At 46.7% G+C, this 68,959-nt stretch overlaps 10 non-coding genes across 10 annotated transcripts; all 10 read left to right on the top strand.

Annotated features, from left to right (window-relative positions):
• Positions 1–19,002: 19,002 nt before the first annotated feature.
• Positions 19,003–19,074, top strand: Trnar-ucu (transfer RNA arginine (anticodon UCU)). The gene has a single exon. It is a non-coding gene; the product is annotated as a tRNA-Arg (tRNA).
• A 3,308-nt stretch (positions 19,075–22,382) lies between these two features.
• Positions 22,383–22,454, top strand: Trnar-ccu (transfer RNA arginine (anticodon CCU)). The gene has a single exon. It is a non-coding gene; the product is annotated as a tRNA-Arg (tRNA).
• Positions 22,455–27,693: 5,239 nt separating this feature from the next.
• Trnar-ccu (transfer RNA arginine (anticodon CCU)) lies at positions 27,694–27,765 on the top strand. The gene has a single exon. It is a non-coding gene; the product is annotated as a tRNA-Arg (tRNA).
• Positions 27,766–31,555: 3,790 nt separating this feature from the next.
• Trnar-ccu (transfer RNA arginine (anticodon CCU)) lies at positions 31,556–31,627 on the top strand. The gene has a single exon. It is a non-coding gene; the product is annotated as a tRNA-Arg (tRNA).
• A 2,812-nt stretch (positions 31,628–34,439) lies between these two features.
• Positions 34,440–34,511, top strand: Trnag-ucc (transfer RNA glycine (anticodon UCC)). The gene has a single exon. It is a non-coding gene; the product is annotated as a tRNA-Gly (tRNA).
• Positions 34,512–37,819: 3,308 nt separating this feature from the next.
• Trnag-ucc (transfer RNA glycine (anticodon UCC)) lies at positions 37,820–37,891 on the top strand. Its single transcript has one exon. It is a non-coding gene; the product is annotated as a tRNA-Gly (tRNA).
• A 1,862-nt stretch (positions 37,892–39,753) lies between these two features.
• Positions 39,754–39,825, top strand: Trnar-ccu (transfer RNA arginine (anticodon CCU)). The gene has a single exon. It is a non-coding gene; the product is annotated as a tRNA-Arg (tRNA).
• Positions 39,826–41,199: 1,374 nt separating this feature from the next.
• Trnar-ccu (transfer RNA arginine (anticodon CCU)) lies at positions 41,200–41,271 on the top strand. The gene has a single exon. It is a non-coding gene; the product is annotated as a tRNA-Arg (tRNA).
• Positions 41,272–42,645: 1,374 nt separating this feature from the next.
• On the top strand, positions 42,646–42,717 carry Trnar-ccu (transfer RNA arginine (anticodon CCU)). The gene has a single exon. It is a non-coding gene; the product is annotated as a tRNA-Arg (tRNA).
• A 1,848-nt stretch (positions 42,718–44,565) lies between these two features.
• Positions 44,566–44,637, top strand: Trnar-ccu (transfer RNA arginine (anticodon CCU)). The gene has a single exon. It is a non-coding gene; the product is annotated as a tRNA-Arg (tRNA).
• Positions 44,638–68,959: the final 24,322 nt, after the last annotated feature.

Raw genomic sequence — 68,959 nt, 5'->3', positions numbered from 1 at the left:
TGATTGATTGTGGGGTTTAACGCGCCGACGCAACGCAGGCAATGAGGCGCGCCGTAGTGGAGGGCTCCGGATTAATTTTGACCCCCTGGGTATCTTTATCGTGCGCCGGAATCTCGTACAGACGGGCGGTTTTGCTTTTCGCCTCCATCAGAAAAGCGGCCGCCGCGGCCGAGAATCGAACCCGCGACCTTGTGCTCAGCAGCGCAACGCCTTAGCGACTGAGCCACCGCGGCGGGTCCGAATAAAAGTTCAGTTTTGTTTTGTGACCGTCTACGACCGTGGTAGCTTGGTCGTTCTTCTGAGGCTTCCGCCGCGATATAACAATGGCGACGAGGATGCGTCTTTTTCGGAGGGGCGTAACCACGTCTGCACCTTTTCGACGCCATGAGCTGCATTGGGCTTGCTCCGCCAGCCCCATTCGTGCCTGAACCCGGTGCCCTCCTTTTCCGTGGACGCAATGACACCAAATTTTCGAAAACTACCTACTGGCATCCGGAGCATCCGACGTTCCGCCCGAACGACGCAAGGCCCTGCTGTTACACAGCTTCGGCATTGAGGGTCAACGTGTCTTCTCCACTCTATTGCTTCCAAGGGATGCCTCTCAGACCGGTGAGTCTACCGCCGACGACAAGCTTCCTGAAGCTAGCAAGCCGACGACACACTTAGTGAAGCTACCAAGGCCGCCGCCATTCAGCCTTTCGTTTACGATGAAGCTGTAGAGACTTTAAAGCAACATTTCTCAGTCTGAAGTAATGTCGCCGTAGCCAGCCACCGCTTTCGCCGTCGCATTCCGCAACCAGGGGAGTCTGTTCAGGAGTACGTAGCCACACTACGTGCGCTCACCGCTGCATGTTCTTTTGCTTCTCCTGAAGACTCGCTTCGTGACCAGTTCGTAGAAGGGGCTCGTCCCAGCACATTCGTGAAGGCCTTCTTCTTGAGGGCTCCACCCTCTCGTTCTTCCGAGCAATACAATTGGCGTCCCAAATGGAACAGGCTAGTAAGGACCTTCGAGAAATTGCTTCAGGCACCGTGCAGCGTATATCAAGAAGCTTTCGCTCAACGCCGCACGGCCACAGTCGAAATGAAAACTGCCCCTGTCCTTCGCGTAGCCACACGCCTCTGCCTGCACCTCGTACCGAAACACGCCCGCATCGCGACACCCGCCAACGTGCTTCTTGTACGCGCCTACCCACCTCGTCCTCTTACTGCTACCGTTGTGGTTCGCGCCAGCACCGTGCCACGTCATCTCGCTGCCCAGCGCAAGGTCAGCGTTGTTATAATTGTGGACTCACTGGGCACTTTAGTTCAGTATGCAAAAAGAAGCAACAGGACGTTCCTGTGCGTGAGCTGAGCGACCAGAATTTGCCCGACGAAGCTGTGAGCATTCTGTCGGTGACCGTATCCAGCCGCGCCGGCATTCAGGGCGAGGTAACTGTTGGGCATGCACCGTTAGCACTCCTTATCGACTCGGTATCTTCGGTTTCCATTCTGGGGGTGATCTTTTTGAAGGGCTTTTTGCTGGGCATGCGCTGCTGCTCGCGCCCAGTGTGAAGCTGCTAGATTACTCGAAACAGCCTATCCCCGTGCGAGGATGCTTTCTATCGAAGGTCGCATACAAGGAACGCGAAGCGTCCATTCTGTTATACGTTGTCTCGCAAGGCACATCGCTGCTAGGTATTGACGCAATTAGGGCCCTTGAGTTCCACATTGACGGTTCGTCCCTCCGCTCCCTTAAGACTACCGCGTCAACTACCAGTGCTACCGACGTACAAGCCTCAAGCCAGGAACCAGTTTCAACCGCATGCCTTCCAGCAGAGTTTCGCAATGAGTTTGCGTGCCTTTGCTACTCCAGCCTCGGCCTAGCGAAGAGTTTTGTGCATTGTGTCAAAGTTCGACTCTCAGTTCCGTCTATTGTAGCAAAACTTCGCCGTTTTCCCCTTTCACCCCGAGCTCGGGTATCGGAAGAACTTCATCCGCTCGAGCATTTGGATGTGATAAACCGCATTATTGCGTCAGATTGGGTCTCTCCGGTTGTTGTTTTTCAAAAGAAGGATGGAGGCATTCGTGTTTGTGTCGATACACGGGAGCCTAATCAGGCCGTGGAGACGGATAGCTTTCCTCTTCCACACACTGGAGAACTCCTCGACAGTCTCGTTGGGGCCATTCATTTTTCGAAGCTTGACCTCGCATCAGCCTACCACCATGTTTTGCTCCATCCTGAAAGCCGTGATTTGACCGCTCTGATTACTCACGATGGCCTCTTTCGCTTTAAACGCGTGTGCTTCGGGTTGGCCTTCGCCCCCACTGCATTCCAACAGATGATGTTTAAATCCTTCAAGGATGCTCTGGTGATCTCTTCTATATAAATGACATCATTGTGTTCAGGAAAAACGAAAAGGAACACTTGAGCAATTGATCGCTGTACTACGGCGTATTAAGGATGCCAGGGTCACGTTAAGGGACAAGTGCCTATTTGGCATACAGGAACTTTTCTTCTTGGGACACAATATCACAGCGCAAGACATTCCTCCACTGCCGGAAAAACTTGCTTCCATTAAAAATACTCCTGCGCCAACTGATACGACTAGTCTCCGTTCCTTTCTTGGTCTGGTCGAGTATTACGCCAAGTTTGTTCCCAGTGTGTCTGATGTCGTAGAACCTACGCTAGCTCTTCTCCGAAAGAACCAACCATTCATTTGGACTGATGCGGTAGACGGCAGTTTCGCGAAAATAAAGTTGCTGCTCTCGTTCAGCCAAGTTCTGCAGATGTTCGATGCGTCCCTTCCGGTCGTAGTGGCCACTGATGCGTCCGACTGCGGACCGGCTGCTGTTCTCCAGCAGGTCGATGGCCACAGGTTGCGTACTGTTTCCTTTGATTCAGGAACGCTTTCACTTGCGGAGAGGAAATACAGAGTGGGAGAGCGTGAAGCGCTTGCGTGCGTTTGGGCATGTGAGCACTGGCATACGTACTTGTTTGGACGGCATTTTACGTTGCGCACAGACCACCAAGCCTTGGTCTCTCTCCTCTCCGCACGCCACTGGCCGCCGCCCCCTTCGCATCTCGCGCTGGTCGGAACGGCTGCTTCGTTACAACTATACTATAGAGTATCGGAAAGGATCCGAAAACCATGTGGCGGATGCCCTTTCCCGCCTTCCAGTTCCGTCTCCGCAGGAAGATGCTTCATTCGAGGATGTGTCGTTTGTTGAATTACCTTGTCTCAGCAAGGAGCAGTTTCAACACGCCGTTCGTGAAGACTGCATGTTGGAGCAAGTCGCGAATTATGTCGCCACATCTTGGCCTGCACATAAGACGCTCTCAAGTGAGCTTCAGCCTTTCTTCTTGGTGCGCGGAGAATTGTCGGTCGTCGACAACTTGCTCCTTCGCGGAGAACGAATCGTCATTCCTTTGTCTCTCACGCCGCAAGTAATCGCCGGTGCCCACGAAGCTCACCCAGGTATAGTTCGGACAAAAGCTCCACTAAGAGAACGATTCTGGTGGCCAGGCATGGATAGACAAGTGGAACTTTCCATCCAGAACAGCAGAATATGTCAGATGGCTGACGAAATTGCGATGACCGCTGCTACTCCCTTGCAACCAGTATCCTTGCCAGAACGCCCATGGGAGAAGCTGGCCGTTGACTTTGTCGGCCCCCTGCAGAGAGCACCGCACGACTGCAGATACGCCATTACACTCATCGACGACTTTTCAAAATGGCCAGAAGTTCAATTCTGCAGTAAAATGTCATCCCGCACCGTTATAAACTTTTTGCTTTCGGTGTTCACCCATGAGGGTTACCCGGAGGTGAGACTATGCGACAATAGGCCCCAGTTCGCCTCTGTGGAGCTCACAAAGTTTCTTAATGGTCGCGCAATCCGCCTCGTGCACTCATCCGTTTACTACCCTCAAGCGATCTTGTAGATCGGTTCAACCGTATCTTCAAGGATTTCGTGCAGGCTGCAATGTTAGAGCAGCGTCCGCTTCGTCAAGCGGTAACAGACTACTTGGCTATATATCGCTGCACGCCACAAGCCACTACGGGGGTTGCTCCATCAGTTCTCCTACACGGGTGGCTACCGAGAACACGTCTTGACGTTGTCAGCCACCCATCACCAACCTTCTTCAACGACCCTGCTTCCAAACTCTGTCGTCTACGCCAACGCGTGAAGATCAAGCAAGGGTACAGCAAAAAGTACACAGACTGTCGCAGGGCTGCGTCGCAGGGCTGCGAAGAAGACAACAGTGTGAGTTGGTGATTTTGTGCGAATTACAAAACCCGGAATACCCGCTAAGGGCGACCTTTCGTTTAGCCACCCACAGGAGGTTGTCAACCAACAAGGCCCATCAACGTTCCGGCTTGACGATGGACGAACATGGAACGCTTTAAGGTTATCTAAGGTACCTGCGCCATCAGCCGCGTGGAATACGCATTATAACGCTGCCTCCGAACCTGCAATCCCGCATTCGGCGCCTGAGCGACCCGAGGATCGCTCTTCAATAGCGCAGTTCGAAGCTTCACCAGCTACGCCCACGCTACAAGCTTCAGCGCCAGCTGTGCCGAAGCACCGGGTACCTCAACGTCGGGTCCAGCCACCGACGAACACAAGACCTCCGGATCGATACGGGGACCGTGTGTAGCCGGTGTGTTTTTGTGTAGACTGGTGCAGTGACACAACGTGCACTCTAAAAAAACGGAGTCCAAAGGAAGTCGTCCCTGCAATGACTCCCTTAGACTCTACTAAGACTCTCTTTTACGCTCCACGACCCTCTTTAAAACAGGGGGGGTCACAGGGATTCTTGCACTTTGAATGGGAGTCACGGTTAAACAGCATTTTTAGCATATATTTATTGGCTGATTGAATTTCCACAGTGGTACTTTGGTTTGTTGCTACCGTATTGCAAGATTTTCTGGCGCAGATACAAAAGTATGCAGAGTAAAAGCACACAGGTGTGTGTCCCGTGGCTTTGTCCGCTTCAGCGCAAACGGTACAAAATTTGGTTTTCTAGTACTGCAAAGCATAAAAAATTAATGCTGTTTATGGAAAACTCAAGGTTGAAGCGCCAAGCTTTCTACGATACAAACGCAAAGTCCACAATGCAAATTGCTGAGCTAAGCTTATGTGGTGTTTATGATTTTTAGTGTGCAATTGGGTCATCTGAATATGCTCCTTCGGTTAGCTCAGTGTTGTCGTTGATTTGGACTTCGGCGGATAAGAGTGTGGACTTTTCATTTGTATCGGAGAAAGCTTCGCCTTTTTCGTCCTGCTCCTCTTCGTCTTCTTAATATTCTTTTTCAATATATGCCCTCCAAATTTGTAAAGTTGGCTTTCCTACTTCGAGATGTATCAACTACACCACAATTTGCCCACCCATTGTTTAAAGTTGGCTTTCCTGCTCTAAGTGTATCATCATCATCACCACCATAAGCCCTCCCATTTGATAAAGCTGGCTTTCCTTCAGTGCGTTCAGGCGTAAAATCTCCGTGGGTCGGCATAGAAAACTTCACTTTAAAAAATTTTGTGAATATGTCGTATCAGAAAGCAATCATCTGCAATACATACCACACCTATGGTAGCCAAATTATTTTGTTCTTACAATTGTCGGTAACTATGGGCGAATGAAAATGCTAAAGTGCGCAAAGACTAGCAAATATTTTAAAATTGCATAGAAACCACATGTAACAATAACACAATATACTTATAAGTATATGCGAATTAAAGTCTTTACTGCAAGCTGTTCAATGTTGATGAAATAAGCAGCAAGTATGATTGACATTGCTTTTATATATGATTGAAATGGGTTGTCTGTTTTTTTACGTTAAAAATATTGCTAACTGTGCACCGGATAACGCTCTGCGAATAAGAACAAGAATAAAACTATGATTCGTGATATATATTGCTACGCAACTAAATGGCCTTCTCAGTAACCCTACAAAAAGGCGAGAGAATACCAGGACGCGTGACGTGTTCGTAACTAGCTTTTGCGCCACAATTCTGCCGCCCTGCAATTCAGCCTGTTTATGCACGATATTGTGTGCCTGCTTTCTTGCAAAGCTTCGTTGTCGTGCAACAAAGCTTTCTTTACTGCAGATGGTATTCTCATTCGCGTTTTACTAATTCAGCAGTATGTTTAATGATTCATGTGCCACTAGTAGTTTTGTACATGAAGTGCATATCCATGTAAGGCATCGCACTTGCGCGCGTTCAGAGATCTGTGTTCAGATGTCGCGTAAACTTACACCAAGCTGACCGACCAAAAATCAGAATACAAGTGTTAGTCATTGAAGTCCTTATTTGTAGTTGCTTTTATTAAAAAAAACTACTTCATATTGCGACAATCTTTTTATTTAAATGATTATTGCATGTTTCCCACAATTATAATATATTTGAACCTGTTTGCGAGCGTCGCCTCTTTTAGTGCGTTTAAAAAAGCCGCCCAGTAGTCACGTGACTGATTTGCTTTCGTTTTATAAAAACTATGTAAATATGTAAAAAAACGTAAATATATAAAAATTTTGTGCAAGCACCACATTTTTTTTTGTCTGAAGTTTGCTTAAAACCCCAAAAACAGTACAAATGTAAATATTTTAGGCAATGGGAATCGATAGAATCCACTGCGAGCCAAGTGGAGTAAGCCAATGAGTGGCGCGAAAGCAGCGGGGCGATTGACGCATTTTTGTCGAATTCGCGTATCAAAACTGCTGCCGGATGGAAACGGCGTGACATCGGTATGAAATTTGCTGTGCGGAATTCATTGCGCACCGCCTGAAATCGTCTACTAGAGTTCTTCAGTTCGGCAAGTCGACGGCGTGGTACGGTTGAATGCGAAGCCGCAACAAAGACTGTGTCATCGTATTTTTTCACGTGGGTACTGTCCCTGCTAATAATACCAAGCGAAATAGTCTCTGTTAGCTTTCCGGACGCTTGCTGAAAAATTTGCATATACTGTGCTTGTTTGCTTGCTGCCTGGCGCCTCGTAAGCGTTGTGAAATCTCCCCCTGCCTCCTCCCCCCCATTTGAGACTGTTAATTCCCTGCAGTGCGCTTCGAAGCTATCGCGCTCGCGAGACCGGCTGCCGCCACCACGACCGTCCTTCTTCGCGGCTGCTCGTGGTCTGCGGGCCGCGATATGCGTCGTGAAACTGCCGTACTCCCTGTTCTGTGGGCGTACTCGCTCGCCAACGCGCCCCTACACCGTACGCGTTGACCGAGTGCGGGGGGCGTTGTGCGGGGAAAAAAGTTGGCAAGAGGTGAGGACGCAGGAAGTGTAGTTAAACAAATGAGAATTTGCAATGTGCAAGAGGGAGAAAATAGTATGCAAGGACAGGATACAGTGAGAGAGTTCGAGCCGCGCGCTAGCGAGCGAGTACGACAGTTAAACAACGCCTGACGTTGCCAAGCTTAACGAGCGAATGACGACGCCCGTCTTTGAGTTGACGTAGAGTTCACGGGGTAACAGAATTCATATACGTGGAAATTGAAGGAGAAAGGCGCACATGTGGCTTCGCAGGTAATTAACAGTCTTGAGGTGTGTGTGTGGGGACGGGGGGGGGGGGGGCATTTTACAGCGCCTACGAGGCGCCTATTCTAACTTGTTCATCCCGTCCATATTCTTCAGCACACCCTCCTTTTGCCCTCGTGCATTAGCCCACGTCAAGCTTGTCTCAAGCGCTATTGTTGTGTTCACCGTCTAACGGCTGCGTTTGGCACCGTCGGTCGCAGAAAAACGTTTGACTGTTGGGCGGAGCGGTACAATTCTGTAATACACGGCGCAAGTTTGCAATGGCAGGCTATTCAAAAGTGCGTCAAGTTGTTCCCTTTTTTGATTCTGTAGTTTTCTTCTTCGACGATTCGTGAAATAACAAACCGAACTACAAAATAACAGTACATGGGTGGTGTAGATAGTTTTCAACCCTTTGTTCTTTGTTCAACCCTTTGCTGCAGCGTCATTTTTCACACTCTTGTCTGCCCGTATAGGCAAACTTGTTGTGACCGTTTAGTGTCTTTTTTATGGGGAAAGCCATTATGAATGGCATATTGGCTTGTATTGTCACGTTCGCGCGATATTTGACGGTAAAGAAAATGGGCCCCAATGCAAAACGAATCCTTTAATATAGGCATCAAAAGAAGCCTGGAACACGTTGGAAAATATTCTTTTGAAGGTAAGTTGTGCTTTTTATGATCACATAGATGCACACAGGAAAACTATGTACAATTTCACGAGTAGACGGCGCCATCTTCTCGTGAAAGCATACGTTTTTCCTGTGCCTGTCTCTGTGACCATAAAAAGAGCAACTTAACTTCAAAAGCTTACGCCAATAAGCCCGACATAAAGCTTTGCAAAATAATACATGTGCTGATCACACACTCAGAGTATACTTTCTGTATATAGTGAGTCGCTTGTTTGCATCAATACTATCTGCCAGACGTGTTGTCACGTTGGCATTACTCTAGCGTGCAGACCAGCATTGCACAAGTAGACATGCTTCATCTTCACACGAAGGAATAAGACTCTACGAAAGATGAGCATGAAGACTAGCGTGACATGACAGCGCCCGTCCTGTCACGCTCATCTTTTGCGCAGTCTTTGTGCGCCAAGAATCAACTAGCCAGCAACAAAGTGTTTATCTTCCCTCTCGTTATATTTCGTATATACTGTATTACAGAGCCATAAACACATCAGCTTGTCAACATCAATTAAGGAGGAGGTGCTCAAGCAAGGAACAAGGTTTCGGGTGGAGACCGATCGTGGAACCAGAGGACTCTGAAGCTGGTGAGCTAACGAGGATTGGAGATGGGCCTGCCGATCCTGTGTACCAGAGGTTCCAGACAAGCGAGTTGGCTTGCAGACAACCGGGCTCGGTTCTACACCTGCCACACAGGGCGTGGTGCTGCCTGTGCTGCTTTGTCCGAGCAGTACATGCATTCGGGGGCCAATGCTCTGCTTCAACCTGGACCAACGATGACCCGCGGCACACATCGCTGAATCGTGCTTCTCGAGTTGGTGAGAGTATTTCCGTTTTTCTCTTCGCTTGAACTGGAGTTTGGGTACTGCCCGTTGACCCTTGTGTCCTTCTTTGGTGCTAATTTTCCCTTACACCGTTCACCATCGTAACTCATTCTGTTCCCTTCTCCCGAGTTCTGTGTCAACGTGTCACACTCCTGCAAGGTCAAGCGAATCTTCGCATCAACAAATAATTTTTCCCGAAAGGTTAGAGTGTCCACCACCATACACTTGGCTGTTTGGCATGGAAAGACCCAACATTTGAAACATGTCACGACAGCAGGTAAAATCTTGCAGTGCTGCAGATTTTCACCTACATGGCTGTCTGCGGTTATGCGGGAGTTGCAGGGATGTCGCGCCATCTTGTAGTAGCTTTCAGGGGGTATAAAATTTTCTTGTGCCTGCTTTGGACTGGCACTTGAGACTTCGAATTGCTTGTGCGCTTGACTTCTGTGTAAAATTGTCATTTCTTGCAACTGCTCCTGCCCTTACTTTTTGCCTTCACCTTTGGCTCTATCAGGTATGGCTGCTCTTAATCCTCAAGTCCTGTGGATGTCGATGCTCACGGGGTACTCTGCCTTTTTGGAGGTTTGTATTACACTTGTCTCTATCTCAGTTTTTTCAGTTCAGCTCATAACCGCCAGTTGCTGTCCTGAGATCGCATAAATATTGTTGATTTCAAATTAATTCCTAGTAACGGTTGGCTACTGTTATTGCACGAAGGCATCTTTGGATGTTTAAATGCTGACAAAATTGATAAAAATTGAAACTTGGTGTCACTTCTTTTTTATTCGCAGAGAGCTTGTGTCTGTTTTGTGCTTTTCGTTTACGTACCAAAGGCTTCACATTAAAGAAAAATCAAACCTTCATAATACTAATGGGTCATTCCGCGCGAAACGATCCGGCCCAAAAATCAGCCACCGCCAATTCCATTGAGAAAATTTTTCCTACTTGCCGATTAAGTGTAGAAGGTCTGCATGAAGTATTTTCGTTGAAAAACATTTTTACGTCGTTTATTGCTCCTTGAAATTTCTGAGCGCCGAAAATGTGGTAGCAGGTAATAAATTTTAAATAAAGAGTTAAACTATGTAGAATGACAAATATTTTAGAACATTTCGTTTGTATTTTTTTTTGATGTGAGACCATGACTGAAACCGTGTAAGAAATTTTAGCGTTGTATGAGCGAAGTAACAACGCAAGAAATGGCACTTTTTCAGGACTTTTTCGCAAAGGCACCATAAAGCTTGAGTTAGAATATTCCGGTAGTGCATTGATATGGTCCTTGAGTGTCTACTAAAAATAATTGAAGTCAAATAAAGGGCGTATTTTTTTAGGTAGAGCGCTTACAAAAATGCAAAAAAAAATGCTTTTTTGCCAAACTGAAGGCATAAAAAAGCACTAAGGTCCTCCAGGTGAAATTACATGACATGACTCATTATATACATCAGCCCTTTAGCTTCTAATTCAGAATATTTCTTTCAAATAAATTTTGCTTGGGCCGAGAAAAAAATTTTTGAAGTTCACGATGAGCCACACTTGTGTCCTCTGTGGTACTGTGTCCCCAACTCGGAACGCGTCCGTGCCACCGGCGTTTTTTGTGGCACGCATGTGCACACCTGGCTCTGCTAATTGAAGATGGTTTGTGTCGCTTGACATTACAAAAAACATACCGTAAACGGCAAACACTAGTCCACCACTTGTTATATTTGGGCTTTAGCACACTCACAGAAACACAGCGAGTGTTTTGTAGTTATCAGCGAGATTGACCTGCCTCTGTCTCATGCGGAGAGAGGAGCATCACAGAGTCATTTTCCCTGCCCACTGCACTTTACCTGGCCCAGAGAAATTCACCGCGGAATACCTCTCACTGCAAACATAAAATTTCTTGCCACTTGTTTATTTGGCCTTTCATTTTTTTTCCGACAGATGTAAAGTGCTTTACCAGTTGAATAGTCAGCATCAAAGAAAGCTGCGTAGTTCTTTTTTTTACCTGAATTTGTGAGGAACTTGAGTAGGACGCAATAGCAACACGAAGTGTTGACAGTGTAGCTTCTCTGAAGTGATGTAATTGTTGCGCTCCTTTGGCTGGTATTGTCGTTACGAATTGTGAACCACGTTGTGCCCTTGTTTCTTTTAGTTTTGAGTTTGCAACCCAGATTATTGTTATTACGTTAACGTTTTCAGCCTAGGCATACAGGTCCTTTCGGGTTTGAATGCGATCTTCAAAAGATCTCTGGAGACAACAAAATTTAGTTGAAAGAAATTGTCTAAACTAAAAGCTGAAGTGCTGATGCGTAAAGGAGCCATCTCAAGTAGTTTCACCTCGAGGGCCTTCGTGCTTTTTAGGTCTGAATTTTTGCAAAAACGCATTTTGTTGCATCTTTGTAAACCGATTGCCTAAAAAGTACGCTCTTTATTCAACTTAAATTATTTTTAGTAGACACCAAAGGACCATATCAACACAGGGTGGGAATATTGATGCCCAAGTTTTTGTGGTGCCTTTGTAAAAAATTTCTGAAAACGCGCCTTTTCTTGCATTTTTATTTCGCTAATACAACACCGAAAATTCTTACATGGTTTCAGTCATGGTCCTAAATCAAATGAGGATTGAAGCGGTATGTTCTAAAACATTTGTCATGCTACAGAGTTTCGCTCTTTATTTAAAAGTTTTCTACAACCACATTGTGCGCGTTTGCAGAAATTTTAAGGAGCCCTCAGACAACGGAGAATAAATTTGCGATGAATTTGCTGGGACGCTTCGCGTGGAATGACCCTAATGTGAAATGTTTGAGCAACATGACAAATAAATGTTTGCATCAGCTATCATGTGCCATTTATGCTTCCTAAATGGTAATAAAACTAATTAACTTTTTAAGAGTGAATAAAGCTAGGAAGTCTTAAGTTGATTGTACAGGCTGACTAGGAACATGTAATGCAGCAGTTTGTAAGAAATTATTTTGTGTACTGGATTTCATTAGCTTTGGATAAAATTCCAAACATATACAGCCCATTGTTATAAGCAAATGCGTATGAATGATAGTACAACTGTATCTACATGCTTTGTATTTCATTCAACTGTCATCAACTTATTCTTATAGAGAAAACTTCTGCAGTTATTTGATGTCCAGTGTGTTTTGGGATACTCAATAGCATTGTGCGTTGTCATCGTTAGTTACAAAGCTAATTGTACCAAATTTTTTAACTGATCAGGTTGGAGAGAGTAAATGCACCTTTTGTGGTTGTAATTACTTTTGTTTCTAAAAAAACACAATATTTGTATATTTCATCTTTCCTCGACGTTACATGAGATGCCCGTCATGTTTACCGACACATGCACAAACATATGAAATGATGGAGATTACAAGGGAGCAAACAGGAGACAAATCAGGAGAATCAGCGTCAACCGGAGCAACAACAGTGATCTTTGGCATGCCTAAGACGGTTGGCGAGAGAAGCAGTGTGTGAGAGGAAAGTTGATTTGACAAGAGCGAGTTTGCAAGACAAACCAGGTGTTGCTGCAGGTTCTTTTCAGAGGAGCCAATTGGAGAAAGGGAAGCCATGTGTCAATATCTTTTTTTGCATTTCAGAAAAGGCGTGGGGGAGGGTTTGGCGGTGCTAGATTGTGATGCTGCAGTACTTCAAGTGGTGCTTGGGGAGGCATTAATAAGGACATGGGTGGCACACGAAGTCCAGTGCTCTTATCACTACACGCCCAGATAGTGCGACAAAAAAAATTAACACGTCCAAGAGCAGTGCTTGCGACAATAAATGTTCTTGAGGGAAGTAAGCGGCTTACGAAGTGAACATCTGTGGGTTAAGAACATTAGGCTGATATTCTTGCAAGCGGGGCTCTTGGATGTGTTTTTTATATCACCCTTACTGTGCATGTCATACTGCGATAACATACTAGTCATTTGCTGTCGTACGTGCCTTCCTGATGATGTCCCCCAAAGCCTCACCGGAAGTCTTGCGGTGTAACTATCCAGTGCCTTCCGCTCCCCACCCCTTTTCCTCACTGAAGAGAGCTATTTCGGCACATGACTTCCCTTTCACCGACTGTCTGCTCTCAAAAGTACATCCAGCAACACCTGATATCTCTTCTGCTAAGTCACTCATGTCGGATGAAGTCTTCTTTCACACTTTGTGTCTGTCTCACCGAGGCAACGTGTCCCTTAATCAGGCATCCAGAAACTAACTGTAGTTTTCTGGGGTGATGCTGCTATATATTTGGTTTCCTAAAAAGTAGGTGTGTGTGTGCTTGGTATGTACAGACATAAAGCAGGTGAAGGAGTCCTGAAATACTATGAATATGTCGAAACCTTCATACAACAGCTGTAGAAACCCTAATGAGGATTTGAATATTCAGACAGATTTGATCAGTGGGCAAAGCTTCCTCAAGACAACATTAGACTAAAATAATGCCGAGCACGTCAAACACCAGTTCGGAAAAGTTTTTTGTTTTCCACACTCCGGTTTTGTGAGCAATGTAACCAACATAAATAAAAACATGCAAACCAGTCATTCTCTATAGCACAAAGGCAAAGGAGACTGGGCGAGGGTAAAATAGGGGAGAGAAGAAAATAAGGACTGGTCAGCCTTAAGAGCAGAAATTGACAAATGGAGCAATAGAAAGGCGGAAACTTGAAGGGAACAGTGCAACAACGCCTTCCCTGAGGGCTCAAATTTGTGCGAGGGGCAAAATATGGCCTACCGTCGAAACAAAATCTAAGTCAAATTATCAGGCTAGGTAGAAGTTCTTCCAGACGGAGCTCACTATGTGCGGTGTGGCTTCTGTCTTCACTTGCTTGCGTCAACTTTTGCTATGCATAAGGCACATCTGATATGTTTAATCTTTTTTGTGGGCCACAACACAGGAAGAACTAGTTTTTCTCCGTTCATTGACCAGGGCAGTAGTCTGAAGTGTTAAGTGTAGAAGCGAACATATGCCCAGAAAATGCTAGAAAAAACCTAAGAGGACGTGGTGGAGAAGCGCCAGCGTGCTAACTCTAATGTAGCATGGCCGGCAAAAGACTCTTGTCTGTCGACATTTTTATTACTAGCCCGTATTGCGTCTCTCGTGCCAAAGCCTCAGTGATATATTTGAAAATATTCTGTGTTGCTTGCGTATTTTTGGCTAAATAATGTATTTCCGTCTTGGAAGGGAGCCGAGTGAGTAACCAAAAGCTAGTTCTTTCAAACTAAACAAAGCTGTATTCAGTCTTTATGGACCCTTTACTGCATGTGTTATTGCTTGCTTGCTGCGGAAACAGTGCTGACGTTGTCATCTGTCTGCTTACAGCAATTCAGCGTTTTTCACAAACTTGTAATTTAGTTCAACTTCTGATACTGCTAAATGAAGGTAGTTTGGAAGTAGAGACCCAGATAATAAAGCAATTGTTAATACACCGTGAAAATATGAGGAACGTAGCAATTATCACATTGCATTTGTGAAGCTGGAGCCCTGTGTAGATTTTTCCTTATGGCCTCCTCTATACCCTTTTGTTGGTCCACCACATCTTATTCATTTCCATGTCACAGTGATATATATTTTTTTATCATTAGATGCAAGAGGGGTGGATACACTGTCCTGCGGCCTGTTTTGCTGAATGAAATTGGTGTAGAAGCCTTCAGAGAAGCACTGGTAGGTACAGCAATAATTACTTTTAATGAAATCACTTCGCAGGAGCTTTGGAAAAACTGAGTGTTGCTTGTTTGTGTGGTTTTAGAATTTTTAGAAAAAACGATTGTGTGAGCGAAATTGCCTAAATTTCTTGGAATCGTTTCCAGTCTTCAAAAATCATCCATCGATTTCTCTATAATCTCGCGCCGAATAATCTTCCGAAAAACAAACTCCAAAAAGCAGACAAAAAAGGCATATTGTGAGCTACTAGCTACCAACCTTCAAAACAACTACCTGGATTGTTAACCCCGTCACCACAGCGACACCGTGACATGCCTCCTAAATTTCCCATGCGAACCCTGGCATCAATGAATATCTTGATGTGTGGGTGGGTTTTGTATTTTTAAGCTATTTTGGCAGTGATAACGCTCGTTTCTCACGAAATGGTCCTCCAGATCGGCCTAGTCATGCTAATACTACAAGCAATTAGGTTAAAACTCCGTTATTCAACTAAAAAAAGGCTCTCACACAGTTGCGATTTCAAAACTTCAGCCAACGTAGTCATGAATAAAATGAGGCACTAGAAACACAGTTGTCTTTAGAAACAGTTTCTAAGAAAAATAGCTTGGTTGAATTTGTCTCATGGCAGCTGATAAAAGCTAGAGTTCAAAGGTGATTCTTTATCTGTGAACGAAACGATGCTTCCCACTACTAAAACCTGTTCCGAACATCAAAACGCTCGAGACGGTCTGAAAATCCAGAAGCTGCCGTATGCATTGCGATGCTCGCTAAGTTCTGGCAGCCTTGATGCCAATGTAGCATAAGAGGGTTTCCCAGCAGTTACCCACTTATGACAGGCTGTAGACCTTGGCGTCACGCCTGGGGGTTAAAAAGAAGGTCCCCTTCTTCCCGTGTAGTCTGAGTGGCGCTGGCTACCACCCTCAAGCGTCAGATACATTTGTAGTAAATATAAATACCCCAGAAAGCAAAGGAGAATACAGTCGCCCAGATAGCCGAATTGGTAAGGCATTCGAGATCTAATCGAAAGGCGTGGGTTCGGTCCCAACTCTGGGCGCGTGTTTTTCTTTCTTTCTTTCTCACGCAATTATTAATAAAATAAGAAATAATGTAACGCCACTAACGGTAATAAATCGTCTAACTGTTCCCCTACGCCTTCTTTGGCGTTGTAGACTGCCGGCACTTCTTTCTGTATTTCCTAACGAGCCCCTCATTTTCCAAACCTTATTATCTTGCGAAAGCTTAACGAGGGCCTCGGTTCTGGCAGCCTTGATGCCAAGGTAGCATAAGTGGGTTTCCCGCCAGTTACCCGCTTATGACAGGCTGTAGACCTTCGCGTCACGCCCAGGGGGTTAACAAGAAGGTCCCCTTCTCCCCGTGTAGTCTGAGTGGCGCTGGCTACCACCCTCAAGCGTCAGATACAGTTGTAGTAAATATCAATACCCCAGAAAGCGAAGGAGAACACAGTCGCCCAGATAGCCGAGTTGGTAAGGCATTCGAGATCTAATTGAAAGGCGTGGGTTCGGTCTCCACTCTGGGCGCGTGTTTTTCATTCTTTCTTTCTCACGTAATTAATATTAAAATAAAAAGTAATGTAACGTCACTAACGGTAATAAATCGTCTAACTGTTCCCCTATGCCTTCTTTGGCGTTTTAGACTGCCGGCATTTCTTTCTGTATTTCGTAACGAGCCCCTCATTTTCCAAACCATATTATCTTGCGAAAGCTTAACGAGGGCCTCGGTTCTGGCAGCCTTGATGCCAAGGTAGCATAAGAGGGTTTCCCGCCAGTTACCCGCTTATGACAGGCTGTAGACCTTCGCGTCACGCCCCGGGGGTTAAAAAGAAGGTCCCCTTCTCCCCGTGTAGTCTGAGTAGCGCTGGCTACCACTATCAAGCGTCAGATACAGTTGTAGTAAATATAAATACCCCAGAATGCGAAGGAGAACACAGTCGCCCACATAGCCGAATTGGTAAGGCATTCGAAATCTAATCGAAAGGCGTGGGTTCGGTCCCCACTCTGGGCGCGTGTTTTTCTTTCTTTCTTTCTCACGTAATAATTAATAAAATAAAAATTATGTAACGTCACTAATGCTAATAAATCATCTATCTGTTCCCCTATGCCTTCTTTGGCATTGTAGACTGCCGGTATTTCTTTCTGTATTTCCTAACGAGCCCCTCATTTTCCAAACCATATTATCTTGCGAAAGTTAACGAGGGCCTCGGTTCTGGCAGCCTTGATGCCAAGGTAGCATAAGAGGGTTTCCCGCCAGTTACCCGCTTATGACAGGCTGTAGACTTTCGCGTCACGCCCCGGGGGTTAAAAAGAAGGTCCCCTTCTCCCCGTGTAGTCTGAGTGGCGCTGGCTACCACTCTCAAGCGTCAGATACAGTTGTAGTAAATATAAATACCCCAGAAAGACAAGGAGAACACAGTCGCCCCGATAGCCCAATTGGTAAGGCATTCGAGATCTAATCGAAAGGCGTGGGTTCGGTCACCACTCTGGGCGCGTTTTTTTTTTTCTTTCTTTCTCACGTAATTAATAATAAAATAAAAATAATGTAACGTCACTAACGGTAATAAATCGTCTAACTGTTCCCCTACGCCTTCTTTGGCGTTGTAGACTGCCGGCATTTCTTTCTGTATTTCCTAACGAGCCCCTCATTTTCCAAACCATATTATCTTGCGAAAGCTTAACGAGGGCCTCGGTTCTGGCAGCCTTGATGCCAATGTATCATAAGAGGATTTCCCGCCAGTTAACCGCTTATGACAGGCTGTAGACCTTCGTGTCACGCCTGGGGGTTAAAAAGAAGGTCCGCTTCTTCCCGTGTAGTCTGAGTGGCGCTGGCTACCACCCTCAAGCGTCAGATACAGTTGTAGGAAATATAAATACCCCAGAAAGCGAAGGAGAACACAGTCGCCCAGATAGCCCAATTGGTAAGGCAATCGAGATCTAATCGAAAGGCGTGGGTTCGGTCCCCACTCTGGGCGCGTGTTTTTCTTTCTTTCTTTCTCACGTAATTAATAATAAAATAAAAATAATGTAACGTCACTAACGGTAATAAATCGTCTAACTTCCCCTATGCCTTCTTTGGCGTTGTAGACTGCCGGCATTTCTTTCTGTATTTCCTAACGAGCGCCTCATTTTCCAAACCATATTATCTTGCGAAAGCTTAACGAGGGCCTCGGTTCTGGCAGCCTTGATGCCAAGGTAGCATAAGAGGGTTTCCCGCCAGTTACCCGCTTATGACAGGCTGTAGACCTTCGCGTCCCGCCCCGGGTGTTTAAAAGAAGGTCTCCTTCTCCCCGTGTAGTCTGAGTGGCGCTGGCTACCACCCTCAAGCGTCAGATACAGTTGCAGTAAATACAAATACCCCAGAAAGCGAAGGAGAACACAGTCGCCCAGATAGCCGAATTGGTAAGGCATTCGAGATCTAATCGAAAGGCGTGGGTCCGTCCCCACTCTGGGCGCGTGTTTTTCTTTCTTTCTTTCTTACGTAATTAATAATAAAATAAAAAAAATGTAACGTCACTAACGGTAATAAATCGTCTAACTGTTCCCCTATGCCTTCTTTGGCGTTGTAGACTGCCGGCATTTCTTTCTGTATTTCCTAACGAGCCCGTCATTTTCCAAACCATATTATCTTGCGAAAGCTTAACGAGGGCCTCGGTTCTGGCAGCCTTGATGCCAAGGAAGCATAAGAGGGTTTCCCACCAGTTACCCACTTATGACAGGCTGTAGACCTTCGCGTCACGCCCCGGGGGTTAAAAAGAAGGTCCCCTTCTCCCCGTGTAGTCTGAGTGGCGCTGGCTACCCCCCTGGAGCGTCAGATACATTTGTAGTAAATATAAATACCCCAGAAAGCAAAGGAGAATACAGTCGCCCAGATAGCCGAATTGGTAAGGCATTCGAGATCTAATCGAAAGGCGTGGGTTCGGTCCCAACTCTGGGCGCGTGTTTTTCTTTCTTTCTTTCTCACCTAATTATTAATAAAATAAGAAATAATGTAACGTCACAAACGGTAATAAATCGTCTAACGGTTCCCCTACGCCTTCTTTGGCGTTGTAGACTGCCGGCATTTCTTTCTGTATTTCCTAACGAGCCCCTCATTTTCCAAACCATATTATCTTGCGAAAGCTTAACGAGGGCCTCGGTTCTGGCAGCCTTGATGCCAAGGAAGCATAAGAGGGTTTCCCACCAGTTACCCGCTTATGACAGGCTGTAGACCTTCTCGTCACGCCCCGGGGGTTAAAAAGAAGGTCCCCTTCTCCCCGTGTAGTCTGAGTTGCGCTGGCTACCACCCTCAAGCGTCAGATACAGTTGTAGTAAATATAAATACCCCAGAAAGCGAAGGAGAACACAGGCGCCCAGATAGCCCAATTGGTAAGGCATTCGAGTTCTAATCGAAAGGTGTGGGTTCGGTCCCCACTCTGGGCGCGTGTTTTTCTTTCTTTCTTTCTCACGTAATTAATAATAAAATAAAAAATAATGTAACGTCACTAATGGTAATAAATCGTCTAACTGTTCCCCTATGCCTTCTTTGGTGTTGTAGACTGCCGGCATTTCTTTCTGTATTTCCTAACGAGCCCCTCAATTTCCAAACCATATTACCTTGCGAAAGCTTAACGAGGGCCTCGGTTCTGGCAGCCTTGATGCCACGGAAGCATAAGAGGGTTTCCCACCAGTTACCCGCTTATGACAGGCTGTAGACCTTCTCGTCACGCCCCGGGGGTAAAAAGAAGGTCCCCTTCTCCCCGTGAAGTCTGAGTGGCGCTGGCTACCACCCTCAAGCGTCAGATACAGTTGTAGTAAATATAAATACCCCTGAAAGCGAAGGAGAACACAGTCGCCCAGATAGCCCAATTGGTAAGGCATTCGAGATCTAATCGAAAGGCGTGGGTTCGGTCCCCACTCTGGGCGCGTGTTTTTCTTTCTTTCTTTCTCACGTAATTATAATAAAATAAAAAATAATGTAACGTCACTAACGGTAATAAATCGTCTAACTGTTCCCCTATGCCTTCTTTGGCGTTGTAGACGGCAGGCATTTCTTTCTGTATTTCCTAACGAGCCCCTCATTTTCCAAACCATATTATATTGCGAAAGCCTAACGAGGGCCTCGGTTCTGGCAGCCTTGATGCCAATGTAGCATAAGAGGGTTTCCCGCCAGTTACCCGCTTATGACAGGCTGTAGACCTTCGCGTCACGCCTGGGGGTTAAAAAGAAGGTTCCCTTCTTCCCGTGTAGTCTGCGTGGCGCTGGCTACCACCCTCAAGCGTCAGATACATTTGTAGTAAATATAAATACCCCAGAAAGCAAAGGAGAATACAGTCGCCCAGATAGCCGAATTGGTAAGGCATTCGAGATCTAATCGAAAGGCGTGGGTTCGGTCCCATCTCTGGGCGCGTGTTTTTCTTTCTTTCTTTCTCACGTAATTATTAATAAAATAAGAAATAATGTAACGTCACAAACGGTAATAAATCGTCTAACTGTTCCCCTACGCCTTCTTTGGCGTTGTAGACTGCCGACATTTCTTTCTGTATTTCCTAACGAGCCCCTCATTTTCCAAACCATATTATCTTGTGAAAGCTTAATGAGGGCCTCGGTTCTGGCAGCCTTGATGCCAAGGTAGCATAAGAGGGGTTCCCGCCAGTTACCCGCTTATGACAGGCTGTAGACCTTCGCGTCACGCCCCGGGGGTTAAAAAGAAGGTCCCCTTCTCCCCGTGTAGTCTGAGTGGCGCTGGCTACCACCCTCAAGCGTCAGATACAGTTGTAGTAAATATAAATACCCCAGAAAGCGAAGGAGAACACAGTCGCCCAGATAGCCGAATTGGTAAGGCATTCGAGATCTAATCGAAAGGCGTGGGTTCGGTCCCCACTCTGGGCGCGTGTTTTTCTTTCTTTCTTTCTCACGTAATTAATATTAAAATAAAAAATAATGTAACGTCACTAACGGTAATAAATCTTCTAACTGTTCCCCTATGCCTTCTTTGGCGTTGTAGACTGCCGGCATTTCTTTCTGTATTTCCTAACGAGCCCCTCAATTTCCAAACCATATTACCTTGCGAAAGCTTAACGAGGGCCTCGGTTCTGGCAGCCTTGATGCCAAGGTAGCATAAGAGGGTTTCCCGCCAGTTACCCGCTTATTACAGGCTGTAGACTTTCGCGTCACGCCCCGGGGGTTAAAAAGAAGGTCCCCTTCTCCCCGTGTAGTCTGAGTGGCGCTGGCTACCACTCTCAAGCGTCAGATACAGTTGTAGTAAATATAAATACCCCAGAAAGCGAAGGAGAACACAGTCGCCCAGATAGCCGAATTGGTAAGGCATTCGAGATCTAATCGAAAGGCGTGGGTTCGGTCCCACTCTGGGCGCGTGTTTTTCTTTCTTTTTTTCTCACGTAATTAATAATAAAATAAAAAATAATGTACCGTCACTAACGGTAAAAAATCGTCTAACTGTTCCCCTATGCCTTCTTTGGCGTTGTAGACTGCCGACATTTCTTTCTGTATTTCCTAACAAGCACCTCATTTTCCAAACCATATTCTCTTCCGAAAGCTTAACGAGGGCCTCGGTTCTGGCAGCCTTGATGCCAAGGTAGCATAAGAGGGTTTCCCGCCAGTTACCCGCTTATGACAGGCTGTAGACCTTCGCGTCCCGCCCCGGGTGTTTAAAAGAAGGTCTCCTTCTCCCTGTGTAGTCTGAGTGGCGCTGGCTACCACCCTCAAGCGTCAGATACAGTTGTAGTAAATATAAATACCCCAGAAAGCGAAGGAGAACACAGTCGCCCTGATAGCCGAATTGGTAAGGCATTCGACATCTAATGGAAAGGCGTGGGTTCGGTCGCCACTCTGGGCGCGTGTTTTTCTTTCTTTTTTTCTCACGTAATTAATATAAAATAAAAATAATGTAACGTCACTAATGGTAATAAATCGTCTAACTGTTCTCCTATGCCTTCTTTGGCGTTGTAGACTGCCGGCATTTCTTTCTGTCTTTCCTAACGAGCCCCTCATTTTCCAAACCATATTATCTTGCGAAAGCTTAACGAGGACCTCGGTTCTGGCAGCCTTGATGCCAAGGTAGCATAAGAGGGTTTCCCGCCAGTTACCCGCTTATGACAGGCTGTAGACCTTCGCGTCCCGCCCCGGGTGTTTAAAAGAAGGTCTCCTTCTCCCCGTGTAGTCTGAGTGGCGCTGGCTACCACCCTCAAGCGTCAGATACAGTTGCAGTAAATACAAATACCCCAGAAAGCGAAGGAGAACACAGTCGCCCAGATAGCCGAATTGGTAAGGCATTCGAGATCTAATCGAAAGGCGTGGGTCCGTCCCCACTCTGGGCGCGTGTTTTTCTTTCTTTCTTTCTCACGTAATTAATAATAAAATAAAAAATAATGTAACGTCACTAACGGTAATAAATCGTCTAACTGTTCCCCTATGCCTTCTTTGGCGTTGTAGACTGCCGGCATTTCTTTTTGTATTTTTAACGAGCCCGTCATTTTCCAAACCATATTATCTTGCGAAAGCTTAACGAGGCCCTCGGTTCTGGCAGCCTTGATGCCAAGGAAGCATAAGAGGGTTTCCCACCAGTTACCCGCTTATGACAGGCTGTAGACCTTCGCGTCACGCCCCGGGGGTTAAAAAGAAGGTCCCCTTCACCCCGTGTAGTCTGAGTGGCGCTGGCTACCACCCTCAAGCGTCAGATACATTTGTAGTAAATATAAATACCCCAGAAAGCGAAGGAGAACACAGTCGCCCAGATAGCCCAATTGGTAAGGCATTCGAGACCTAATCAAAAGGCGTGGGTTCGGTCCCCACTCTGGGCGCGTGTTTTTCTTTCTTTCTTTCTCACGTAATAATTAATAAAATAAAAATTATGTAACGTCACTAATGCTAATAAATCGTCTATCGGTTCCCCTATGCCTTCTTTGGCGTTGTAGACTGCCGGTATTTCTTTCTGTATTTCCTAACGAGCCCCTCATTTTCCAAACCATATTATCTTGCGAAAGTTAACGAGGGCCTCGGTTCTGGCAGCCTTGATGCCAAGGTAGCATAAGAGGGTTTCCCGCCAGTTACCCGCTTATGACAGGCTGTAGACTTTCGCGTCACGCCCCGGGGGTTAAAAAGAAGGTCCCCTTCTCCCCGTGTAGTCTGAGTGGCGCTGGCTACCACTCTCAAGCGTCAGATACAGTTGTAGTAAATATAAATACCCCAGAAAGCGAAGGAGAACACAGTCGCCCAGATAGCCGAATTGGTAAGGCATTCGAGATCTAATCGAAAGGCGTGGGTTCGGTCCCACTCTGGGCGCGTGTTTTTCTTTCTTTTTTTCTCACGTAATTAATAATAAAATAAAAAATAATGTACCGTCACTAACGGTAAAAAATCGTCTAACTGTTCCCCTATGCCTTCTTTGGCGTTGTAGACTGCCGAAATTTCTTTCTGTATTTCCTAACAAGCACCTCATTTTCCAAACCATATTCTCTTCCGAAAGCTTAACGAGGGCCTCGGTTCTGGCAGCCTTGATGCCAAGGTAGCATAAGAGGGTTTCCCGCCAGTTACCCGCTTATGACAGGCTGTAGACCTTCGCGTCCCGCCCCGGGTGTTTAAAAGAAGGTCTCCTTCTCCCTGTGTAGTCTGAGTGGCGCTGGCTACCACCCTCAAGCGTCAGATACAGTTGTAGTAAATATAAATACCCCAGAAAGCGAAGGAGAACACAGTCGCCCTGATAGCCGAATTGGTAAGGCATTCGACATCTAATGGAAAGGCGTGGGTTCGGTCGCCACTCTGGGCGCGTGTTTTTCTTTCTTTTTTTCTCACGTAATTAATATTAAAATAAAAATAATGTAACGTCACTAATGGTAATAAATCGTCTAACTGTTCTCCTATGCCTTCTTTGGCGTTGTAGACTGCCGGCATTTCTTTCTGTCTTTCCTAACGAGCCCCTCATTTTCCAAACCATATTATCTTGCGAAAGCTTAACGAGGACCTCGGTTCTCGCAGCCTTGATGCCAAGGTAGCATAAGAGGGTTTCCCGCCAGTTACCCGCTTATGACAGGCTGTAGACCTTCGCGTCCCGCCCCGGGTGTTTAAAAGAAGGTCTCCTTCTCCCCGTGTAGTCTGAGTGGCGCTGGCTACCACCCTCAAGCGTCAGATACAGTTGCAGTAAATACAAATACCCCAGAAAGCGAAGGAGAACACAGTCGCCCAGATAGCCGAATTGGTAAGGCATTCGAGGTCTAATCGAAAGGCGTGGGTCCGTCCCCACTCTGGGCGCGTGTTTTTCTTTCTTTCTTTCTCACGTAATTAATAATAAAATAAAAAATAATGTAACGTCACTAACCGTAATAAATCGTCTAACTGTTCCCCTATGCCTTCTTTGGCGTTGTAGACTGCCGGCATTTCTTTTTGTATTTCTAACGAGCCCGTCATTTTCCAAACCATATTATCTTGCGAAAGCTTAACTAGGCCCTCGGTTCTGGCAGCCTTGATGCCAAGGAAGCATAAGAGGGTTTCCCACCAGTTACCCGCTTATGACAGGCTGTAGACCTTCGCGTCACGCCCCGGGGGTTAAAAAGAAGGTCCCCTTCACCCCGTGTAGTCTGAGTGGCGCTGGCTACCACCCTCAAGCGTCAGATACATTTGTAGTAAATTTAAATACCCCAGAAAGCGAAGGAGAACACAGTCGCCCAGATAGCCCAATTGGTAAGGCATTCGAGATCTAATCGAAAGGCGTGGGTTCGGTCCCCACTCTGGGCGCGTGTTTTTCTTTGTTTCTTTCTCACGTAATTAATAATAAAATAAAAATAATGTAACGTCACTAACGGTAATAAATCGTCTAACTGTTCCCCTACGCCTTCTTTGGCGTTGTAGACTGCCGGCATTTCTTTCTGTATTTCCTAACGAGCCCCTCATTTTCCAAACCATATTATCTTGCGAAAGCTTAACGAGGGCCTCGGTTCTGGCAGCCTTGATGCCAAGGTAGCATAAGAGGGTTTCCCGCCAGTTACCCGCTTATGACAGGCTGTAGACCTTCGCGTCCCGCCCCGAGTGTTTAAAAGAAGGTCTCCTTCTCCCCGTGTAGTCTGAGTGGCGCTGGCTACCACCCTCAAGCGTCAGATACAGTTGCAGTATATACAAATACCCCAGAAAGCGAAGGAGAACACAGTCGCCCAGATAGCCGAATTGGTAAGGCATTCGAGATCTAATCGAAAGGCGTGGGTCCGTCCCCACTCTGGGCGCGTGTTTTTCTTTCTTTCTTTCTTACGTAATTAATAATAAAATAAAAAATAATGTAACGTCACTAACGGTAATAAATCGTCTAACTGTTCCCCTATGCCTTCTTTGGCGTTGTAGACTGCCGGCATTTCTTTCTGTATTTCCTAACGAGCCCCTCATTTTCCATACCATATTATCTTGCGAAAGCTTAACGAGGGCCTCGGTTCTGGCAGCCTTGATGCTAAGGAAGCATAAGAGGGTTTCCCACCAGTTACCCGCTTATGACAGGCTGTAGACCTTCTCGTCACGCCCCGGGGGTTAAAAAGAAGGTCCCCTTCTCCCCGTGTAGTCTGAGTGGCGCTGGCTACCATCCTCAAGCGTCAGATACAGTTGTAGTAAATATAAATACCCCAGAAAGCGAAGGAGAACACAGGCGCCCAGATAGCCGAATTGGTAAGGCATTCGAGATCTAATCGAAAGGCGTGGGTTCGGTCCCATCTCTGGGCGCGTGTTTTTCTTTCTTTCTTTCTCACGTAATTATTAATAAAATAAGAAATAATGTAACGTCACAAACGGTAATAAATCGTCTAACTGTTCCCCTACGCCTTCTTTGGCGTTGTAGACTGCCGACATTTCTTTCTGTATTTCCTAACGAGCCCCTCATTTTCCAAACCATATTATCTTGTGAAAGCTTAATGAGGGCCTCGGTTCTGGCAGCCTTGATGCCAAGGTAGCATAAGAGGGGTTCCCGCCAGTTACCCGCTTATGACAGGCTGTAGACCTTCGCGTCACGCCCCGGGGGTTAAAAAGAAGGTCCCCTTCTCCCCGTGTAGTCTGAGTGGCGCTGGCTACCACCCTCAAGCGTCAGATACAGTTGTAGTAAATATAAATACCCCAGAAAGCGAAGGAGAACACAGTCGCCCAGATAGCCGAATTGGTAAGGCATTCGAGATCTAATCGAAAGGCGTGGGTTCGGTCCCCACTCTGGGCGCGTGTTTTTCTTTCTTTCTTTCTCACGTAATTAATATTAAAATAAAAAATAATGTAACGTCACTAACGGTAATAAATCTTCTAACTGTTCCCCTATGCCTTCTTTGGCGTTGTAGACTGCCGGCATTTCTTTCTGTATTTCCTAACGAGCCCCTCAATTTCCAAACCATATTACCTTGCGAAAGCTTAACGAGGGCCTCGGTTCTGGCAGCCTTGATGCCAAGGTAGCATAAGAGGGTTTCCCGCCAGTTACCCGCTTATTACAGGCTGTAGACTTTCGCGTCACGCCCCGGGGGTTAAAAAGAAGGTCCCCTTCTCCCCGTGTAGTCTGAGTGGCGCTGGCTACCACTCTCAAGCGTCAGATACAGTTGTAGTAAATATAAATACCCCAGAAAGCGAAGGAGAACACAGTCGCCCAGATAGCCGAATTGGTAAGGCATTCGAGATCTAATCGAAAGGCGTGGGTTCGGTCCCACTCTGGGCGCGTGTTTTTCTTTCTTTTTTTCTCACGTAATTAATAATAAAATAAAAAATAATGTACCGTCACTAACGGTAAAAAATCGTCTAACTGTTCCCCTATGCCTTCTTTGGCGTTGTAGACTGCCGACATTTCTTTCTGTATTTCCTAACAAGCACCTCATTTTCCAAACCATATTCTCTTCCGAAAGCTTAACGAGGGCCTCGGTTCTGGCAGCCTTGATGCCAAGGTAGCATAAGAGGGTTTCCCGCCAGTTACCCGCTTATGACAGGCTGTAGACCTTCGCGTCCCGCCCCGGGTGTTTAAAAGAAGGTCTCCTTCTCCCTGTGTAGTCTGAGTGGCGCTGGCTACCACCCTCAAGCGTCAGATACAGTTGTAGTAAATATAAATACCCCAGAAAGCGAAGGAGAACACAGTCGCCCTGATAGCCGAATTGGTAAGGCATTCGACATCTAATGGAAAGGCGTGGGTTCGGTCGCCACTCTGGGCGCGTGTTTTTCTTTCTTTTTTTCTCACGTAATTAATATAAAATAAAAATAATGTAACGTCACTAATGGTAATAAATCGTCTAACTGTTCTCCTATGCCTTCTTTGGCGTTGTAGACTGCCGGCATTTCTTTCTGTCTTTCCTAACGAGCCCCTCATTTTCCAAACCATATTATCTTGCGAAAGCTTAACGAGGACCTCGGTTCTGGCAGCCTTGATGCCAAGGTAGCATAAGAGGGTTTCCCGCCAGTTACCCGCTTATGACAGGCTGTAGACCTTCGCGTCCCGCCCCGGGTGTTTAAAAGAAGGTCTCCTTCTCCCCGTGTAGTCTGAGTGGCGCTGGCTACCACCCTCAAGCGTCAGATACAGTTGCAGTAAATACAAATACCCCAGAAAGCGAAGGAGAACACAGTCGCCCAGATAGCCGAATTGGTAAGGCATTCGAGATCTAATCGAAAGGCGTGGGTCCGTCCCCACTCTGGGCGCGTGTTTTTCTTTCTTTCTTTCTCACGTAATTAATAATAAAATAAAAAATAATGTAACGTCACTAACGGTAATAAATCGTCTAACTGTTCCCCTATGCCTTCTTTGGCGTTGTAGACTGCCGGCATTTCTTTTTGTATTTTTAACGAGCCCGTCATTTTCCAAACCATATTATCTTGCGAAAGCTTAACGAGGCCCTCGGTTCTGGCAGCCTTGATGCCAAGGAAGCATAAGAGGGTTTCCCACCAGTTACCCGCTTATGACAGGCTGTAGACCTTCGCGTCACGCCCCGGGGGTTAAAAAGAAGGTCCCCTTCACCCCGTGTAGTCTGAGTGGCGCTGGCTACCACCCTCAAGCGTCAGATACATTTGTAGTAAATATAAATACCCCAGAAAGCGAAGGAGAACACAGTCGCCCAGATAGCCCAATTGGTAAGGCATTCGAGACCTAATCAAAAGGCGTGGGTTCGGTCCCCACTCTGGGCGCGTGTTTTTCTTTCTTTCTTTCTCACGTAATAATTAATAAAATAAAAATTATGTAACGTCACTAATGCTAATAAATCGTCTATCGGTTCCCCTATGCCTTCTTTGGCGTTGTAGACTGCCGGTATTTCTTTCTGTATTTCCTAACGAGCCCCTCATTTTCCAAACCATATTATCTTGCGAAAGTTAACGAGGGCCTCGGTTCTGGCAGCCTTGATGCCAAGGTAGCATAAGAGGGTTTCCCGCCAGTTACCCGCTTATGACAGGCTGTAGACTTTCGCGTCACGCCCCGGGGGTTAAAAAGAAGGTCCCCTTCTCCCCGTGTAGTCTGAGTGGCGCTGGCTACCACTCTCAAGCGTCAGATACAGTTGTAGTAAATATAAATACCCCAGAAAGCGAAGGAGAACACAGTCGCCCAGATAGCCGAATTGGTAAGGCATTCGAGATCTAATCGAAAGGCGTGGGTTCGGTCCCACTCTGGGCGCGTGTTTTTCTTTCTTTTTTTCTCACGTAATTAATAATAAAATAAAAAATAATGTACCGTCACTAACGGTAAAAAATCGTCTAACTGTTCCCCTATGCCTTCTTTGGCGTTGTAGACTGCCGAAATTTCTTTCTGTATTTCCTAACAAGCACCTCATTTTCCAAACCATATTCTCTTCCGAAAGCTTAACGAGGGCCTCGGTTCTGGCAGCCTTGATGCCAAGGTAGCATAAGAGGGTTTCCCGCCAGTTACCCGCTTATGACAGGCTGTAGACCTTCGCGTCCCGCCCCGGGTGTTTAAAAGAAGGTCTCCTTCTCCCTGTGTAGTCTGAGTGGCGCTGGCTACCACCCTCAAGCGTCAGATACAGTTGTAGTAAATATAAATACCCCAGAAAGCGAAGGAGAACACAGTCGCCCTGATAGCCGAATTGGTAAGGCATTCGACATCTAATGGAAAGGCGTGGGTTCGGTCGCCACTCTGGGCGCGTGTTTTTCTTTCTTTTTTTCTCACGTAATTAATATTAAAATAAAAATAATGTAACGTCACTAATGGTAATAAATCGTCTAACTGTTCTCCTATGCCTTCTTTGGCGTTGTAGACTGCCGGCATTTCTTTCTGTCTTTCCTAACGAGCCCCTCATTTTCCAAACCATATTATCTTGCGAAAGCTTAACGAGGACCTCGGTTCTCGCAGCCTTGATGCCAAGGTAGCATAAGAGGGTTTCCCGCCAGTTACCCGCTTATGACAGGCTGTAGACCTTCGCGTCCCGCCCCGGGTGTTTAAAAGAAGGTCTCCTTCTCCCCGTGTAGTCTGAGTGGCGCTGGCTACCACCCTCAAGCGTCAGATACAGTTGCAGTAAATACAAATACCCCAGAAAGCGAAGGAGAACACAGTCGCCCAGATAGCCGAATTGGTAAGGCATTCGAGGTCTAATCGAAAGGCGTGGGTCCGTCCCCACTCTGGGCGCGTGTTTTTCTTTCTTTCTTTCTCACGTAATTAATAATAAAATAAAAAATAATGTAACGTCACTAACCGTAATAAATCGTCTAACTGTTCCCCTATGCCTTCTTTGGCGTTGTAGACTGCCGGCATTTCTTTTTGTATTTCTAACGAGCCCGTCATTTTCCAAACCATATTATCTTGCGAAAGCTTAACTAGGCCCTCGGTTCTGGCAGCCTTGATGCCAAGGAAGCATAAGAGGGTTTCCCACCAGTTACCCGCTTATGACAGGCTGTAGACCTTCGCGTCACGCCCCGGGGGTTAAAAAGAAGGTCCCCTTCACCCCGTGTAGTCTGAGTGGCGCTGGCTACCACCCTCAAGCGTCAGATACATTTGTAGTAAATTTAAATACCCCAGAAAGCGAAGGAGAACACAGTCGCCCAGATAGCCCAATTGGTAAGGCATTCGAGATCTAATCGAAAGGCGTGGGTTCGGTCCCCACTCTGGGCGCGTGTTTTTCTTTGTTTCTTTCTCACGTAATTAATAATAAAATAAAAATAATGTAACGTCACTAACGGTAATAAATCGTCTAACTGTTCCCCTACGCCTTCTTTGGCGTTGTAGACTGCCGGCATTTCTTTCTGTATTTCCTAACGAGCCCCTCATTTTCCAAACCATATTATCTTGCGAAAGCTTAACGAGGGCCTCGGTTCTGGCAGCCTTGATGCCAAGGTAGCATAAGAGGGTTTCCCGCCAGTTACCCGCTTATGACAGGCTGTAGACCTTCGCGTCCCGCCCCGAGTGTTTAAAAGAAGGTCTCCTTCTCCCCGTGTAGTCTGAGTGGCGCTGGCTACCACCCTCAAGCGTCAGATACAGTTGCAGTATATACAAATACCCCAGAAAGCGAAGGAGAACACAGTCGCCCAGATAGCCGAATTGGTAAGGCATTCGAGATCTAATCGAAAGGCGTGGGTCCGTCCCCACTCTGGGCGCGTGTTTTTCTTTCTTTCTTTCTTACGTAATTAATAATAAAATAAAAAATAATGTAACGTCACTAACGGTAATAAATCGTCTAACTGTTCCCCTATGCCTTCTTTGGCGTTGTAGACTGCCGGCATTTCTTTCTGTATTTCCTAACGAGCCCCTCATTTTCCATACCATATTATCTTGCGAAAGCTTAACGAGGGCCTCGGTTCTGGCAGCCTTGATGCTAAGGAAGCATAAGAGGGTTTCCCACCAGTTACCCGCTTATGACAGGCTGTAGACCTTCTCGTCACGCCCCGGGGGTTAAAAAGAAGGTCCCCTTCTCCCCGTGTAGTCTGAGTGGCGCTGGCTACCATCCTCAAGCGTCAGATACAGTTGTAGTAAATATAAATACCCCAGAAAGCGAAGGAGAACACAGGCGCCCAGATAGCCCAATTGGTAAGGCATTCGAGATCTAATCGAAAGGCGTGGGTTTGGTCCCCACTCTGGGCGCGTGTTTTTCTTTCTTTCTTTCTCACGTAATTAATAATAAAATAAAAAATAATGTAACGTCACTAACGGTAATAAATCGTCTAACTGTTCCCCTATGCCTTCTTTGGTGTTGTAGACTGCCGGCATTTCTTTCTGTATTTCCTAACGAGCCCCTCATTTTCCAAACCATATTATCTTGCGAAAGCTTAACGAGGGCCTCGGTTCTGGCAGCCTTGATGCCAAGGAAGCATAAGAGGGTTTCCCACCAGTTACCCGCTTATGACAGGCTGTAGACCTTCTCGTCACGCCCCGGGGGTAAAAAGAAGGTCCCCTTCTCCCCGTGTAGTCTGAGTGGCGCTGGCTACCACCCTCAAGCGTCAGATACAGTTGAAGTAAATATAAATACCCCAGAAAGCGAAGGAGACCACAGCCGCCCAGATAGCCCAATTGGTAAGGCATTCGAGATCTAATCGAAAGGCGTGGTTTCGGTCCCCACTCTGGGCGCGTGTTTTTCTTTCTTTCTTTCTCACGTAATTAATAATAAAATAAAAAATAATGTAACGTCACTAACGGTAATAAATCGTCTAACTGTTCCCCTATGCCTTCTTTGGCGTTGTAGACTGCCGGCATTTCTTTCTGTATTTCCTAACGAGCCCCTCATTTTCCAAACCATATTATCTTGCGAAAGCTTAACGAGGGCCTCGGTTCTGGCAGCCTTGATGCCAGTGTAGCATAAGAGGGTTTCCCGCCAGTTACCCGCTTATGACAGGCTGTAGACCTTCGCGTCACGCCTGGGGGTTAAAAAGAAGGTCCCCTTCTTCCCGTGTAGTCTGAGTGGCGCTGGCTACCATTCTCAAGCGTCAGATACAGTTGTAGTAAATAGAAATACCCCAGAAAGCGAAGGAGCACACAGTCGCCCAGATAGCCGAATTGGTAAGGCATTCGAGACCTAATCAAAAGGCGTGGGTTCGGTCCCCACTCTGGGCGCGTGTTTTTATTTCTTTCTTTCTCACGTAATTAATAATAAAATAAAAAATAATGTAACGTCACTAACGGTAATAAATCGTCTAACTGTTCCCCTATGCCTTCTTTGGCATTGTAGACTGCCGGCATTTCTTTCTGTATTTCCTAACGAGCCCATCATTTTCCAAACCATATTATCTTGCGAAAGCTTAACGAGGGCCTCGGTTCTGGCAGCCTTGATGCCAAGGTAGCACAAGAGGGTTTCCCGCCAGGTACCCACTTATGACAGGCTGTAGACCTTCGCGTCACGCCCCGGGGGTTAAAAAGAAGGTCCCCTTCTCCCCGTGTAGTCTGAGTGGCGCTGGCTACCACCCTCAACCGTCAGATACAGTTGTAGTTAATATAAATACCACAGAAAGCGAAGGAGAACACAGTCGCCCAGATAGCCGAATTGGTAAGGCATTCGAGATCTAATCGAAAGGCGTGGGTTCGGTCCCCACTCTCGACGTGTGTTTTTCTTTCTTTCTTTCTCACGTATTTATTAATAAAATAAAATGTAAGTCATTAACGGTAATAAATCGTCTAACTGTTCCCCTGTGCCTTCTTTGGCGTTGTAGACTGCCGGCATTTCTTTCTGTCTTTACTAACGAGCCCCTCATTTTCCATACCATATTATCTTGCGAAAGCTTAACGAGGGCCTCGGTTCTGGCAGCCTTGATGCCAAGGAAGCATAAGAGGGTTTCCCACCAGTTACCCGCTTATGACAGGCTGTAGACCTTCTCGTCACGCCCCGGGGGTTAAAAAGAAGGTCCTCTTCTCCCCGTGTAGTCTGAGTGGCGCTGGCTACCACCCTCAAGCGTCAGATACAGTTGTAGTAAATATAAATACCCCAGAAAGCGAAGGAGAACACAGGCGCCCAGATAGCCCAATTGGTAAGGCATTCGAGATCTAATCGAAAGGCGTGGGTTCGGTCCCCACTCTGGGCGCGTGTTTTTCTTTCTTTCTTTCTCACGTAATTAATAATAAAATAAAAAATAATGTAACGTCACTAACAGTAATAAATCGTGTAACTGTTCCCCTATGCCTTCTTTGGTGTTGTAGACTGCCGGCATTTCTTTCTGTATTTCCTAACGAGCCCCTCATTTTCCAAACCATATTATCTTGCGAAAGCTTAACGAGGGCCTCGGTTCTGGCAGCCTTGATGCCAGTGTAGCATAAGAGGGTTTCCCGCCAGTTACCCGCTTATGACAGGCTGTAGACCTTCGCGTCACGCCTGGGGGTTAAAAAGAAGGTCCCCTTCTTCCCGTGTAGTCTGCGTGGCGCTGGCTACCACCCTCAAGCGTCAGATACATTTGTAGTAAATATAAATACCCCAGAAAGCAAAGGAGAATCAGTCGCCCAGATAGCCGAATTGGTAAGGCATTCGAGGTCTAATCGAAAGGCGTGGGTTCGGTCCCAACTCTGGGCGCGTGTTTTTCTTTCTTTCTTTCTCACGTAATTATTAATAAAATAAGAAATAATGTAACGTCACAAACGGTAATAAATCGTCTAACTGTTCCCCTACGCCTTCTTTGGCGTTGTAGACTGCCGGCATTTCTTTCTGTATTTCCTAACGAGCCCCTCATTTTCCAAACCATATTATCTTGCGAAAGCTTAACGAGGGCCTAGGTTCTGGCAGCCTTGATGCCAAGGTAGCATAAGAGGGGTTCCCGCCAGTTACCCGCTTATGACAGGCTGTAGACCTTCGCGTCACGCCCCGGGGGTTAAAAAGAAGGTCCCCTTCTCCCCGTGTAGTCTGAGTGGCGCTGGCTACCACCCTCAAGCGTCAGATACAGTTGTAGTAAATATAAATACCCCAGAAAGCGAAGGAGAACACAGTCGCCCAGATAGCCGAATTGGTAAGGCATTCGAGATCTAATCGAAAGGCGTGGGTTCGGTCCCCACTCTCGACGTGTGTTTTTCTTTCTTTCTTTCTCACGTAATTATTAATAAAATAAAATGTAAGTCATTAACGGTAATAAATCGTCTAACTGTTCCCCTGTGCCTTCTTTGGCGTTGTAGACTGCCGGCATTTCTTTCTGTCTTTCCTAACGAGCCCCTCATTTTCCAAACCATATTATCTTGCGAAAGCTTAACGAGGGCCTCGGTTCTGGCAGCCTTGATGCCAAGGTAGCATAAGAGGGTTTCCTGCCAGGTACCCGCTTATGACAGGCTGTAGACCTTCGCGTCACGCCCCGGGGGTTAAAAAGAAGGTCCCCTTCTCCCCGTGTAGTCTGAGTGGCGCTGGCTACCACCCTCAAGCGTCAGATACAGTTGTAGTTAATATAAATACCACAGAATGCGAAGGAGAACACAGTCGCCCAGATAGCCGAATTGGTAAGGCATTCGAGATCTAATCGAAAGGCGTGGGTTCGGTCCCCACTCTCGACGTGTGTTTTTCTTTCTTTCTTTCTCACGTAATTATTAATAAAATAAAATGTAAGTCATTAACGGTAATAAATCGTCTAACTGTTCCCCTGGGCCTTCTTTGGCGTTGTAGACTGCCGGAATTTCTTTCTGTATTTCCTAACGAGCCCCTCATTTTCCAAACCATATTATCTTGCGAAAGCTTAACGAGGGCCTCGGTTCTGGCAGCCTTGATGCCAAGGTAGCATAAGAGGGTTTCCCGCCAGTTACCCGCTTATGACAGGCTGTAGACCTTCGCGTCACGCCCCGGGCGTTAAAAAGAAGGTCCCCTTCTCCCCGTGTAGTCTGAGTGGCGCTGGCTACCACCCTCAAGCGTCAGATACAGTTGTAGTAAATTTAAATACCCCAGAAAGCGAAGGATAACACAGTCGCCCAGATAGCCGAATTGGTAAGGCATTCGAGATCCAATCGAAAGGCGTGGGTTCGGTCCCCACTCTGGGCGAGTGTTTTTCTTTCTTTCTTTCTCACGTAATTATAATAAAATAAAAAATAATGTAACGTCACTAACGGTAATAAATCGTCTAACTGTTCCCCTATGCCTTCTTTGGTGTTGTAGACTGCCAGCATTTCTTTCTGTATTTCCTAACGAGCCCCTTATTTTCCAAACCATATTATCTTGCGAAAGCTTAACGAGGGCCTCGGTTCTGGCAGCCTTGATACCAAGGTAGCATAAGAGGGTTTCCCACCAGTTACCCGCTTATGACAGGCTGTAGACCTTCGCGTCACGCCCCGGGGATTAAAAAGAAGGTCCCCGTCTCCCCGTGTAGTCTGAGTGGCGCTGGCAACCACTCTCAAGGGTCAGATACAGCTGTAGTAAATATAAATACCCCAGAAAGCAAAGGAGAATACAGTCGCCCAGATAGCCGAATTGGTAAGGCATTTGAGATCGAATGGAAAGGCGTGGGTTCGGTCCCAATTCTGGGCGCGTGTTTTTCTTTCTTTCTTTCTCACGTAATTATTAATAAAATAAGAAATAATGTAACGTCACAAACGGTAATAAATCGTCTAACTGTTCCCCTACGCCTTCTTTGGCGTTGTAGACTGCCGGCATTTCTTTCTGTATTTCCTAACGAGCCCCTCATTTTCCAAACCATATTATCTTGCGAAAGCTTAACGAGGGCCTCGGTTCTGGCAGCCTTGATGCCAAGGTAGCATAAGAGGGTTTCCCGCCAGTTACCCGCTTATGACAGGCTGTAGACCTTCGCGTCCCGCCCCGAGTGTTTAAAAGAAGGTCTCCTTCTCCCCGTGTAGTCTGAGTGGCGCTGGCTACCACCCTCAAGCGTCAGATACAGTTGCAGTAAATACAAATACCCCAGAAAGCGAAGGAGAACACAGTCGCCCAGATAGCCGAATTGGTAAGGCATTCGAGATCTAATCGAAAGGCGTGGGTCCGTCCCCACTCTGGGCGCGTGTTTTTCTTACTTTCTTTCTTACGTAATTATTAATAAAATAAAAAATAATGTAACGTCACTAACGGTAATAAATCGTCTAACTGTTCCCCTATGCCTTCTTTGGCGTTGTAGACTGCCGGCATTTCTTTCTGTATTTCCTAACGAGCCCCTCATTTTCCATACCATATTATCTTGCGAAAGCTTAACGAGGGCCTCGGTTCTGGCAGCCTTGATGCCAAGGAAGCATAAGAGGGTTTCCCACCAGTTACCCGCTTATGACAGGCTGTAGACCTTCTCGTCACGCCCCGGGGGTTAAAAAGAACGTCCCCTTCTCCCCGTGTATTCTGAGTGGCGCTGGCTACCACCCTCAAGCGTCAGATACAGTTGAAGTAAATATAAATACCCCAGAAAGCGAAGGAGAACACAGGCGCCCAGATAGCCCAATTGGTAAGGCATTCGAGATCTAATCGAAAGGCGTGGGTTCGGTCCCCACTCTGGGCGCGTGTTTTTCTTTCTTTCTTTCTCACGTAATTAATAATAAAATAAAAAATAATGTAACGTCACTAACGGTAATAAATCGTCTAACTGTTCCCCTATGCCTTCTTTGGTGTTGTAGACTGCCGGCATTTCTTTCTGTATTTCCTAACGAGCCCCTCATTTTCCAAACCATATTATCTTGCGAAAGCTTAACGAGGGCCTCGGTTCTGGCAGCCTTGATGCCAAGGTAGCATAAGAGGGGTTCCCGCCAGTTACCCGCTTATGACAGGCTGTAGACCTTCGCGTCACGCCCCGGGGGTTAAAAAGAAGGTCCCCTTCTCCCCGTGTAGTCTGAGTGGCGCTGGCTACCACCCTCAAGCGTCAGATACAGTTGTAGTAAATATAAATACCCCAGAAAGCGAAGGAGAACACAGTCGCCCAGATAGCCGAATTGGTAAGGCATTCGAGATCTAATCGAAAGGCGTGGGTTCGGTCCCCACTCTGGGCGCGTGTTTTTCTTTCTTTCTTTCTCACGTAATTAATATTAAAATAAAAAATAATGTAACGTCACTAACGGTAATAAATCGTCTAACTGTTCCCCTATGCCTTCTTTGGCGTTGTAGACTGCCGGCATTTCTTTCTGTATTTCCTAACGAGCCCCTCAATTTCCAAACCATATTACCTTGCGAAAGCTTAACGAGGGCCTCGGTTTTGGCAGCCTTGATGCCAAGGAAGCATAAGAGGGTTTCCCGCCAGTTACCTGCTTATGACAGGCTGTAGACCTTCGCGTCACGCCCCGGGGGTTAAAAAGAAGGTCCCCTTCTCCCCGTGTAGTCTGAGTGGCGCTGGCTACCATTCTCAAGCGTCAGATACAGTTGTAGTAAATAGAAATACCACAGAAAGCGAAGGAGCACACAGTCGCCCAGATAGCCGAATTGGTAAGGCATTCGAGACCTAATCAATAGGCGTGGGTTCGGTCCCCACTCTGGGCGCGTGTTTTTATTTCTTTCTTTCTCACGTAATTAATAATAAAATAAAAAATAATGTAACGTCACTAACGGTAATAAATCGTCTAACTGTTCCCCTATGCCTTCTTTGGCATTGTAGACTGCCGGCATTTCTTTCTGTATTTCCTAACGAGCCCATCATTTTCCAAACCATATTATCTTGCGAAAGCTTAACGAGGGCCTCGGTTCTGGCAGCCTTGATGCCAAGGTAGCATAAGAGGGTTTCCCGCCAGGTACCCGCTTATGACAGGCTGTAGACCTTCGCGTCACGCCCCGGGGGTTAAAAAGAAGGTCCCCTTCTCCCCGTGTAGTCTGAGTGGCGCTGGCTACCACCCTCAAGCGTCAGATACAGTTGTAGTTAATATAAATACCACAGAATGCGAAGGAGAACACAGTCGCCCAGATAGCCGAATTGGTAAGGCATTCGAGATCTAATCGAAAGGCGTGGGTTCGGTCCCCACTCTCGACGTGTGTTTTTCTTTCTTTCTTTCTCACGTAATTATTAATAAAAGAAAATGTAAGTCATTAACGGTAATAAATCGTCTAACTGTTCCCCTGGGCCTTCTTTGGCGTTGTAGACTGCCGGAATTTCTTTCTGTATTTCCTAACGAGCCCCTCATTTTCCAAACCATATTATCTTGCGAAAGCTTAACGAGGGCCTCGGTTCTGGCAGCCTTGATGCCAAGGTAGCATAAGAGGGTTTCCCGCCAGTTACCCGCTTATGACAGGCTGTAGACCTTCGCGTCACGCCCCGGGCGTTAAAAAGAAGGTCCCCTTCTCCCCGTGTAGTCTGAGTGGCGCTGGCTACCACCCTCAAGCGTCAGATACAGTTGTAGTATATTTAAATACCCCAGAAAGCGAAGGATAACACAGTCGCCCAGATAGCCGAATTGGTAAGGCATTCGAGATCCAATCGAAAGGCGTGGGTTCGGTCCCCACTCTGGGCGAGTGTTTTTCTTTCTTTCTTTCTCACGTAATTATAATAAAATAAAAAATAATGTAACGTCACTAACGGTAATAAATCGTCTAACTGTTCCCCTATGCCTTCTTTGGTGTTGTAGACTGCCAGCATTTCTTTCTGTATTTCCTAACGAGCCCCTTATTTTCCAAACCATATTATCTTGCGAAAGCTTAACGAGGGCCTCGGTTCTGGCAGCCTTGATGCCAAGGTAGCATAAGAGGGTTTCCCACCAGTTACCCGCTTATGACAGGCTGTAGACCTTCGCGTCACGCCCCGGGGATTAAAAAGAAGGTCCCCGTCTCCCCGTGTAGTCTGAGTGGCGCTGGCAACCACTCTCAAGGGTCAGATACAGCTGTAGTAAATATAAATACCCCAGAAAGCAAAGGAGAATACAGTCGCCCAGATAGCCGAATTGGTAAGGCATTTGAGATCGAATGGAAAGGCGTGGGTTCGGTCCCAATTCTGGGCGCGTGTTTTTCTTTCTTTCTTTCTCACGTAATTATTAATAAAATAAGAAATAATGTAACGTCACAAACGGTAATAAATCGTCTAACTGTTCCCCTACGCCTTCTTTGGCGTTGTAGACTGCCGGCATTTCTTTCTGTATTTCCTAACGAGCCCCTCATTTTCCAAACCATATTATCTTGCGAAAGCTTAACGAGGGCCTCGGTTCTGGCAGCCTTGATGCCAAGGTAGCATAAGAGGGTTTCCCGCCAGTTACCCGCTTATGACAGGCTGTAGACCTTCGCGTCCCGCCCCGAGTGTTTAAAAGAAGGTCTCCTTCTCCCCGTGTAGTCTGAGTGGCGCTGGCTACCACCCTCAAGCGTCAGATACAGTTGCAGTAAATACAAATACCCCAGAAAGCGAAGGAGAACACAGTCGCCCAGATAGCCGAATTGGTAAGGCATTCGAGATCTAATCGAAAGGCGTGGGTCCGTCCCCACTCTGGGCGCGTGTTTTTCTTTCTTTCTTTCTTACGTAATTATTAATAAAATAAAAAATAATGTAACGTCACTAACGGTAATAAATCGTCTAACTGTTCCCCTATGCCTTCTTTGGCGTTGTAGACTGCCGGCATTTCTTTCTGTATTTCCTAACGAGCCCCTCATTTTCCATACCATATTATCTTGCGAAAGCTTAACGAGGGCCTCGGTTCTGGCAGCCTTGATGCCAAGGAAGCATAAGAGGGTTTCCCACCAGTTACCCGCTTATGACAGGCTGTAGACCTTCTCGTCACGCCCCGGGGGTTAAAAAGAAGGTCCCCTTCTCCCCGTGTAGTCTGAGTGGCGCTGGCTACCACCCTCAAGCGTCAGATACAGTTGTAGTAAATATAAATACCCCAGAAAGCGAAGGAGAACACAGTCGCCCAGATAGCCGAATTGGTAAGGCATTCGAGATCTAATCGAAAGGCGTGGGTTCGGTCCCCACTCTGGGCGCGTGTTTTTCTTTCTTTCTTTCTCACGTAATTAATATTAAAATAAAAAATAATGTAACGTCACTAACGGTAATAAATCGTCTAACTGTTCCCCTATGCCTTCTTTGGCGTTGTAGACTGCCGGCATTTCTTTCTGTATTTCCTAACGAGCCCCTCAATTTCCAAACCATATTACCTTGCGAAAGCTTAACGAGGGCCTCGGTTTTGGCAGCCTTGATGCCAAGGAAGCATAAGAGGGTTTCCCGCCAGTTACCTGCTTATGACAGGCTGTAGACCTTCGCGTCACGCCCCGGGGGTTAAAAAGAAGGTCCCCTTCTCCCTGTGTAGTCTGAGTGGCGCTGGCTACCATTCTCAAGCGTCAGATACAGTTGTAGTAAATAGAAATACCACAGAAAGCGAAGGAGCACACAGTCGCCCAGATAGCCGAATTGGTAAGGCATTCGAGACCTAATCAAAAGGCGTGGGTTCGGTCCCCACTCTGGGCGCGTGTTTTTATTTCTTTCTTTCTCACGTAATTAATAATAAAATAAAAAATAATGTAACGTCACTAACGGTAATAAATCGTCTAACTGTTCCCCTATGCCTTCTTTGGCATTGTAGACTGCCGGCATTTCTTTCTGTATTTCCTAACGAGCCCATCATTTTCCAAACCATATTATCTTGCGAAAGCTTAACGAGGGCCTCGGTTCTGGCAGCCTTGATGCCAAGGTAGCATAAGAGGGTTTCCCGCCAGGTACCCGCTTATGACAGGCTGTTGACCTTCGCGTCACGCCCCGGGGGTGTAAAAGAAGGTCCCCTTCTCCCCGTGTAGTCTGAGTGGCGCTGGCTACCACCCTCAAGCGTCAGATACAGTTGTAGTTAATATAAATACCACAGAAAGCGAAGGAGAACACAGTCGCCCAGATAGCCGAATTGGTAAGGCATTCGAGATCTAATCGAAAGTCGTGGGTTCGGTCCCCACTCTCGACATGTGTTTTTCTTTCTTTCTTTCTCACGTAATTATTAATAAAATAAAATGTAAGTCACTAACGGTAATAAATCGTCTAACTGTTCCCCTATGCCTTCTTTGGCGTTGTAGACTGCCGGCATTTCTTTCTGTATTTCCTAACGAGCCCCTCATTTTCCATACCATATTATCTTGCGAAAGCTTAACGAGGGCCTCGGTTCTGGCAGCCTTGATGCCAAGGAAGCATAAGAGGGTTTCCCACCAGTTACCCGCTTATGACAGGCTGTAGACCTTCTCGTCACGCCCCGGGGGTTAAAAAGAAGGTCCCCTTCTCCCCGTGTAGTCTGAGTGGCGCTGGCTACCACCCTCAAGCGTCAGATACAGTTGTAGTAAATATAAATACCCCAGAAAGCGAAGGAGAACACAGTCGCCCAGATAGCCGAATTGGTAAGGCATTCGAGATCTAATCGAAAGGCGTGGGTTCGGTCCCCACTCTGGGCGCGTGTTTTTCTTTCTTTCTTTCTCACGTAATTAATATTAAAATAAAAAATAATGTAACGTCACTAACGGTAATAAATCGTCTAACTGTTCCCCTATGCCTTCTTTGGCGTTGTAGACTGCCGGCATTTCTTTCTGTATTTCCTAACGAGCCCCTCAATTTCCAAACCATATTACCTTGCGAAAGCTTAACGAGGGCCTCGGTTTTGGCAGCCTTGATGCCAAGGAAGCATAAGAGGGTTTCCCGCCAGTTACCTGCTTATGACAGGCTGTAGACCTTCGCGTCACGCCCCGGGGGTTAAAAAGAAGGTCCCCTTCTCCCTGTGTAGTCTGAGTGGCGCTGGCTACCATTCTCAAGCGTCAGATACAGTTGTAGTAAATAGAAATACCACAGAAAGCGAAGGAGCACACAGTCGCCCAGATAGCCGAATTGGTAAGGCATTCGAGACCTAATCAAAAGGCGTGGGTTCGGTCCCCACTCTGGGCGCGTGTTTTTATTTCTTTCTTTCTCACGTAATTAATAATAAAATAAAAAATAATGTAACGTCACTAACGGTAATAAATCGTCTAACTGTTCCCCTATGCCTTCTTTGGCATTGTAGACTGCCGGCATTTCTTTCTGTATTTCCTAACGAGCCCATCATTTTCCAAACCATATTATCTTGCGAAAGCTTAACGAGGGCCTCGGTTCTGGCAGCCTTGATGCCAAGGTAGCATAAGAGGGTTTCCCGCCAGGTACCCGCTTATGACAGGCTGTTGACCTTCGCGTCACGCCCCGGGGGTGTAAAAGAAGGTCCCCTTCTCCCCGTGTAGTCTGAGTGGCGCTGGCTACCACCCTCAAGCGTCAGATACAGTTGTAGTTAATATAAATACCACAGAAAGCGAAGGAGAACACAGTCGCCCAGATAGCCGAATTGGTAAGGCATTCGAGATCTAATCGAAAGTCGTGGGTTCGGTCCCCACTCTCGACATGTGTTTTTCTTTCTTTCTTTCTCACGTAATTATTAATAAAATAAAATGTAAGTCAGTAACGGTAATAAATCGTCTAACTGTTCCCCTGTGCCTTCTTTGGCGTTGTAGACTGCCGGAATTTCTTTCTGTATTTCCTAACGAGCCCCTCATTTTCCAAACCATATTATCTTGCGAAAGCTTAACGAGGGCCTCGGTTCTGGCAGCCTTGATGCCAAGGTAGCATAAGAGGGTTTCCCGCCAGTTACCCGCTTATGACAGGCTGTAGACCTTCGCGTCACGCCCCGGGCGTTAAAAAGAAGGTCCCCTTCTCCCCGTGTAGTCTGAGTGGCGCTGGCTACCACCCTCAAGCGTCAGATACAGCTGTAGTAAATATAAATACCCCAGAAAGCAAAGGAGAATACAGTCGCCCAGATAGCCGAATTGGTACGGCATTTGAGATCGAATGGAAAGGCGTGGGTTCGGTCCCAACTCTGGGCGCGTGTTTTTCTTTCTTTCTTTCTCACGTAATTATTAATAAAATAAGAAATAATGTAACGTCACAAACGGTAATAAATCGTCTAACTGTTCCCCTACGCCTTCTTTGGCGTTGTAGACTGCCGGCATTTCTTTCTGTATTTCCTAACGAGCCCCTCATTTTCCAAACCATATTATCTTGCGAAAGCTTAACGAGGGCCTCGGTTCTGGCAGCCTTGATGCCAAGGTAGCATAAGAGGGGTTCCCGCCAGTTACCCGCTTATGACAGGCTGTAGACCTTCGCGTCACGCCCCGGGGGTTAAAAAGAAGGTCCCCTTCTCCCCGTGTAGTCTGAGTGGCGCTGGCTACCACCCTCAAGCGTCAGATACAGTTATAGTAAATATAAATACCCCAGAAAGCGAAGGAGAACACAGTCGCCCAGATAGCCGAATTGGTAAGGCATTCGAGACCTAATCGAAAGGCGTGGGTTCGGTCCCCACTCTGGGCGCGTGTTTTTCTTTCTTTCTTTCTCACGTAATTAATAATAAAATAAAAAATAATGTAACGTCACTAACGGTAATAAATCGTCTAACTGTTCCCCTATGCCTTCTTTGGCATTGTAGACTGACGGCATTTCTTTCTGTATTTCCTAACCAGCCCATCATTTTCCAAACCATATTATCTTGTGAAAGCTTAACGAGGGCCTCGGTTCTGGCAGCCTTGATGCCAAGGTAGCATAAGAGGGTTTCCCGCCAGGTACCCGCTTATGACAGGCTGTAGACCTTCGCGTCACGCCTGGTTGTTAAAAAGAAGGTCCCCTTCTCCCCGTGTAGTCTGAGTGGCGCTGGCTACCACCCTCAAGCGTCAGATACAGTTGTAGTTGATATAAATACCCCAGAAATCGAAGGAGAACACAGTCGCCCAGATAGCCGAATTGGTAAGGCATTCGAGATCTAATCGAAAGGCGTGGATTCGGTCCCCACTCTCGACGTGTGTTTTTCTTTCTTTCTTTCTCACGTAATTATTAATAAAATAAAATGTAAGTCACTAACGGTAATAAATCGTCTAACTGTTCCCCTATGCCTTCTTTGGCGTTGTAGACTGCCGGAATTTCTTTCTGTATTTCCTAACGAGCCCCTCATTTTCCAAACCATATTCTCTTGCGAAAGCTTAACGAGGGCCTCGGTTCTGGCAGCCTTGATGCCAAGGTAGCATAAGAGGGTTTCCCGCCAGTTACCCGCTTATGACAGGCTGTAGACCTTCGCGTCACGCCCCGGGCGTTAAAAAGAAGGTCCCCTTCTCCCCGTGTAGTCTGAGTGGCGCTGGCTACCACCCTCAAGCGTCAGATACAGTTGTAGTAGGTAGAAATACCCCAGAAAGCGAAGGAGAACACAGTAACCCAGATAGCCGAATTGGTAATCATTCGAGATCTAATCGAAAGGCGTGGGTTCGGTCCCCACTCTGGGCGCGTGTTTTTCTTTCTTTCTCACGTAATTATAATAAAATAAAAAAAAATTTAACGTCACTAACGGTAATAAATCGTCTAACTGTTTCCCTATGCCTTCTTTGGCGTTGTAGACTGCTGGCATTTCTTTCTGTATTTCCTAACGAGCCCCTCATTTTCCAAACCATATTATCTTGCGAAAGCTTAACGAGGGCCTCGGTTCTGGCAGCCTTGATGCCAAGGTACCATAAGAGGGTTTCCCGCCAGTTACCCACTTATGACAGGCTCTAGACCTTCGCGTCACGCCCCGGGGGTTAAAAAGGAGGTCCCCTTTTCCCGTGTAGTCAATGGCGCTGGCTACCTCCCTCAAGCGTCAGATACAGTTGTAGTAAATATAAATACCCCAGAAAGCGAACGAGAACACAGTCGCCCAGATAGCCGAATTGGTAAGGCATTCGAGATCTAATCGAAAGGCGTGGGTTCGGTCCCCACTCTGGGCGCGTTTTTTTCTTTCTTGCTTTCTCACGTAATTATAAATAAAATAAGAAATAATGTAACGTCACAAACGGTAATAAATCGTCTAACTGTTCCCCTACGCCTTCTTTGGCGTTGTAGACTGCCGGCATTTCTTTCTGTATTTCCTAACGAGCCCCTCATTTTCCAAACCATATTATCTTGCGAAAGCTTAACGAGGGCCTCGGTTCTGGCAGCCTTGATGCCAAGGTAGCATAAGAGGGGTTCCCGCCAGTTACCCGCTTATGACAGGCTGCAGACCTTCGCGTCACGCCCCGGGGGTTAAAAAGAAGGTCCCCTTCTCCCCGTGTAGTCTGAGTTGCGCTGGCTACCACCCTCAAGCGTCAGATACAGTTGTAGTAAATATAGAAACCCCAGAAAGCGAAGGAGAACACAGTCGCCCAGATAGCCGAATTGGTAAGGCATTCGAGACCTAATCGAAAGGCGTGGGTTCGGTCCCCACTCTGGGCGCGTGTTTTTCTTTCTTTCTTTCTCACGTAATTAATAATAAAATAAAAAATAATGTAACGTCACTAACGGTAATAAATCGTCTAACTGTTCCCCTATGCCTTCTTTGGCATTGTAGACTGCCGGCATTTCTTTCTGTATTTCCTAACGAGCCCATCATTTTCCCAACCATATTATCTTGCGAAAGCTTAACGAGGGCCTCGGTTCTGGCAGCCTTGATGCCAAGGTAGCATAAGACGGTTTCCCGCCAGGTACCCGCTTATGACAGGCTGTAGACCTTCGCGTCACGCCCCGGGGGTTAAAAAGAAGGTCCCCTTCTCCCCGTGTAGTCTGAGTGGCGCTGGCTACCACCCTCAAGCGTCAGATACAGTTTAAGTTGATATAAATACCCCAGAAATCGAAGGAGAACACAGTCGCCCAGATAGCCGAAATGGTAAGGCATTCGAGATCTAATCGATAGGCGTGGGTTCGGTCCCCACTCTCGACGTGTGTTTTTCTTTCTTTCTTTCTCACGTAATTATTAATAAAATAAAATGTAAGTCACTAACGGTAATAAATCGTCTAACTGTTCCCCTATGCCTTCTTTGGCGTTGTAGACTGCCGGAATTTCTTTCTGTATTTCCTAACGAGCCCCTCATTTTCCAAACCATATTATCTTGCGAAAGCTTAACGAGGGCCTCGGTTCTGGCAGCCTTGATGCCAAGGTAGCATAAGAGGGGTTCCCGCCAGTTACCCGCTTATGACAGGCTGCAGACCTTCGCGTCACGCCCCGGGGGTTAAAAAGAAGGTCCCCTTCTCCCCGTGTAGTCTAAGTGGCGCTGGCTACCACCCTCAAGCGTCAGATACAGTTGTAGTAGGTAGAAATACCCCAGAAAGCGAAAGAGAACACAGTAACCCAGATAGCCGAATTGGTAATGCATTCGAGATCTAATCGAAAGGCGTGGGTTCGGTCCCCACTCTGGGCGCGTTTTTCTTTCTTTCTCACGTAATTATTAATGAAATAAAAAAAAATTTAACGTCACTAACGGTAATAAATCGTCTAACTGTTTCCCTATGTCTTCTTTGGCGTTGTAGACTGCCGGCATTTCTTTCTGTATTTCCTAACGAGCCCCTCATTTTCCAAACCATATTATCTTGCGAAAGCTTAACGAGGGCCTCGGTTCTGGCAGCCTTGATGCCAAGGTACCATAAGAGGGTTTCCCGCCAGTTACCCGCTTATGACAGGCTCTAGACCTTCGCGTCACGCCCCGGGGGTTAAAAAGGAGGTCCCCTTTTCCCGTGTAGTCTGAGTGGCGCTGGCTACCACCCTCAAGCGTCAGATACAGTTGTAGTAAATAGAAATACCCCAGAAAGCGAAGGAGAACACAGTCGCCCAGATAGCCGAATTGGTAAGGCATTCGAGATCTTATCGAAAGGCGTGGGTTCGGTCCCCACTCTGGGCGCGTGTTTTTCTTTCTTTCTTTCTCACGCAATTAATAATAAAATAAAAAATAATGTAACGTCACTAACGGTAATAAATCGTCTAACTGTTCCCCTACACCTTCTTTGGCGTTGTAGACTGCCGACATTTCTTTCTGTATTTCCTAACGAGCCCCTCATTTTCCAAACCATATATGCATATATATATGTATATATATGTATATATGTATATATGTATATGTATATATGTATATATATATATATATATATATATATGTGTGTGTATATATATATATATATATATATATATATATATATACATATATATATATATTGTAATGAGGTAAAGCGCGTTGCACTAATTAGAAACTGCGGACAATCTCTTGTAATGGCTATGTTCCATCGGTCATCGCCATGTTGCTAGCAGACAAGCAGCCGCTCATGCGAACGAAGGAGAAGCTCGGTCTGCGCGGCTTTGGGTGTGACCGTTCGTCGGCTTTCTCGCTCTCGGTGGTTCTGGACCTCTGCGACCATCTGCATCTACCAGCCAATAAACCCCCTTTCATTTTGGTGAGGTTGCGGTTCTTCAGCTACGCAAGTCTGGGTTCTTGAAGCAATCTACTCAAGGCTCAAGTATCGCGTTGGTCCGCGTCGGTCGGCGTCCCTCACCAAGCCCTAGAACAATGCAGCCGCACTATACCAACGACCATGCCTGGCGGTAACGACACGCCTCATGTGCCTCCGGGCCCAGCTATCATCTGCGCTGGCGCTCTCCGTGAACGTGAACCTGCCAAGTTCAACGGCAATGAGGAGCAAGACGTTGAGGACTGGTTGGCGTCCTTCGAACGTGTTAGTACGCATAACAGATGGGACGAGGCCATGAAACTCAATATCGTCAGCTTTTCTTTCACCGGTCTCGCCGAAGTGTGGTTCAACAACCATGGATCCGGCATAACCGCGTGGCCGGCCTTCAAGACGGAATTAATTGCTGCTTTTGGCCGTCCCGCTGTGCGGAAACTGCTCGCCGAACAGCGCTTGCATGGCCGCGTCCAGAAGACCGGCGAGACGTTCACGAGCTACATCGAGGATGTTTTGGACCTCTGCAAGCGTCTGAATCCATCTATGACCGACCCTGAGAAAATCAAGCACGTCATGAAAGGAATCGACGAGGGTGCCTTCCAGATGCCATTGGCGGGAGGCCCAGGCTCCATTGCTGAACTGGTGAACCTTTGCCAGAGTTACGACGAGCTTCGTCGACAGCGAGTGAGCACACGACGCACCTCTGTTCAAGACGAAGCCATAGCGAACTTGGTCCGTGACCCTGACAACTCTTCTCTGCTGTTGCAGATCAAGCAGATAGTGCGGGAAGAAGTCGCCCGTCAGCTCTCCCTGCTGCCATACACCCCGGAGCCTTCGTCTACTTTGGCGCCAACACTCCGCAGTGTAATTCAAGAGCAAGTTGCTGACGCCATTTCGCCGACTCCCACTGCGCCTCCTCGTCAGAACTTGAGCGTTACCACCCCGCTGCCCTAGGCCGAAAGCGTCGCAAGGGCTCCGGTACCGATCGTCACGTACGCTGACGCCGTGGGTGTCCACCCTCAGCGGGTCCCCATGTCTTACCAACACCCTGTACCGATGAGGCCACCGCCCTTGTCTCGGCCTCCGCCGCAAACCAGCAGTGCCTGGCGAATGTGGGACAACCGTCCCATCTATTTCAATTGCCGCTGTGCCGGACATGTTGCCCTATACTGCCGCCGACGCCTGATGCCCACCAACGACGATGTCGGAGCCCCTACTTATGGCCCTCGCAGCCAATCGCCACGCGAAGTCTCCTACAGGTCCGACTTCACCGCTGCACCTTCTGACTCTCGCACTTTCACTACCCGTCGCTCGTCCTCCCCTCGTCTTCTGTTTCTTTCTCCCATGCGCCGCCGACCAACCGTTACCGAAGAGGAAAACTAGTTGACGCAGTTCAGGAGGCAAGAACTGCGTTACCAGCGAACTGTCCAAGGCCTCATTTTTCGCCCTCAAATGTTATAGACGTATTTGCGGAAGATCGACGTGCATTGGCGTTAGTCGACACGGGCGCTGCCGTTTCAGTTATTCATGCCGACCTTTGCCGTGTCTTTAGAAAAGTGACGACGCTGTTGGATGGCTTTGCGCTACGTACTGCAAACGCACAGCACGTTCATGCGTCTGCAGCTTGCACGGCGCGAGTGACGATCCAGGATGTTTTGTACATTGTAGAGTTCATCGTGCTTCCTACTTGTTCCCATGACCTCATATTGGGTTGGGATTTTCTCGCTCGTCACCACGCCGTCATCGATTGCGCGCGTGCGGAAGTTGCATTTGCACCAGATTGCGACGCGCACCATAATGAGGCAACTGCTGATAAATTGGTCGTCAGTGAAGATGCAAAAATTTCGCCGCACTGCTCGGTTTCCGTGCCCCTGTGCTGTGCGTGCACTGCTGACACAACCGTGCTTTTTACGCCATCCGACCTCTTCATCCGACGGAGACGTCTTCCGCTGCCGACCTCTCTGTTGACGACCCATGCTGGTACGAGCCGCATGATTGTTAGTAACTGGTCCTCGGATGAAATTTCGCTGCTACAGGGCGAGACTATCGGGTGGATTGAGCCTGTCGAGCCAAGTGCTGTCATCGATGTTCCCGACGATACTCCCATTATCACTCATGTCGCAGAATTGAGTGCTACATCCGAAGCAGAGGTTTTACCATCCGACGTTTTCAATCAGGCTATCGATGGAGATCTCACGCCCACACAACGAGATCAACTGCTGGCCCTCCTCCATCGGTTTCGCTTGTATTTTGACTGCTTGAAAGCTCCGCTAAGTCAAACATCAACAGTCGAACACACGATTGACACTGGCTCACACCCGCCGCTACGACAACGACCTTATCGCGTTTCCCACAAAGAACGATGTACTATTGATGAAAACGTGGACGAGATGCTTGAGCGAGGCGTCATTAGGCCCTCCAACAGTCCCTGGGCGTCTCCCGTAGTCCTTGTGACCAAGAAGGACGGTTCGATACGCTTTTGCGTCGACTATCGGCGCCTCAATAAGATAACTAGAAAGGATGTCTACCCTCTCCCGCGTATTGATGACGCCCTCGACTGTCTGCAGGGTGCCGAATATTTCTGGTCGCTCGACTTGCGCTCCGGGTACTGGCAGGTACCTATGGCCGAGGATGATCGCGCAAAGACGGCTTTCATAACACCTGACGGCCTGTATGAGTTTAATGTGATGCCGTTCGGCCTTTGTAATGCGCCTGCCACTTTCGAGCGCATGATGGACAGCATTTTGCGCAAACTAAAATGGAAAGCATGCCTGTGCTACCTTGACGACATCGTCGTTTTTTCTCCGGCTTTCGAGACACACCTACGCCGATTAGAACAAGTTTTAACTTGTCTTGCTGACGCAAAGCTGCAGCTCAACCTTAAGAAATGTCGCTTCGCCGCTCGCAAGCTCACTATTTTGGGCCACGTCGTTTCGAAGGATGGAGTTGTACCCGACACGTTTAAGCTGAAGGCAGTTGCGGAGTTCCCGAAGCCGACATCTATGAAGGCCCTCAGGAGCTTCCTCGGGCTGTGTTCTTACTTCAGGCGCTTCGTCCGCAACTTTGCGACCATCGTTGCACCATTGACGCAGCTTCTGTCCGGTACCTCTACAGACCTCACTTCGTGGTCCCCTTCTTGTGAAAACGCGTTCGCGACATTGCGGAAGCTTCTTACTTCGCCACCTATCCTGCGGCATTTCGACCCGACGCCCCCACTGAGGTTCACACTGATGCCAGCGGCGTTGGTCTTGGGGCTGTGCTTGCTCAGCGAAAATCGGCCTTTGACGAGTACGTTGTCGCCTACGCTAGCCGTACCCTTACAAAGGCTGAGGCAAACTACTCCGTCACGGAAAAAGAGTGTTTGGCCATAGTTTGGGCACTAGATAAGTTCCGACCTTACTTGTACGGCCGCCCTTTCGACGTCGTCACAGACCATCATGCGCTATGCTGGTTGTCCACATTAAAGATACGTCTGGACAGCTAGCTCGCTGGGCTTTACGGCTACAAGAGTACGACATACGTGTCATATATCGGTCTGGCCGCAAACATTCCGACGCTGATGCCTTATCCCGTTCTCCAGTGTCACCAGAGAATGCCTGCATCCTGCCTGACGAGGCTGTTGTGTCCCCTCTCTCTTTGACTGACATGCCCTCTGAACAACGCAAGGACCCATGGATTGCTTCGCTCATCTCCTTGCTCTCGGACGTCTCCCGTACTATGCAACCTCGGGCCCTCCGCAGACAAGCTATGCATTTCATGCTTCGTGACGGGTTGCTCTACCGGCGGAATTACCTCAACGAAGGGCGGAAGTGGCTGCTCGTAATTCCTCGGCACCTTCGCACCGACATTTGCGCATCGCTTCATGCCGACCCAACGTGTGCCCACGCTGGCTTGCTAAAAACGTACCACCGTGTCCGTCTCCGCTATTACTGGCGCGGCATGTACACCTTTGCGCGCAAGTACGTTAGGTCATGCACTACCTGCCAGCGTCGCAAGTCTTCGCCTTCCAGCTCAGTGGGTCCACTGCAGCCGCTTCCTTGCCCGGAGAAACCATTTTACGGTGTTGGTATAGACCTGTATGGACCTTTGCCCAACACAGTCTCCGGCAACCGATGGGTTATCGTCGCCGTCGATCACCTGACGCGCTATGCCGAAACTGCGGCTCTGCCTGCCGCCACAGCACGAGACGTCGCCTGTTTCATCATACGGCGCTTCATTCTGCGGCATGGGGCTCCTCGTGAGCTCCTCAGCGACAGGGGACGTGTGTTTCTGTCAGACGTCATTCGTGCCCTCCTCGCTGAGTGCGGTGTTGTCCATCGAACAAGTACAGCGTACCATCCGAAGACAAATGGCCTCACTGAGCGCTTCAACCGCACCCTCGGCGACATGCTGTCGATGTACATCTCAGCGGATCACGACGACTGGGACCTTGTGCTGCCCTACGTGACCTATGCATACAATACAGCCATTCAGGCCACAACAGGTTTCTCGCCCTTTTTCCTCCTGCATGGTCGCGAGCCGTCATGTACCCTCGATACGGTTCTCCCCTACCGACCGGATCGCTCCGAGTGCTCCCCAGCTTCTGAAGCTGCCAAGTACGCAGAGGAATGCCGACAGCTTGCAAGGTCCTTTACGACTGAAGATCAGTTACATAAAAAATCTCGGCACGACGACACAGCATCCCACCCAACGTATTCTCCAGGATCTCTGGTGTGGCTGTGGATTCCCTCCACCACACCAGGATTGTGTAGCAAGCTTCTTTCTCGGTTTCACGGACCCTACCGTGTCCTCGAACGGACGTCACCCGTAAACTACGTCATAGAGCCCAAGACACCTTCCTCAGACCTCCGTCGCCGCGGGAAGGAGACTGTTCATGTCCAGCGTTTGAAGCCGTAATAAGATCCCCTAGTGTCGTGTGCCCCGTGACACGCCAGGATGGCGCTTTATTCCCCGGGGGGTAGTTGTAATGAGGTAAAGCGCGCTGCAATAATTAGAAACTGTGGACAATCCCTTGTAGTGGCTATGTTCCATCGGTCATCGCCATGTTGCTAGCAGACAAGCAGCCGCTCATGCGAACGAAGAAGCTCGGTCCGCGCGGCTTTGGGTGTGACCGTTCGTCGGTTCTCTCGCTCTCTGTGGTTCTGGACCTCTGCGACCATCTGCATCTACCAGCCAATAAACCCCCTTTCAATATATATATAGATATATATATATATGTATATATATATATATATATATATATATATATATATATATATATATATATATATATATATATAACTATATATATATATATATTTATGTATATATAGATATATATGCATATATGTGTATATATATATATATATATATATATATATATATATATATATCTATATATATATATATATATATATATATATATATATATATATATATATATAACTATATATATATATATATTTATGTATATATAGATATATATGCATATATGTGTATATATATATATATATATATATATATATATATATATCTATATATATATATATATATATATATATATATATATATATATATATATATATATATATATATATAGGCCCTGAGGAAAGCAAGATCCCTTTGCTGAAACGTAGGCCACAGTCGTGCTTTTACCTTGTTCGAAGTTTTTCTGCTCTTGTATGTATATATATATATATATATATATTTATATATATATATATATATATATATATATATATATATATATATATATATATATATCAGTGCAGGGCTTGGCAACTGAATAGTATATTAAATTAGAGTCACCACAAAAAACATAACAATATTTAATACGACGTTTCGGCTGGAAACCAGCCTTTTTCAAGTGATGTGCATAGGTCGAGTACAAGTATATCTAGGCTCGCAAGGAGCGCCGTGAGCACGTGGGCACATTATTTACAAAGTGTACAAGAAGGAAATACAGCAAGAAACAAATGGAAAGAAACGTACTGCACGACTGGGTGCGCAGGTAATACATCTCAATATACAACGCTGCGAATAGCAAAAGCGAGGCACTTAGGAAGCGTGTTTCCCTCAGCCACCGCCAACCCACGCACCGCAATATTAAGAAAAGTAAACAAATAAGGAAGGGGTACTGGACATGTTACCCCAACACTAGACATCCTAGACATTCGGCATCTGGCCGAATGTCTAGGCATCTAGACACTAGACATTCGGCATCTCGCCCAAACGTCAATGAAATTTTAAAAAGACACCACAGCATCTTGCTCCAGAGTGAAAGAATGAAGCACATCATTCCAGACCCACCACGCGTGGTGTATCGCCGGGCAAGAAACATCAGAGGCATTGTAACATCATCTCGATCAACAGAAACTAGTTTCACAGGTTCCACACCATGTGGAAATCCCCGGTGCAAATTGTGTCTAATGATGACACCAACAACAAGCGCTCAGAGCAGGGAATCTGACTTTTCCATGCAGATCAGGGACAATTTTAATTGTGACACTGCAAATATAGTTTACCTCCTAGAATGTGGTGATTGTGGTGCGCAATATATTGGGCAGACTGAAAATTCTTCTAGAACTCGCATCAATAATCAAAGATCCGATGCAATAACAAAACCTTATCTCCCCCTTTCAAAACATATCAACTCTTTGAAACACCCGTTCGATCAATTGAAGGCCGCAGTGCTCCAATCAGGATTTAAAACCCATTTCGACAGGGAAGCCTGCGAATCTTATCTGATCCACAAATATAACACCCTCACAAAAGGTATCAATGAGTCTCAGGGAAGGCTGTCGTGCCTTCAAACCTAGACCTTGTAGCGGCACGTATCGCACGTTACCACTTCTCAACCGTTGGATGGTTCATCGTTGTCAGCAGGTTACTTTTCCGTATGCTTTAATGCTTCTCCTGCACGAAATCTTGCTGTATCCCATCATTACACTTTCCAAGCACTATTCGGTCTAGTGTTGTACCTTATTTTCTCCGTATGCTTCATTTCTCTTTTGCCCGAAATGTCACTTTGTAAGCTATTTTTGTTCACTGCTATGGTTCCCCATGCTCTACGATTTGTACACGTGTATTCTTTGTATTCTTTCGTTTGTCAGTTTGTTTAAAGAATGCTGTGTGCGAATTTATACTGCCATTGATGACTAGCTACGAAATGCCTCTTTTTTTCCCTACATCATTGGAGATTTGTTCTCGTACGTGCGCCAAGTCTTCCTTTTGCTTTTTCCATAATGTGCAAACCCTTGTTACTTGCAAAAATATCAAATGTAAGCCGACAATTTGTTGTATCTATCCACTTCAGGTCATGAGCCGGGGGCTCGTTCAACTGTTTTTTTCTGTGTGCTGTTTTCTGTGTTTATTTCCTGCCTTGTGTGTCATTTCTCAAAATCCTCGCACAGCCTGCGCTCTTCTTGGGTGGCTCACGCACAGCTCTGTCCGCGTCGGCGCCCTTCGAGGAGTCGTCATTGTCCGCCTTGTGCCCCGGACACGGGCCGCGGATAAGCCATTTGTGGCTATTATTTGGTCTCCTCCCGAAGCGGTGGCACTTTCCTTTAAGGACGCGGCCCCCTCGCTAATCCTCCCGCCTGCATTCTTGAAATTCAACGTCGCCTTTGCCATTTTGCGTTCCCCAGTGTCTGGATGACTAATTGTCGATTCTACACTTCCGCCTTATGCGGCAGGTTGTTTCCGCTCCTTTCGAGTAAGATGCCCAGTACCCCTTCCTTATTTGTTTACTTTTCCTAATATTGCTGTGCGTGGGTGGGCGGTGGCTGAGGGAAACACGCTTCCTAAGTGCCTCGCTTTTGATTTTCGCCGCGTTGTATATTGAGATGTATTACCTGCGCGCCCAGTCATGCAGTACGTTTCTTTCCATTTGTTTCTTGCTGTATTTCCTTCTTGTACACTTTTGAAATAATGTGCCCACGTGCTCACAGCGCTCCTTGCGAGCTTACATATACCCTGTATTCGACCTATGTTCTTCACTTGAAAAAGGCTGGTTTGCAGCCGAAACGTCGTAATAAATATTGTTATGCTTTTCGTGGTGACTTTAAATTATAATATATATATATATATATATATATATATATATATATATATATATATATATATATATATAAATATATATATATATATATATATATATATATATATATATATATATATATATATATATATATATATGTGTGTGTGTGTGTGTGTGTTTGTGTGCATGTGTGTGTGTGTGAAAATTGATTTTAAGTTTTCCTGTTCATGAACCAGTTACGAATAGTTGAACCTTCTTCATTGTAACTTGTTTTGTAGAGTTCTCATCACAATGTTCCCACATAATAAGTTCTTTTTGGTGTACTGATATACGTAGGAAGGTTTCGAAGCGCGACGCTTTGATCGCAGGTATATTAACGAAGTTGCCGTAAACTTCAGGAAACTGTAAAATTGTGGCTGTATTTTACACGGAGGTTATTCTATAATTTTGATGTCTTAAGACAGGCGCTACCCAGCAGCTACCACTACATTGTAGTTGCGGTGACTTCGGTGCGCGCTTACAAATTGCTTTCGAAGGCGTTAAAAATCCCCGGTGATAATATTAACACTAAAATGACAGGCATTCTGTGGGAAACAAATTTATTTCCTGGTTCTGTGAATTTCGCCTATGTGCGCTACATTAGCTTTGTGTAGACAGGTTTCTTATTCCACGAACGCGCATTAAACGAGTGTTCGGTTGATTCGTGAGCCCCAGAAAAGCGCTTGAGCAAGGTAATTGAGTTTATCACCTGTCCGGACACGGCCACAGGAGCTGCAGCAGTTTTTAGATAGTTAGCATTTTCTGACACCTCTTGTGGGCCGGAAACATGCTATAGAAGTTTTTCATTTGTCAAGACGTTCTTCAATTCGGCGTGAGCGATGGCGCTCAGATAGTCGCAGAAGCTCAGATTAGCTGCCACCTCGTTAAGCCCGCAACGCTGCTCTCAGAAGTTATGGCGGGGGGGGGTGGCAGATAGTGAAATTCTTCGTTTTTCCCGTTTTGAGGACTAGCGGAATTCGAAATATTTCGTGAATTCGGGAATGGCGCTGAATAAATTTGGTCAGTGTGAGTTCAACGAAGAAACAAACAACATTAAGCCGCATAGGCACCTGCGGGAGAATCCAAATTTCTTCGTCATATCAGAAAGACTTTAGGTTGTAGTTTTGTACGATCAAATTTTGACTGTATAACATTCCATTTTACGCTATCACATTGCGGTTGTGTCATTTTTCTGCTTTCGCCGTGCTTTTTTTCTTTGTGGGTGCTCAGTATGCATGCTTTGTATGGTCCTATATCCCAACCCATTTCGTTTTCTTGTATTTCCTTGGAATGTTTTATGCAGCAGATTGTATTTGCTGCTGCACTATTTTCCCAAAGAGTGATACCGTTCAAAATTGCGTAGTGTCCTTTACCGCAACGCTTGTTCCTTAAGCCAAAAAAAAACTTTACCTTCATCACTTACATTGTTTGCAATTTTTCTTACAACACAAAACTTTTATACAAGGTTTTGTATGTATAATCTGGAGGCTGTATTGATGACAAGGTAGTGGCTGTCTAATAGAAGGTACTGGGGAAGAAAGTTGCTAAAATTCACTTACTACAAAAGCACGTCGAGTACTTACCAGAGTCCTGATTCTTGGGAATATCGTTGAAAGGTTATACTGGACCCACTTTCGCTCTTGACAATGTCCAACATGCAAAGAATTTTTGTTTCGTAGAATCCACTACCCCAGATTTGGTCAGTGTAGTAGAAGCGATGAACGGTCCAAATTTTCGACCTTACTGTATACACCTAAAAATCCGCAAATGGCAATGTTGGGAAAATAAACCAGAGATTAACAAAACGGCGAAGAATTTAAATACACTAATAAGCAGCCTATAAATCTTTCAAGATATCTTTTTATGAGTTGTCATTTCAAGATGTAGTGTTTTGTGCACCCTAACTTGTGTGCGCCTTAAAACGCTAAATGATTCAGTAAATTTGAATGAAGAAATAGACCATGGGAAGGAATAGAACAATTTAAAGGCTCGAAAACTAGAGATTCCGGCTATCCGGGAACAAAAACGGGTGTATTTAAAACACACAAAAAAATACACCGAAATTTACAATTGGTGTATCGAGGAAACAAATTTACATTACGGGGAATGTATACGAAATTATTGTGAAGAAAACACCAGTATGAAAAGAGCGCCTTGCAACCTTAAGAGCGTTTTTCGAGGACAACCTTTCAGGCCACAGCACATTTGGCTACCACATCAGCCTCGCATGCAGTTTGCTGACCCCCTCCACTTTGGATGTTTTTCTAACGCATTCCATTGAGTAATATTTCCATACTGTTCATCCTTGGGAATTTCTAATCACTCGCTGTTGAAATCTACTTACCATATCGTACCATCAGTGTGCTTTACGCCTGCTGAGAAGTGCGTAAATATGACAAATATGTGTCAGCTTGATCTCCATTTATGAACACGGTAAGGGGACAAGTTGCTTTTGTAACATAAGAAGTTTGTTATACTGATAAATTTGTTTAATTTCGGTAAATATATGTATCTAAATACGTTATGTTATGCGGCCGTTTTTATACAGTCAGCACTGAGCCCTCTTTAAATATCGGTGGTTTCGGCTCAACATGGTCATCACAATCAGCGTCATCCTCATCAGTTTTAATTTTCGAGGAACTGGTGTGTCTTTCCTGTAAAATCAAACTTAGCAGCTTGACAAAGGAGAGGAAATCATATACATCGACATATCACCGAACACAGAAAGCTGGAAACGAATGTACGTAAAAGTAAAAACAGCAGAAAGTACAAAGCACATTTACAAAAATGCTGCTCTTGGAAGAAAAGCGGGAAATAATTATGTAAAATGAAATCAAGGTAACAGAGGAATCTCCTGGTGACTGAAGTTGATAGCAAAACAAATTACACGCAGTTGTGCTCGAGGAGTGAAATATGCATTGTTTCGCGTTGACGGCGTCGGGGATACCGGGGAAGTAGTTTATGTTTGATGCGGCAATTAACTGGGGACATCGTTTAACAACGCGATAAGGTCCCTGGTAGCTTGGCAGGAATTCCCAAGTGAGCCCAAGTGTCGTGACTGGTAGCGTGAGCCCCATGTAATAAGCAGGCATGAAGCTTGGCAAAGGCTTTGCGTCCCCACGAGAGAGTTGTCGGCACTGCATGAAGCTTCGCGAAGTCGTGACTAACGCCGTCCGTGGAGAAGACGTGACCAAAATAGTTAGCTTTAATGCGGAAAAGTGTAGCGACACTTCTGGTTTTATTTGGAGTTGATTTCTAGAGACACGTTAACACCAGTTTTAGAAAGCGAAGGAGCATTGAGAAATTTTGAGAAGTTGTGACAACGTCATGGAAAAAGTGGAGCTCAAGTTTTTACTTCAGCCCCGTGAGAATATTGTACATCATGCGTAAAGTGTTGTGGGGGCGTTGCACACACTGAACAGAATAACATTAAATTCAAGCAAAATTTTTGGGGTTAATGGTTAGAAATCCTTTTTCGGGAAATCGCCGTCTTGCATAGGTACTTTTCAATGTCCCGGTAGTTAGTAAGACGACTAGCAAAATTCTGCGTCCTGCAAGCTGTGACAAATTCGATGCGTGCGGGTGCACGTCCTTGCATGCGTTATTGAGCCGGAGGGTGGCCATACAAAAGACAATTGTGCCATACATTCCTCTCGAGACGGCAGGACATGCTCACCAGCTGCTTGATCCTTAAAGAACTACACGCTGGATAACGTAGTCTAGTTGCTGGTTTATGATGGGACACTCGGCTAGGGAAACCCGGCACCGCCATCGCCAAAGTGGGGCATGGGCACCGGTGTCGTGCTTCTGCTCTACTTGTGTGGCTTAGTATAGAATACATATAGAAGTGAATAGAACCGGTTCTCTAGAGCGATGGCTCAGAGGAACAGCACTCGCCTCGCATGCGGGAGATACCGGGTTCAATCCTTGTACCGCCGGGCACTTACAGGTTTCTTTAATGGGTACAGGCATCCCTAGTGCAATTCGGACCCTTCAAAAGGCAACCGACGCCTGGAAAGCTGCCTTTAAGTTTGCCAGGGGCCCCTGACTCTACCCATCTGGTGGGGCCCCCGGCCATCAGAATGCGTTGCGCCATTTCCGGGGGCGAAAGAGTCTATCGGCATGTACTGGCACAGACGGTTGCGAGTTCAGCGTCCACCATGGCTTTGGAAGGCACCATGTGTATTCATCCGACTTGGTGGCGCCGGGCACCTACAAGCGATTCCCGGCTTGTAGAAGCGACTTCCCTGCCTTGAGCTCGGCCATTGTGTGGGTCTACAACTTTGGGAAGTTCACCCACCTTGCAGGGAAAATCGCGACTTTGGAAAGGGGCGGCTTCAAAACCGCCGGAACTCCTTTTTTCTGGGGCAGATTAAGATTCGTGGTAGCAGCAGAGATGCGACAGCACGGGAATTCTTGAAATCTTTTCATATCAAGCAAAAATGCGAAAATTTGATCAGTGATACGTCGGCGGTAATTTTGAATTGAGAAAAATCTATTTGCGAGCGTTTCGGTGATTGACAAGTATGCGTACTTGTGATACCCTACTGTGGCGAATGCTGCGCATGCTTCAGTATGTATATTTACCTGCACCAGTGGTGAATAAAGTTGTGTTGAAACTTAGGGCTTATCCTGTCTGCTTTCCTGTGTACCGTATTTCTTTTTGGTGCTAAACGCAGTTAAGAATCATGAACCAACTAGCCCCCCCAACAAGTTTTGTTAATATAGAATAGTCAGAAGTTTTACTACAGTATGGAATCTATCTTATGTAGAAAGTGAACAACAACTTGCGTATAGAGCACGTACAAAAAAGCACGCCTTCTGAATTTGATCTGGGATGTCTTAGCAATTCGGCTACCTCGGTGACTGTTCTTAACTTTCAGCGCAATTTATATTTAGCACAACTGTGTCTGATTCCTGAGGGTGGTAGCCAGAACCACTTTTACAATACGAGGAGAAGGGTACCGCTTTTGTAACCCCCGTCCCACAACTCGAGCATCCAGAGCCTCTGATCAGCAGCAAATTGACGGCACACCATGTTTTCCTACCTTTCAGTATGAATGCTTGAAGAACCGGGGATATCACTCTTATTTGCCGAATAATATGACATGGATTGATGGGCTGGTTGAGCCAAAAAAACGGCAGTCGACAACGCTAAGGGAGGCATCAGACACCCGCACTCTCCACAGACACACACATACAGAGTAGAGACAGCAACCATCGAGAGAAACAAAAACAATAAAGGTACTCTTCCTGAAACGTCAGTAAACTTGTTTTTGGTGTATCTGGTGTGTCGTTGTCTGTACCCACGTTATTTTCTCGCCCTCTGTGCGAGTTTTTATACTTGCAGACAATATATATATATATATATATATATATATATATATATATATATATATATATAGATATATATTGAGAGACAGAGCTCCGAGATGCTGAAGGACCACTTTTAATTAGGCTCCCGAGCCCAGGCCACCGAAAGATGGAACTGTCTGGGGATGATGATGGTTATACACAGATGACAGTCGCTATGGGTTTGGATGGGTAGAAGGAACAGAGGGATTGACCCGCCGTGTTCCACACTGGATATAACAATGGTCATGTCGCTTCCACGCATAAATATCACAACAGTACACCCCCAATGCCCACAATATATATATTGTTACAAGACGACGACGAGGATGAGAACAAGGAAGAAGAAGTAGTGCAGGCGCGCAGGCAGCGCCGGTTTGGTCTCATGGCTGACATCTTGTAAATAGTGAGAATACATTGTTCGCCCATCTCATGGTTCACGTCCTTTGTCCTGCCACCACGTAACATATTTGGTCGAGGTGCGAGGCGATCACCTTCATCCTGGCCCACCGCATCTGGCCGTCTTGACTCCTGAAGCGATCTTCTCCAGGCTCTTGGAACGCGTCGGTACGCCCCAGCCCCGATGAGCCATCATGGCATCTGTTCCTCAGCCCGAGCCCCAGCCTATGACGAGCCGAAATCATCCGAGACGTGAGAAGCCGTGACCAGACAAGACGACAATGCCATTCCCCTGCCCCGTTCATCGGCGCGTCTTCTCAAGGGCTTTGAACATTGCTTCATGACGTCGGCGGGCATGGGTGTTCTTGGGCCAGTGTTCACCAAGCTATTCATCCTCACCGTGGTGGCAAGGACGTATTCACTGTATATTAAAATTTCATCGTTGGTACTCACTACCCTCGCTCATCTAGTAAGGCCTCGAGCGGGACGGTCTCCCTCGACGGCGGGGTAATGTTACAAGATGACGACGAGGATGGGAACGAGGAAGAAGTAGGGCAGGCGCGCAGGCAGCGCCGGTTCGGTCTCATGGCCGACATCTTGTAAATAGTGAGAATACATTGTTCGCCCATCTCATGGTTCACGTCCTTTGTCCTGCCACCACGTAACAATATATATACACATATATATTGACACGAGGGACCGACAGGCTATAACAAACTACGTGGTTATAGGGGGATTTGCCGCAGGTTAAACGAACGGGGATTGTGCTACAAGTTCCCGTGGAAGAAGAGGACGAGGTGTGATGGTTGTGCTTCCCTCAGTGTGTACCAGGGGCACCCAGCTTCTTGCGTTTTGAGGATTGCAAATACATTTGCTACGGCATCCTCGCCTCGTAACATCTTGTGGTGGAGATGCGGGAGCTTCAGAGAAGACGGAGCTTCGCAGCGGCCGCCAGATTTCATTCACCGAGCTTCGCTCGGACGTCCCGGCGGTTGTGGCCACTGACACGCTCGTACATCGTGATCCAGTCTTCCACATCCTCGTCAGCCCTGCCATAGAAGAAGGCAGGGTCCCGGGGGTGCGACAAAATGTAGTGGGGGCTTGTCAAAGGGGCGGTAGCCGCTGGTGCCTCGTTGCGATGCGGGGTTGTCATGGCTGCAGTTCCCGCTGGGTCGTCCGAGCGAAGCTCATTGAATGAAATTTGGCGACCGCCATCAGACCATCAGACCATCATGGGATCAGACCATCATGCTGGCCGTTCGAGGTCCAGGCATTCGAGATGTATTCGAAAGGCGAGGGTTCGGTCCCCACTCTCGGCGCGTGTTTTTCTTTCTTTCTCGCGTAATAAAAATAAAAAACAATGTAACGTCACTAACGGTAAAAAATTGTCTAACCATTCCCCTATGCCTTCCTTGGCGTTGTAGACTGCCGGCATTTCTTTTTGTATTTCCTAACGAGCCCCTCATTTCCAAACCCGTTCATCGTGCGAAAGCTTAGCGAGGGCCTCGGTTCTGGCAGCCTTGATGCGAAGGTAGCATAAGAGGGTTTCCCACCAGTTACCCACTTATGACATGGTGTACACGTTCGCGTCACGCCCCGGGGGTTTAAAAGAAAGCCCCCTTCTACCCGTGTAGTCTGAGTGGCGCTGGCTACCACCCTCAAGCGTCCAATACAGTTGAAGTAAATATAAATACCCTTGAAAGTGAAGGTGAACACAGTCGCCAGGATAGCTGAATCTGTAAGGCATTCGAGATCTAATCGAAAAACGGGTGTTATGTCCCCACTCTTGGCGTATGTTTTTCTTTCTTTCCACGTCATAAAAATAAAAAACAATGTAACGTCACTAACGGTAACAAATAGTCTAACCATTCCGCTATGCCTTCCTTGGCGTTGTAGACTGCCGGCATTTCTTTCTGTATTTCCTAACGAGCCCCTCATTTCGAAACCCGTTTATCGTGCGAAAGCTTAGCGAGGGCCTCGGTTCTGGCAGCCTTGATGCCAAGGTAACATAAGAGGGTTTTCCGCAAGGTACCCACTTATGCCAGGGTAAACACGTTCGCGGCACGCCCCGGGGGATGAAGAGAAGGTCCCCTTCTTTCCGTGTAGTCTAAGTGGCGCTGGCTACCACCATGAATCATCACATACAGTTGTAGTATATATAAATACCCCTGAAAGTGAAGGACAACACAGTCGCCCAGATAGCCGAATCGGTAAGGCTTTCGAGATCTAATCGAAAGGCGGTGGTTTGATCCCCACTCTCTGCAAGTGTTTTTCTTTCCTTATTACTTAAAAAAATAAAAACAATGTAACGTCACTAACGGTAAGAAATAGTCTAACCATTCTCCTATGCCTTTCTTGGCGTTGTAAACTGCCGGCATTTCTTTCTGTATTTCTTAACGAGCCCCTCATTTCCAAACCCGTTTATCGTGCGAAAGCTTAGAGAGGGCCTCGGTTCTGGCAGTCTTGATGTCAAGGTAGCATAAGAGGGTTTCCCGCCAGTTACCCACGTATGACAGGGTATAGACGTTCGCGGCACGCCCCGGGGGATGAAAAGAAGGTCCCCTTCTCCCCGTGTAGTCTAAGTGGCGCTGGCTACCACCCTGAATCGTCAGATACAGTTGTAGTATATATAAATACCCCTGAAATTGAAAGAGAAGATAGTCGCCCAGATAACCGAATCGGAAAGGCATTCGAGATCTAATCGAAAGGCAGTGGTTCAGTCCCCACTCTCCGCACGTGTTTTTTTTTTTAATTTCTCACGTAATAAAAATAAAAAACAATGTAACGTCACTAACGGTAAAAAATATACTAACCATTCCCCCATGCCTTCCTTGGCGCTGTAGACTGACGGCATTTCTTTCGGTATTTCCTAACGAGCCCCTCATTTTCAAACCCGTTCATCGTGCGAAAGCTTAATGAGGGCCTTGGTTCTGGCAGCCTTGATGCCAAGGTAGCATAAGAGGGTTTCACACCAGTTAACCACTTATGACAGGGTGTACACGTTCGCGTCACGGCCCGGTGGTTGAAAAGAAGGTCCCCTTCTCCCCGTGTAGTCTGAGTAGCGGTGGCCACCAAACTCAAGGGTCAGATACAGTTGTAGTAAATATAAATATCCCTGAAAGTGAAGGAGAACAGAGTCACCCAGATAGCCGAATCCGTAAGGCATTCGAGATCTAATCGAAAGGCGGTGGTTCGGTCCCCACTCTGGGAGCGTGTTTTTCTTTCTTTCTCACGTAATAATAATAAAAAACAATGTAACGTCTCTAACTGTAAAAATAGTGTAACCATTCCCCCATGCCTTCTTTGGCGTAGTAGACTGCCGTCATTTCTTTCTGTATTTCCTAACTAGCGCTTCATTTCCAAATCCGTTCATCGTGCGAAAGCTTAGCCAGGGCCTCGGTTCTAGCAGCGTTGATGCCACAGTAGCATAAGAGGGTTTCCCGTCAGTTACCCACTTATGACAGGGTGTACACGTTCGCGTCACGCCCCGGGGGTTGAAAGGACGGTTCTCTTCTCCCCGTGACGTCTGAGTGGCGCTGGCTACCAGCCTCAACAGTCAGATACAGTAGTAGTAAATATAAATACCCCTGAAAGTGAAGGACAACACAGTCACCCAGATAGCCGAATCGGTAAGGCATTCGAGATCTAATCAAAAGGCGGTGGTTTGGTCCCCACTCTGGGCGCGTGTTTTTCTTTCCTTATCACGTAAAAAATAAAAACAATGTAACGTCACTAACGGTAACAAATAGTCTAACCATTCCCCTATGCCTTCCTTGGCGTTGTAGACTGCCGGCATTTCTTTCTGTATTTCCTAACGAGCCCCTTATTGCCAAACCCGTTTATCTCGTGAAAGCTTAGCGAGGGCCTCGGTTCTGGCAGCCTTGATGCCAAGGTAGCATCAGAGGGTTTCAAACCAGTTACCCACTTATGACAGGGTGTACACGTTCGCGTGACGCGCCGGGGGTTGAAAAGAAGGTCGCTCTCTCCCCGTGTTGTCTGAGTGGCGCTGGCCACCACCCTCAAGCGTCAGATACAGTTTGATTAAACATAAATACCACTGAAAGTGAAGGAGAACACAGTCGCCCAAAAAGCGGAAACGGTAAGGCATTCGAGATCTAACCGAAAAGTGGGGGTTCGGTCCCCACTTTCGGCACGTGTTTTTCTTTCTTTATGACGTTTTAAAAATAAAAAAACAATATAACGTCACTAACGGTAACAAATAGTCTAACCATTCCCCTATGCCTTCCTTGGCGTTGTACATTGCCGGCATTTCTTTCTGTATTTCCTAACGAGGCCCTTATTTCCAGACCCGTTTATAGTGCGAAAGCTTAGCGAGGGCCTCGGTTCTGGCAGTCTTGTTGCTAAGGTAGCATAAAAGGGTTTCCCGCCAGTTACCCACTTATGACAGGGTGTACACGTTAGCGTCACGCCCCCTGGGTTGCAAAGAAGGTCCCCTTTTCCACGTGTAGTCTGAGTGGCGCTGGCTACCACCCTCAAGCGTCAGATACTGTTGTAGTGAATATAAATACCCCTGAAAGTGAAGAACACCGTCGCCCAGATACCCGAATCCGAAAGGCATTCGACATTTAATTGAAAGGCGGGGGTACGGTACCCACTCCCGGCGCGTGTTTTTCTTTCTTTCTCACGTAGTAATAATAAAAAACAATGTAACGTCTCTAACTGTAAAAATAGTGTAACCATTGCCGCATGCCTTCTTTGGCGTTGTAGACTGCCGTCATTTCTTTCTGTATTTCCTAACTAGCCCCTCATTTCCAAACCCGTTCATCGTGCGAAAGCTTAGCGAGGGCCTCGCATCTAGCAGCCTCGATGCCACGGTAGCATAAGAGGCTTTCCCGTCAGTTACCCACTTATGGCAGGGTGTACACGTTCGCGTCACGCCCTGAAGGTTGAAAGGAAGGTCCTCTTCTCCCCGTGACGTCTGAGTGGCGCTGGCTACTACCGTCAACAGTCAGATACAGTAGTAGTAAATATAAATACCCCTGAAAGTGAAGGACAACACAGTCGCCCAGATAGCCGAATCGGTAAGGCATTCGAGATCTAATCGAAAGGCGGTGGTTTGGTCCCCACACTGGGTGCGTGTTTTTCTTTCCTTATCACGTAAAAAATAAAAACAATGTAACGTCACTAACGGTAACAAATATTCTAACCATTCTCCTATGCCTTACATGGCGTTGTAGACTGCTGGCATTTCTTTCTGTATTTCCTAACGAGTCCCTCATTTCCAAACCGATTTATCGTGCGAAAGCTTAGCCAGGGCCTCGGTTCTGGCAGCCTTGATGCCAAGGTTGCATAAGAGGGCTTCCCGCCTGTTACCCACTTATGACAGGGTGTACACGTTCGCGTCACGCCCCGGGAGTTGAAAAGAAGGTCCCCTTCTCCCCGTGTAGTCTGAGTGGCCCTGGCTACCACCCTCAAGCGTAAGATACAGTTGTAGTAGATATAAATACCCTTGAAAGTGAAGCAGAACACAATCGCCCAGATAGCCGAATCAGTATGGCATTCCCCTATGCCTTCCTCGGCGCGTGTTTTCCTTTCTTTCTCACGTAATAAAAATAAAAAAACGATGTAACATCAATAATGGTAAAAAATAGTCTAACCATTCCCATATCCCTTCTTTGGCGTTGTAAACTGCGGCATTTTATTCTGTATTTCCTAACGAGCCCCTCATTTTCAAACCCGTTTATCGAGCGAAACCTTAGCGAGGTCCTCGGTTTTGGCAGCCATGATGCCAAGGTAGCATAAGAGGGTTACCCGCCAGTTACCCACCTATGACAGGGTGTAGACATTCGCGTCAAGTCCCGGGGAGTTGTAAAGAAGGTCTCCTTCTCCCCGTGTAGTCTCAGTGGCGCTGGCTACAACCCTCAAGGGTAAGATACAGTTTTAGTAAATATAAATACCCCTGAAAGTGAAGAACATAGTCGCCGAGATAGCCGAATCGATATGGCATTCCAGATCTAATCGAAAGGCGAGGGTTCGGTCCCCGCTCTCGGCGCGTGTTTTTCTTTCTTTCTCACGTAATAAAAATATAAACAATGTAACATCGCGAACGGTAACAAATAGTCTAACCATTCCCCTATGCCTTCCTTGGCATTGTAGACTGCCGGCATTTCTTTCTGTATTCCCTAACGATCACCTTATTTCCAAACCCGTATATCATACGAAAGCTTAGCGAGGGCCTCGGTTCTGGCAGTCTTGATGCTAAGGTAGCATAAAAGGGTTTCCCGCCAGTTAAGTCTTATGACAGGGTGTACACGTTCGCGCACGCCCAGGGGGTTGAAAAGAAGGTCCCCTTTTCCCCGTGTAGTCTGAGTGGCGCTTTTCTACCACCCTCAGGCGTCAGATGCAGTTGTAGTTATATAAATACCCCTGAAAGTGAAGGAGAACATAGTCGCCCAGATAGCCGAATCGGAAAGCATTCGACATCCAATTGAAAGACGGGTGTTCGGTCCCCACTCTCGGCGCGTGTTTTTCTTTCTTTCTCACGTAATAAAAATAAAAAACAATGTAACGTCACTAACGGTAACAAATATTCTAACCGTTCCCCTATGTCTTCCTTGGCGCTCTAGACTGCGGGCATTTCTTTCTGTATTTCCTAACGAGCCCCTCATCTCCAATCCCATTTATCATGCGAAAGCTTAGTGAGTGCCTCGGTTCTGGCAGCCTTGTTGCTAATGTAGCATAAGAGGGTTTCCCGCCAGTTACCCACTTATGGCCGGGTGTACACGTTCGCGTCACGCCCCGGTGGTTGAAAAGAAGGTCCGCTTCTCCCCGTGTAGTCTGAGTGGCGCTGGCTACCACCCTCAACAGTCAGATACAGTTGTAGTGAATATAAATACCCCTGAAAGTGAATGAGAACGCAGTCATCTGGATAGCCGAATTCGTAAGGCATTCGAGATCTAATCGAAAGGCGGTGGTTCGGTCCCCACTGTGGGCGCGTGTTTTTCTTTTTCACGTAATAAAAATAAAAAACAATATAACATCACTAACGGTAACAAAAAGTCTAACCATTCCCCTATGCCTTCCTTGGCATTGTAGACTGCCGGCATTTCTTTCTGTATTTCCTAACGAGCCCCTTATTCCAAAACCCGTTTATCGCGTGAAAGCTTAGCGAGGGCCTCGGTTCTGGCAGCCTTGATGCCAAGGTAGCATAAGAGGGTTTCCCACCAGTTACCCACTTATGACAGGGTGTACACGTTCGCGTGACGCGCCGGGGGTTGAAAAGAAGGTCCCTCTCTCCCCGTGTAGTCTGAGTGGCGCTGGCCACCACCCTCAAGCGTCAGATACAGTTGGAATAAACATAAATACCACTGAAAGTGAAGGAGAACACAGTCGCCCAAATAGCGGAATCGGTAAGGCATTCGAGATCTAACCGAAAAGCGGGGGTTCGGTCCCCACTCTCGGCGCGTGTTTTTCTTTCTTTATCACGTTTTAAAAATAACAACAATATAACGTCACTAACGGTAACAAATAGTCTAACCATTCCCCTATGCCTTCCTTTGCGTTGTAGACTGCCGGCATTTCTTTCTGTATTTCCTAACGAGCCCCTTATTTCCAGACCCGTTTATCGTGCGAAAGCTTAGCGAGGGCCTCGGATCTGGCAGTCTTGTTGCTAAGGTAGCATAAAAGGATTTCCCGCCAGTTACCCACTTATGACAGGGTGTACACGTTAGCTTCTCGCCCCGGGGGTTGCAAAGAAGGTCCCCTTTTCCACGTGTAGTCTGAGTGGCGCTGGCTACCACCCTCAAGCGTCAGATACTGTTGTAGTAAATATAAATACCCCTGAAAGTGAAGGAGAACACCGTCGCCCAGATAGCCGAGTCCGAAAGGCATTCCACATATAATCGAAAGGCAGGGGTTCGATACCCACTCCCGGCGCGTGTTTTTCTTTCTTTCTCACGTAATTATAATAAAAAATAATGTAATGTCACTAACGGTAACAAATAGTCTAACCATTCCCCTATTCCTTCCTTTGCATTGTAGACTGCCGGCATTTCTTTCTGTATTTCCTAACGAGCCCCTCATTTCCAAACCCGTTTATCGTGCGAAATCTTAGCGAGGGCCTCCCCATTGGACCACTCATATCCGTAGGATGTCCGTTTTACAGCCGAACGTCGAACTCCCGCGCTCGATGTCTGGCGGACGTACTTCGGATGTATTTTTCTGAAAAACGTGAACGTCCGTTCAATTTGGTCCGACGGACGTCCGAGCTACGTTTGTGCATGGACGTTTACTGTGGCCCTATCAATAAAGTCCGCTGAACGCCCATCGTACGTCTGCATGGTTGAAACAATATTCCGCAATCATGTTATTAACTTATCGTAATTAGCCACGAGTTAATTATGTTGTCTATATTCTTGCTTCCTGCAGCGGGAGGCAAACAATTTTCCAGCTCAGAAAGCAAAGTTGTAGCCCTCGCGCACAAAACTACACTGTAACAAAACACTCGATGCTGGCTGAACGAGTCAACTTGATATATGATATAGTTCTGTTCGAATTGAA

This window comes from Haemaphysalis longicornis, unplaced genomic scaffold, assembly GCF_048455015.1.
Source record: "Haemaphysalis longicornis isolate Haplotype H1 unplaced genomic scaffold, Haemaphysalis longicornis Haplotype H1 scaffold_2, whole genome shotgun sequence".
Classification (NCBI taxonomy): Eukaryota; Metazoa; Arthropoda; class Arachnida; order Ixodida; family Ixodidae; genus Haemaphysalis; species Haemaphysalis longicornis.
This window is presented reverse-complemented; position numbering and strand designations above follow the sequence as displayed.